Source organism: Cupressus sempervirens, chromosome 8, assembly GCF_028749045.1.
Source record: "Cupressus sempervirens isolate cs-2001-9-10 chromosome 8, ASM2874904v1, whole genome shotgun sequence".
NCBI lineage: Eukaryota > Viridiplantae > Streptophyta > Pinopsida > Cupressales > Cupressaceae > Cupressus > Cupressus sempervirens.
Window position 1 is genome coordinate 417281608 of NC_143125.1, and position 72089 is coordinate 417353696.

Below are 72089 nucleotides of genomic sequence, written 5' to 3' on the forward strand. Positions count from 1 at the left end.
GCACATTTTATTCCATGCCACAAAACTCATGATGCTGTCCAAATTGCAGACTTGTTTTTCAGAGAGGTGGTGAGACTACATGGTCGCCCAAGGAGTATAGTTTCTAATAGAGATACTAAATTTGTGGGGTATTTCTACAGGACATTGTGGAAGAAATTGAAAATAGACTTGAAATTCAGTTCCACACATCACCCGTAGACTGACGGCCAAACAGAAGTGGTAAACAGAAGTCTGGGCAATTTGCTGAGATGTTTAGTTGGGGATAAGCCCAAGGGGTGGGATTTGATTCTACCAAAGGCAAAGTTTTCTTATAATAACTCTGTAAATAGGAGCACTAAAAAATCAACATTCCAAATTGTATATGGAAGTAGACCAAGAACTGCACCAAAATTGAGGAAGATAGAACAAGGGGAGAGGACAAGTGCTGAAGCTGTGAAATTTGCTGAACATATCAAGCATCTACATAAGGAGGTTCAAACACACAATACCAAGATGAATCAAGAGTATAAAGCTAGGGATGATCAAAGGAGAAGACATAAGGAATTCCAAGCAGGGGATCTAGTCATGGTACACTCACGAAAAGAAAGATTTCCAACTGGTACTTACAACAAGCTAAAAATGAAGAAATTTGGCCCTTTCCAAATTCTAAAGAAACATGACTCAGAAAATGCATATGAGGTGCAGCTGCTAGATGGTATTGACATTTCTCCCATTTTCAACATTGCAGACTTAATAGAGTATCATGATGATGGTGCAGATGAGGAGCTGGTGTTAGAACCATGTCCGATTCCTACTTCTAAGAAGGAGGAGATAGAAGACATTCTAGATCATCGTGTGGGTAGGAGTACTAGAAATAGGTAGTATGAAGAGTATTTAGTCAAGTGGAAAGGACGACCGATAGAGGACTCAACTTGAATTTTAGCAGCTGAGGTTTCCCATTTGGGATTTTCTCTACCATTCATAAAGTGACACGGTCACTTTTCAATCTACCCTGGGTGTCTAATGCAGGAGCATCATGAGGTATAAGGGAAATCCTATGTCACCCAAAAAAATGTACTTAGACTTAGTTTTTGTTTCATATGTTTTCATTTCTAGATACCCATTTGGGTCAAATAAAGGTACCAACTCTCACAGTTCCACTATCAGTGTTCTAGGATAAAGTATTTGAACACCTTGGGATACGTATAAATCCCAAAATAATAGGAGTATGTAATTGGGCCATCATTTTGGTAAACTAAAAGGTGTAAGTTGGCCAGATGAATGTAATTGTAATTTAGAGCATTCTTGAAAAACAATCAGGTCAGAAGGTCCCACGGTTTGAAAGTTATTAGAGTTTTTCAAGTTTTGGAGACCTCCTAAGAATTCTTCAAAGTTAGGTTAGGGGCATTAAATGACCTTGAAAAGGGCTAAAAAATGGAATACACGTGAAGCTTTTCTATAGTGCTATAGAGCACTTCAAGATCTTTCTAGAAATGTAAACAGTTCGTCAATCGGAGGTACAGTTCAAAAGTTATGCCTCCCAAAAGTTTGGTTACCATTTCTGGATTCTCCTAGATTTGTGTCAACTTCTAATGTAGCTTATGGAGCCTTCTATTTGGTTGGCAGATGCCTACTAGCACTTTCTAAAATGTATTCCTAGTCCTTAACCCTTTGGGGCCTATTTAAAGAAATTTTTGACATTGTAAAAGGCAGTTCGGAGTGGAGTTTAAGAGGAGGTACTAAAGAAGAAATTATCTCCAATTTTATGCTATTGTAAGCCCATAAGAAATGTTTTGAAGTTTATTTTCTCTGTACTGAATGTAATAGCTTATTTTCCAGTTAATACAATTTTCCTATTTTTGTTGTGTCCATTATGTTCTTGGGTTGTGTCTCCATCAGCATCCATCCATACATACATGTATGCATCTATGCATGCATAAATGCCTACATGTGTGCATCTATGTATGACATAGATACATGTATGTATGTATCTGTGCATGTATGCATGGATGCATACATACGTACATCTATACATGTATATATCTTGTATGTATGCATGCATAGATACATGCATGCATGGATGCATGCATACATATATATGCATGCATGCATCCATACATACATATATCTATGTATACATTACATACATACATAGATATGCATGCAAGCATACATACACACACACACACACACACACACACACACACACACATATATATATATATATATATATATATATATATATATGCATGCATGCATCGATGCATACATATATCTATGTATACATTCATGCATGCAAAGATATATTTATGCATCCATGCATGCATGCATACATAGATATATGTATGTATGGATGCAAGACTGCATATATGTATGGATGCTTGCATGCATGCATCCATAAATACATGTATTTATGTATGTATACATGTATACATGCATCCATCCATACATACAAGTATCTATCCATGCATGCATGTATGTTTGCATGGATTCATACATACATACATAAATGTATACATGTATATATCTTGTATGTATGCATATGCATGTATGCATGCATCTATCCATGCATCATGCATGCATACATGCATACATACATAGATGCATGAATGTATGTATGCATCCATGCATATGCATGTATCCATACATACATGTATCTATGTATGTATACATGTATGCATGCATCCATTCATACATATATGTATCTATCCATGCATGCATGTATGTATGCATGGATGCATACATACATATATACATGTATATATCTTGTATGTATGCATATGCATGTAATCATGCGTCTATACATGCAGGCATGGATGCATTCATCTATGCATACATGCATATGCAAGCATGTATGCATGGATGCATGCATGCATGTATGTGCATTCATGCATGCATACATACATACATGTATACATGTATATATCTTGTATGTATGAATCCATACATACATCCGTGCATATATATATCTATGTATGTATGCATGTATACATAGATGCATGCATGTATGGATGGATGCATGTATGCATCCATGCATCTATGTATACATGCATGCATGCATATATCATGCATGCATGCATCCATACATATATTCATACATATATCCATGCATGCATGCATGATGGATACATACATATATCTATGCATCCATGTATGCATGCATAGATATATCTATGCATGCATGAATGTATAAATAAATATAGATATATCTATGCATGCATGCATATATACATAGATATATGCATGCATGCAGGCATGCATAGATATATGGATGGATAAATCTATGGATGCATGAATGCATGCATAGATATATGGATGGATTTATGGATGGATGCATGCATGTATGATGGATGCATACATTCATACATATATGTATCGCATGCATGCATACATATATAGATACATGTATGCATAGATATATCTATGCGTGCATGCTTGTATACATAAATATATATATGTACATAGATACATATGCATGCCTGTACATAGATACATGTATGAATACATACATGTATACATGTATGTATGTATTTATGCATCCATACGTGCATACATTCATGCAAGATATATGTATGTATGGATGGATGCATGCATATATATCCTTAAATTTATCTATGCATGCATACAAACATGTATACATGCATGCATGTATAGATATATCTATGCATGCAGGCATATATATATATATATATATATATATATATATATATATATATATATATATATATATATATATATATATATATATATATATATATATATATATATATATATATCTATGCATGCATGAATGTATTCATGTATGCATGCATACATACATACATACATGAATGTATGTATGTATCTATATGCATGCATGCATACATATATACATGTATACATGTATAGATCTTGTATGTATGCATAAGCATGTATGCATGCATCTATCCATGCATGCATGGATGCATTCATCTATGCATATATGCATACATACATAGATGCATGCATGTATGTATGCATCCATGCATATGCTCCATGTATGCATCTATGCATACATACATACATAAATAGATGCATGCATGTATGTATGCATCCATGCATATGCTCCATGGATGCATCTATGCATACATCCATGCATGCATCTACATCCATGCATGCATGCATCTATCTATGTATATACGGATGGATGCATGCATATATATATATATATATATATATATATATATATATATATATATATATATATATATATATATATATATATATATATGTATGCATGTATGCATGCATATAGATACATACATGTATGTATGCATTTATACATGCATACATGCATGCATGGATGGATACATACATCCATGGATCTATGCACGTATATATGCATGCATGCATACATACATACATGTATACATGTATAGATCTTGTATGTAAGCATAAGCATGTATGCATGCATCTATCCATGCATGCATGGATGCATTAATCTATGCATATATGCATACATACATAGATGCATGCATGTATGTTTGCATCCATGCATATGCTCCATGCATGCATCTATGCATACATGGATACATACATAGATGCATGCATGTATGTGCATACATCCATGCATGCATCTATACATGCATGGATGCATACATCCATGCATGCATCTATACATGCATGGATGCATACATCCATGCATGCATACATACATATATGTATCTATCTTGTATGTATGCATATGCATGTATGCATGCACCCGTACATGCATGCATCTACATTCATGCATGCATACACACATAGATGCATGCAGGTATTTATGCATCCAAGCACATGCATGCATCTATAAATGCATGGATGCATACATCCATGCATGTATCTATGTCATACATAAATGCATGCATGTATTTATGCATCTATGCACATGCATGCTTGTATGCATACATCCATGCATGCATCGATGCATAGATCCATGCATTCATGGATGCATACATCCATGCATGTATCTATGTCATACATAGATGCATGCATGTATGTATGCATGGATGCATACATACATACATACATGTATATATCTTTTATGTATGCATATGTATGTATGCATTCATACATACATGCATACATCTATGCATGGATGCATCAATCTATGCATGCATCTATCATATAGGCATGCATGTATGTATGTATATAGATGCATACATATATATGTATGTATGAATGCATGCATCCATACATAAATATATCTATGTATACATTGCATACATACAAAGATATGTATGCATGCATACAAACATATATACATACATACATACATGTATACATGTATATGCATGCATCTATGGATGCATACATACATGCATGGATGCATACATACATACATACATGTATACATGTATATATATTTTTATATATGCATTCATACATACATGCATGCATCTATATATACATGCATACATACATATATATGTATGAATTCATACGTACATGAATGCATCTATGCATGGATGCATACATCAATGCATGCATTTATGTATACATGTATACATACATGTATGTATGTATATACATATTGCATACATAGATATATGTATGTATGCAATACATAGATATAAGTATGGATGTATGTATCCATACATCCATCCATACATGTATCTATGGATATATACATGTATGCATACATATATATGTATGTATGCATGCATACATCTATCCATACATGTATCTATGTATGTATGCAAGCATGCATACATACATACAACAATGTATCTATGTATGTATACATGTATGCATGCATCCAGCCATACATACATGTATTTATGCATGCATGCATGCATGTATGTATACATACATGTATTTATGTATGTATACATGTATGCATGTATGCATACATATATATGCATGTATGCATGCATATGTATAGATGCATGCATGCATAGATATATCTATGTATGTATGCAATGTATACATAGATATATATATGTATGAATGTATGTATGCATATATACATGTATGCATGCATATATATGTATGCATGCATGCATGCATACATACATGTATATATCTATGTCTACATGCATGCAAAGATATATCTATGTATGTATGCAATGTATACATAGATATATGTGTGTATGGATGAATATGTATCCATGCATGTATCCACTGTTGACCACTTCTGAGATAGCCTGATTTCACCTTTTATCTAACCCTCTACTCCATTTGTTGACATAAACTTTGACCGAGCGTAACTTTTGCATACAAGCTCATTTTTCACCTATTCAAGTTGCATCAGGTTCTATTTTCTGAGCTTTTTGTAGTGATACTAAATTTTAGAGATTATTGGACTATTGAATTTTTTGCCTTTTGGATCCACTTGGATCATTGCTCCCCACTGAGAAGCTTTTGGACCTCCAAAAGTCTATTTTTATGTACATTTTGAACAAGGGCAATGTTGCCCCATTTGCCGAGTATCATTTGTATGTCCGATTGGTATTTTGAACATATGACCCACCACAAACATAAAGACATATGAGATAGCATTGTTGACATAATTAACCATAAATCCACCAATTTCCACTATTACATCCATCACCCACATAGCATCAACTAGTAGAAGTAGAAGTAACAAAATTGAAATAACTGATGAAATTGAAAGAGTATCAACATTTTGAACCTCTCATACAGAAACATTGTTAGAAAATGAGCCTTTCAAATCCTCTTTTACCATTACTGTCTGAAGACTTGATTCTGCTTGCACCTGATCCTCACTAGCTGCTACAAACATGAGAGTCAGTTTACTGCTTGCATTTACAATCATTTTTAAATGTCATATATTTACAATTGATCCTCCATTCTTCATGTGATGTGCTCTTATAATGTATTCAATCCCATTTTTAAACAAATGATACTTGTTATGTTCCCTGTAGAAGATAGGTTTCCTATCATATAAGTATGAGCTACCCAACACAATCCCACAGATATCAACTAGAACCACATCAAATTCAACCTCATCTATGAACTTAGATGTTATTGCAAATCTTAACTTACATTGCTTAGTAACTCACAATCTATTATCATTGCACACCCAACCTAATGGATAAGGTCTTCTATGTGACTTAGTTTCCAATCTCAATTGTTTAACAATTTCTTCTAAAATTAGATTAACTTGGGACCCACTATCTATCAATGTGTCAATTTTAGTGTTCTTTGAAATCACCCTTATATGAAGAAGTTCACACCTTTTACTATCTTCAAGAACAACATGAATTTTTGAAGTGGAACTATATGAAACATCAGTGGTAGAATCAACAAAAATTTTACCTTTTAAAACCATAGCTGATATTGTTGCTTCATCCCTAGAATCTAATCCAAGATCTTGAACAACAACCATAGAATTTTTCTTACCCTTATGATCCTTAAACCACTTTGGTTTCAATTCCAAATGCAATTTCCAACACTTCTCTTCTACATGTCCTTTCTTCTGACAATGCGAACATGTAGATTTGTCACCTTCCTCTTTCTTCACTATGGCTACCTTCTTTCCTTTCTTGATGCTGTTAGGGGGAGAAAATTCCTTTTTTGAACTAAAACTTACATTTCCTCCACCTGCTTCAATATGAGTCGCTTGAACACATACTTCATAAAAGTTAGGACTAAACATCAATATTCTATGCTTCAAATATGAATGCATTCCACCTATATACTTTAATAAAGTATCTTGGGTATAAAGAGGAATTTTAAGAGTTAATGCCTTCTTCCTAAACACCTGTGTATACTCTTGCATAGACTGCCCTTTACCTTACCTAATATTTTGCCAATCCATAATGGCTTGTTGCATATAACCCAATGGATAAAACTGTTTCTTCAAAGCAGAAATAAATTCATACCAAGATGAAGTGATTTTACCATGTGTAGCAAGATCATCCTAGAATTTACTCTCCCACCAGACTAATGTAGTACTTCCTATTTTGAAAGTAGCTAGCTAGATTTTGGAAGAATCATCCAAAATATTTTGAACCCTGCAATACACTTTGATCTGCTTAAGCCAATCATCCAATTTTTCAGCATCCAATTCACCATTATATATAGGAAAATCAAACTTTCCATCAAGCTTTAACAAGGATTTCTTCACAAAATGTTTCTTTTTAGAAGAATTAGATAGAGAAGAAGAAGAAAATGAAGAAGATGAAGAGGATGGACATGAAGGTTTAGGAGGGTCACTATCATTTCCTACTCTTTTTCTTTTCCATCTTTTGCCAAGGATTTAACTTCTTCTTTCTTCTTAGCCTTATCCGCCTTTCTTAATTTTTGTTCATGTCTCTCTTGGAGAAGAATGTTGACCAAAGCCTTTAATTCTACAAAAGATCTTTGGAATGCTTCTACATCAAACTCAGGAACATGTTGTTCAGATTCCATCTTTGATTGAGGAAAAATCCTTCTTTTTCCAATTTTTGGATTGAACTCTTCAAGTTCACCTTCTCCTTGCTTCAACTTCAACCTGGTAAACATTCACCACCTGCAATTTCTTGGCAAGAATAGGCTCCGATACCAAACTTAATCTATAAACTAGGATTTACAATTTTTTAACTTAATCCAAATTACATATTTAATTCCAGATCTAGGTAGTAATTACGTGGTTATGTATCTTAAACCGTTGAAATTACAAGAAGATTTATGCTTTAAACACTCAAAATTAACAATGTGTTTAATAACATAAAATCAAGAACATAACTTTAAAAAATGAAAGAAATAAGAAAGAGATAGAAGAGATGCAAACAATTTGATAACAGAGTTGATCGGGTTAGGACTACATCTCTAGGTCCACTTCTCAATTTGGGGACCGCTTTATTAATGTTGCCAGGAAAAACACGCCTTCTTACAACATCCAAGCTTCAACCTTTACAGTTTCTCTCTCTTTTGCACTTGAAAATAATAACTTCATGCTTACAATAATCTCTCACCTAAAAACTCTCTCAAGAATTACAAAACTTTCCCCCAAGAGAAAATTTTCCTTCCAAGCTAATTGTTCATCTCTTCTAAATCCCCTCCTTTTATACATAAAATTTAGCCAAAAATGGGCTAAAAAAATTAAACAACATAATCCCCTATTTTGGTTACATAAATTCGAATCTCCCCCTTTACCAATTTATGGTTGTGAGTTTACTCCATGAATAGGGGTTTGTTTTAACAAATAACCTTATTTAAATAAGGTTGGGCCAATTTTTTTATGGATACATAACAACTCTTCCTCTAAAATTACATATGCCATAAATAACCTATTGGTTGACCTTAATTTTAGGAGGGTAATGGTTGGGAGTTCAAATCCCATCATCCCTTTTCTTAAATTCGAATTAAATAACTATTTAAATTTGAAGTTGAACTTTTTCCCTCTTTTAAAGATTTTATGATGTCATGCTAACATCATTAAAATCCACACTTTTATCTGAACTTCAAACTATTATAACTTTCACATTTGATTTTCATTTTTGATGAAATGAATGTCATTGGAAAGATCTCATTAGGCTCTTCATTTTGAAATCCATTGTTGACCACTTTTGAGATACCCTAATTTCACCTTTTATCTAGCCCTTTAGTTTGCTTGTTGACCTAAACTTTGACCAAGCGTAACTTTTGCATATGAGCTCCTTTTTTGCCTATTCAAGTTTCATCAGATTCTATTCTCTAAACTCTTTGTAGTAATACTAAATTTGAGAAATTATGAGACTATGCATCTATGTATACATACATGTATCTATGTATGGATACATGTATGCATACATATATATGTATGTATGCATGCATACATCCTTATGTACATGTATCTATGTATGCATGCATGCATACATCCATACATACATGCATGCATGCATAGACATGCATACATAGATATGTATGCATGTCTACATACATCCATACATGTATGCATACATGCATCATACATAGATACATGCATGCATAGACATATCTATGCATGATATGCATGCATACATGTATGCATGCATCCATCCATACATACATGTATCTATGTATACATACATATTGTATACATAGATATATGTATGTATGGATGCATGCATGCATGCGTGGATGGATGTATGTATACATACATGTATCTATGTATGTATACATGTATGCATACATATATATGTATGCATGCATACATACATAGATACATACATGTCACTATGTATACATACATATTGCATATATAGATATATGTATGTATGGATGCATGCATGCATAGATATGTGCATGGAAATATGTGTGGATGCATGCATGCATGTAGGTATACATACATTTATCTATGTATGTATACATGTATGCATACATATATATGTATGTATGTAACTATTCATACATACATAAATATATCTATGTATGCAATATGTATGTATACATAGATACATGTATGTGTGGATGGATGCTATTTACTTAGCACTTGAATCACTCGGCATGGTCTATCTGCTCGGCACTTGAGTGACTTGACACATGAGTGAGTTGACACTCATTTCAACTTGACACAATCTTGTATTTACATATTATACTTGGCATATATTACTAGTTTGGCATGAACTAAGTAAATAACATAAGTGTGTTGACACTCAATTGTCAAAACCAATCCTAGATCAGTACTAGCACTCAAAATAAATAAATAAATCAAGATACAATTTCTCAACAAACAAGAAATGATGAAGTGCAAATACTAATTGTTGAGCAATACAAAGTGGGTGGTGAGCAATAAACTAAAGATGAGATTATTTTTCTAGATGAACTTGTAGAAGAATCGAGAAGGGAACTACTTGTGCTAGAAAAATATGTGAGAAGACATCACAAACCTAGAAAAATCATTGGTGATGTTAAATCAAGTGTTATGACAAGGAAAAGACTCAAAGATGACACATTCTTACTTTGTGAATTTGAGTGGACAAGATAGTAAAAGATGCTTTAAACAATGAATAAGGAAATTGACCAGATTGAGAAGAACAATAGTTGGAATTTAGTGCCAAGATCACAACCTAAAGACAAAAATTTTATTGGAAAACACTAGGGTTTTAGGAAAAAAAAATGAAAATGGAGAGGTAACAAGAAACAAGGCAAGATTGGTATGCAAGGGTTATGCTCAAGAAGAAAGAGTTGATTATGGAGAAACTTTTTGATGCAAGAGCATCAAGAGGTATAAGGGAAATCCTGTGTCACCCAAAAAAATGTACTTAGACTTAGTTTCTATTTCATGTGTTTTCATTTTTGGATACCCATTCAGGTCGAATAAAGGTTCCAACTCTGACAGTTCCACTGTCAGTGTTCTAGGATACAGTATTTGAACACCTTGGGATACATGTAAATGCCAAAAAAATAGGAGTATGTAATTGGGCCATTATTTTGGTAAACTAGAAGGTGTAAATTTTGCAAATGAAAGTAATTGTTATTTAGAGCATTCCAAAAAAAGAATCAGGTCAAAAGGCCCCACAGTTTGAAAGTTATTGCAATTTTTCAGGTTTTGGAGACCTCCTAAGAATGCTTCAAAGTTAGGGTAGGGGCATTAAATAACCTCAAAAAGGGCCAAAAAATGGGAGACAAGGAAAGCTTGTCCATACAGCTATAGAGTGCTTCGAGAGCTTTTCGAAAATTTAAACGGTTCGTCAATCAGAGCTATAGTTCAAAAGTTATGTCTCTCGAAAGTTTGATTATCATTTTTTGATTCTTCTAGATTTGCAATGACTTCTAATGCATCTTTTGGAGCCTTCTGTTTGATTGGTGGATGCCTACTATCACTTTATAGAATGTATTACTAGTCCTTAACCCTTTGGGGTCTATTGAAGGACATTTCTAGCATTGTAAAAGGCAGTTCAGGGTGGAGTTTGAGAGGAGGTGCTGAAAGGAGAAATTATCTCCAGATTTATGCTATTGTAAGCCCTTAGGGCATGTTTTGATGTCTATTTTTCTATGTACTAAATGTACTAGTTTATTTTCACAGTTAATAAAATTTTCCTTTCCTATTGTGTCCATTCTACACTTGTGGGTTGTGTCCCCATCAAGTGGTATCAGAGCATACCTTTGTTAGTGGTACCAGAGCGTACCTCCATCAAGTGGTATCAGAGCTATTTTTGCTGAGTGTGTCGATAGAGCACCAACTGTGAGGTAATTTTCACCAGGACAAGCATTGCAAGAGGAGCTCCGTAGAGGAATAAATGTTGCCATAGGTGATGACAGTGAGGATGAAAATGAAGAAGAATAAATTGGACTAGAAGGGGAATTTGATGGGGAAGTTCTAAATCAGGCAAAGGAAAGGATTTTTAGGGCCATTACTAAGTTTGGGAAAAGATCTACAATTGAAGTGGGTGTATTTTCAGGAAATCTAAAACCAAATGAGTTGATTGATTGGATCAATGAAATTGAAGAATAATTTGAGTATGAGGATATCAAGGACCTTGATAGGGTTAAGTTTGCAAAGGCCAAACTGAAAGGCCATGCCAAAATCTGGTGGCAAGAGGTTCAATTGGAAAGAAACAGAAGAGGAAAGGAGAAGATCACAAGATGGGATTGCATGGTGGACAAATTGAAGAAGCACTTCATTCCTCTGGACTATGAGGTTGATTTGTTTAAGAAGATGCATGGGTTAAAGCAAGTTGGAAGATCAGTCCAAGAATATATAGAGGAGTTTTACCAACTCTTGACTAGAGCAGGGCATGCAGAAGCAAATAAGGAGAAGGTTGCTCATTATATCAGTGGGTTGTGACCTAGGATCCAGGAGGAATTAAGTCTAGTAATAATGACTAGCATTGAAGAGGCATACCAGTTTGCCCTACGAGTTGAAAAGAAGTTGAATAAAAAGTTTGAAGGAAGGCAAAGAGGGTGCAGTCAAGGAGGAAGGGGTAGTGCTAGGTCATTTGGAGGTCAAAATGAAACCCAAAAGGAAAATAAAGATGTGGGTACCAGTAGGAACCAGAGTAATGAGGCTTTCAACCACTCCCATGATCAAGACTTTGAAAATCAAAGAGGACATGGACAAGGAAGAGGCAGTTTCCATGGTACCTATTTCCATTGTAATGAAGAAGGTCATCGTGCCTTTGAATGCCCTCGATGACAAGGAAGGATAGATAGGAGAACTGAGGGACAATCTAGGCTTGCTCATGTGGATGAGGATGCACAATCATCACATTCAAAGGATGCAGAAAGAGGAGAGACCTTGGTAAATGAAAGGGTCCTACTAAGTGGTGAGATTGAACCAGGACAAAGGAGGAGTTTTTTTTGTACCAGATGCAAGTGTGAGAATAAATGTTGTGATGTGATCATTGATGGTGGTAGCACTGATAACTGGGTATTAGAAGAGATGGTCTCTAAGCTGAAGCTCAAGAGTGAGAGACATCCCTAGCCCTATCGGATTGCTTGGGTGAAAGATGATCATAAGGTCTTGGTAAGTGAACAATGTTTACTAAAATTCAAAATTTAGAATTACCATGATGAAGTTCTCTATGATTTTATTCCAATGGATGTTTGCCATCTATTGTTGGGTACATCGTGGCAGTTTGATAGGCATGCAGTACATGATGGTCATGCAAACACATACTCTCTAACGAAGGATGGAGTTCGCCACAAATTGAAACCCATGGAAAAGGAAGGCGAAAAGGTATGTAGCAGTGCTAGGATTTGTCTTGTTGATAGAAGGAAGTTTTTAGATGGCATAAAGCATCAATGTATGTGCTATGCTTTGATACCTAGGAAAGATAAAGAAGGTAGTATTGATATTATCTCTAATAATGTTCTAGAAGGATTGTCATCAGTAAGGAAAATCAGTCATCAGATAGATTTAATCCCAGGAGCTAGTTTGCCTAACAAGGCTGCTCACAGGATGACTCCTACTGAAACTAAGGAGCTAAACAGACAGGTTCAGGAGCTATTGAGGAAGGGCTTGATTCCGAAGAGCCTGAGTCCATGTGCAATACCTACAATACTAGCACCAAAGAAGGATGGAGAGTGGAGAATGTGTATAGACTCTTGAACTATAAATAGGATAACCATCAAGTATTGGTTTTCTTTGCCAAGAATGGATGAACTTATGGACTACTTGAGTGGAGCTCAGTACTTGACAAAGATAGATCTCAAGAGTGGCTATCATCAGATATGGATATGAGAAGGAGATGAATGGAAGATAGCCTTCAAGACCAAGGAGGGTCTTTATGAGTGGTTAGTCATGCCCTTTGGATTGATGAATGCCCCAAGAACCTTCATGCAGCTTATGAATGAGGTACTTAAGAAGTTCTTGGGAGGTTGAGGGAAGAGAAATAGTTCATTAATCTGAAGAAGTGTATCTTCGCAAAAAGGGAATTAGTCTACTTGGGGTTTGTTATATCACCTGAAGGTCTTAAAATGGATCCAGAGAAGGTAAAAGCCATCTTTGAATGGCCTACTCCAAGGTCTGCTACCACATACATACATAGATATATCTATGCATGCATGCATCCATACATACATATATCTATGTATACATTGCATACATACATAGATATATCCATGCATGCATGAATGTATATATAGATATATATATATATATATATATATATATATATATATATATATATATATATATATATATATATATATATATATATATATATATATATATATATATATATGTATGTATGTATGTATGTATACATTGTAGTGTCTCTTCCATTTGAGTTCTATAAGTCATCTTGATGGATGCAACCTTATTGATCTTTTGTTGTGATGGATCATGATTGTGACATTGAGTGGTCTACACCGTTGAGGTGTTTGGATTTATGTTTCTATTTTAGTTGCTTTGTTTATGCTTCTACTGATCTATGAGATTATGATGTGATTTAAGGTTCACTAAGGTTTGTGCCACTTTTTACTAGGATCGTTGTGATATTATGATGTTGTTCCATGATTATCTTGAGTTGTGTGCAAAGATTGGATTGTGTTCTTTTTACCACACTACACTGGACTAGGTTCCTATAGTAGTGGTTAGTCATGTTTATGACTATGTTTTCTTTTGTGTTTTAAGTGTCTTTTTGTTGATTCTATAAAAAATCATTATTAAATGCTTAAGTAATTATAATGGGTTGTTCTTGTTGGATTATTTGGTTATGTGTTGTGGACATTTACCTTCTTATATTTCTTATTAGATAGATATTTGTTACTCATGTGATGCTTTACATTTGAGATTACCTAAGGGTCAGATGTTATACCTTGATTTTAGTATCATAGATATTAGACTATTATGTTGTTCAGTTAATCATATTGCATGATGATGCCATTTTGAGATGACAGTGTGTTTTATGCTAATATCTGGTTATCTGGTATTTGGACATACCTTTGATTATATTATGTGATGGATTTAATGTTATGGTTATTTACTTCATTCTTGCATTGTTATGTTTTATGTGAACGTAAGTGATGTAAATAGATTATTTTAATATAATTAAATAAATTGTTAAATTAGGTGATTTAATGCATTTATTGCTTCAACTATATTATTATATGCAATTGCACTTGATCATGTTGTTTAGTGTGTAGGATTTATATCCCTGGCAGTGGCACATGGAGTTAGTGATTCAACCTTTCATATTTTACCAATATCTCTCTTATATGGTCGATGTATCCTTTATTAAATGTTTAAATTAAACCTTTCAGTGATTATTAAATCTGAACTCATTTGCATTATGTGATTAGACCAATGAGCGTGTCTGTGCATTTAGAGTTTCGCATTGTCACGAAAGTCATTAAGGTGATTTCTATGTTTTTGGGTTTTTCGGGCTTTCTAATTGATTTATTTTAATTTCTAGCAACTTTGGCATAGATGAATTCCTATTTATAGGAATAGCTTGTTTTCATTTGGGTCGATTCGGAGTTTGACAAGGTTGGCTAGTTATTTTCCCTAATCGATTATTCACTTGAAAAGTGAATAAATATCCAAAGAGGAATTTAATTCCTCACTTCTCCCTTTTGAATTAGAGAGTTGGAGAGTAAAACCCAAAATCCTCTTCATGAGGATTTACAATTTTATTTGTTGTGGGAGCTATGGGCATGGGATCATCTCGAGGTTGGGCTCATTGGATCCAGCTTGAAAAAACTTTGGATTGCTGTGATTTTCAGCTACTTCTACAGGCTATTTATTTTATGGTTTAGATTCCCATTTTGCTCTTTTGGCTATGAGGTAGGGCTTTCTCATTTTATTATTTCTGCTTCTATTTTTGGTAGCTATTTGTGTGGAGGCTGAGAACTAGTGTTCCCCTCCATTTCTTTATGTTAGTTCTACCTGGTTGGGCCGGTATGAACATTTCTCTATTTTTCAGGATGAGGGTTTGGGATTTTACGCCGTTATGCTAGCTATTTTTGCATACGGTGTCTGATTCCATTTTTTTTTGGACTTTTGAGATTTTTGTGCCCAAAGGCCAAATGGGTTTTAATTTTGCAATTTTTCCAAAATTTGAGGTTTTTACCTCATTTTGCATGCCGCCCTATTTTCTCGAGTTTTCTTGGCACAATGTGGGTCGTGGACATTGATGATCCGTTTGGATATCAGTCATACCACTTTTTCACTTTTATGTTGCCTTGGGATGCGTGTTGCATCCATACTTCTGACATTGTGTTTGGTTGAGTGATTTTATACCTTTTATGTTTTCTTTTGGACCTTTTCTTTATTTTATGGACATTGGGATTCATGTAGAATCTATACTTTCAGATTGAGGCTGATGGAGTGAGTTCATGACCCTTGGTTGATGGGGACACCATTTGAGCACAGAATGGACACAATAGGAAAGTGAAATTTTATTAACTTTGTAAATAAGCTAATACATCTAGTATAGAGAAAATATACTTCAAAACATGCCCTATGGGCTTACAATAGCATAAATCTGGAGATAATTTCTCTTTTCAGTACCCCTTCTCAAACTCCACTCTGAATTGTCTTTTACAATGCCAGAAATGTCCTTAAATAGACCTCTAAGGGTTAAGGACTAGGAATGCATTCTAAAAAGTGCTAGCAGGCATCCACTGACCAAGTAGAAGGCTCCAAAAGCTGCGTTAGAAGTTAGTCCAAATCTAGAAGAATCCAAAAATGGTAACTGAACTTTTGAGAGGCATAACTTTTGATCCGTAGCTCTGATTGACAAACCGTTTACATTTTTGGAAAGTGCTCTATAGCCCTATGGACCAGCTTTGCTAGTCCCCCATTTTTTGGCCATTTTTGAGGTCATTTAATGCCCCTAACTTGAATTTGAAGCACTCTTAGGAGGTCTCCAAAAATTGAAAAATCGCGATAACTTTCAAACTGTGGGGCCTTTTGACCTAATTCTTTTTCTAGAATGCTCTAAATTTCAATTACATTCATTTGTCCAATTTACACCTCCAAGTTCACCAAAATGACAGCTCAATGATATACTCCTATTTTTTTGACATTGACATGTATCCCAAGGTGTTCAAATACTCTATCCTAGAACATTGATAGTGGAACTGTGAGAGTTGGAACCTTTATTTGACCCAAATGGGTATCTAGAAATGAAAACACATGAAACAAAAACTAAGTCTAAGTACATTTTTTTTTGGGTGACATAGGATTGCCCTTATACCTTTGGATGCTCGTGCATTAGACACCCAACATAGATTGAAAAGTGACCCTGTCACTTTATGAATGCTAGAGGAAATCCCAAATGGGAAACCTCAGCTACTGAAATCTAAGTTGAGTCCTATATTGGCCATCCTTTCCACTTGACCAAATACTCTTCATACTGCCTATTTCTGGTACTCCTACCCACACGATGATCTAGAATATCTTCTATCTCCTCCTTCTTAGAAGCAAGAATTGGACATGGCTCTAACATCAATTCCTCATCTTCACCATCATCATGATACTCTGTTAAGTCTACAATGTTGAAAATAGGAGCAATGTGAATACCATCTAGAAACTCCACCTCATATGCATTTCCTGAGTCATGTTTCTTCAGAATTTTATAGGGACCAAATTTCTTCATTTTTAGCTTGTTGTAAGTGCCAACTGAAAATCTTTCTTTTCCTATGTGTATCATGACTAGATCCCCTACTTGGAATTCCTTATGTCTTCTTCTTTGATCAGCCCTAGATTAATACTCTTGATTCATCTTGGTAATGTGTGCTTGAACCTCCTCATGTAGATGCTTGATATGTTCACCAAATTCTTCAACTTCAGCACTTGTCCTCTCCCCTTGCTCTATCTTCCTCAATTCTGGTGCAATCCTTGGGCTACTTCCATATACAATTTGGAATGGTGATCTACCAGTACTCCTTTTTAGAGAGTTATTGTAAGAAAACTTGACTTGTGGTAGAATCAAATCCCACCCCTTGGGCTTATCCCCAACTAAACATCTCAACAAATTGCCTAGACTTCTGTTTACCACTTCTGTTTGACTGTTAGTCTATGGGTGATGCGTGGAACTGAATTTTAAGTCTGTTCTCAAATTTTTCCACAATGTTCTCTAGAAATACCCTAAAAATTTAATATCTCTATCAAAAACTATACTCCTTGGAAGACCATGTAGTCTTACCACCTCTCTGAAAAACAAGTCTGCAATATGGATAGCATCATGTTTTTTGTGGCATGGAATGAAATGTGCCATTTTGGAGAACCTGTCAACCACCACAAATATTGAGTCATTACCCCTTTGTGTCCTTGGAAATCTAAGAAAAAAATCCATACTTATGTCCTCCCATGGCTTTGATGGAATAGGAAATGGCTAATATAGTCCAGTATTGTGGCTAAATCCCTTGGCAACTTGACAAATCTAGCAACTCTGTACAAACTTCTTCACATCTTGTGAAATCTGAGGCCAAAAATAATGTTCTCTAAGAATGGAAATGGTCTTATCTCGACCAAAATGTCCTGCCATCCCTCTACTATATTTCTCTTTAATCAAATTTTTTCTCATGGAAATCCTTGGAATGCACAATTGGCTACCCTTGAATAACATACCATCCTGAATCAGATAGTCTAACCACTTAGTTCTATCTATAGCAATAGGCTCTTTACAAGCTTTCCACGCTTCAGTAAAATTAGGATCATCAGGGTACAGATTCTTGAGTTCATCAAACCTAACTACTTCAACCTGCATTATTTTAAGTAACAACTATCTCCTGCTTAGTGCATCTGCAACCCTGTTAGATTTTCCACTTCTATGTTTCAACACAAATGTATAGCTCTGCAAGAACTCTACCTACTTCATATGCCTCTGATTCAATTTACCTTGGCTATTTAGGTACTGTAATGCCTGATGATTAGTATACAAAAAAAATTCCTTTGGCAATAAATAATGCCTCCATTTCTTTAAGGTCAGAACTATTGCATAGAACTCTTGATCATAAATAGAATACTTATTCTTTGCATCATTCAATGTTTCACTAAAATATGCAATAGGCTTACCTTCTTGGCTTAATACAGCCCCAATAGTGCTGCCACTTGCATCGCAATCCACCTAGAACACCTTTCTAAAATTTGGAAGTGCCAACACAGGTTGTTTTGTCACCTTCTTCTTCAACATTCAAAACTTTTTGCAACTGTTGCAGTCCATTTAAACTCTTTTCTATCCCCTCTTATTGTGCCAGTTAGGGGTGCACATATGCCACTAAAATTCTTAATAAACTTTCTGTAAAAAATAACTAGACCATGAAATGATCTTACCTCAGTAGCAGACCTTGGAGTAGGCCATTCCAAGATGGCTTTTACCTTCTCTGGATCCATTTTGAGACCTTCAGGTGATATAACAAACCCCAAATAGACTAACTCCCTTTTTGCAAAGATACACTTCTTCAAATTAATTAACAGTTTTTCTTCCCTTAACCTTTCAAGGACACTATGAATATGCAATAAATATTCTTCCAAAGTCTTGCTGAAAATTAAAATATCATCCAAATAGACAATAACAAATTTTCCCAAGAACTTCTTAAGTACCTCATTCATAAGCCGCATGAAGGTGCTTGGGGCATTCATCAATCCAAAGGGCATGACTAACCACTCATAAAGACCCTCCTTGGTCTTTAAGGTTGTTTGCCACTCATCTCCTTCTCATATCTATATCTGATGATAGCCACTTTTGAGATCTATTTTTGTGAAGTACTGAGCTCAACTCAAGTAGTCCATAAGATCATCCATTCTTGGCAAAGGAAACTGGTACTTGATGGTTATCCTATTTATAGCTTGAGAGTCTCTACACATCCTCCACTCTCCATCCTTCTTTGGTGCTAGTACTATAGGTACTACACATGGACTAAGGCTCTCCTGAATCAAGCCCTTCCTTAATAACTCCCGAACCTGTCTATTTAGCTCCTCTGTTTTAATAGGAGTCATCTTGTGAGGAGCCTTGTTAGGCAAACTGCTCTTGGAATTAGATCTATCTGATGACTGATTTGCCTTACTGGTGGCAATCCTTCTGGAATATTATCAGATATAATATCTCCAAAATCTCCTAGTAAATCTGAAACTTCAAGTGGTATTTCACTTCTACCTTCTTTATATTTCCTAGGAATCAAAGCATAGCACATACGTTGATGTTTCACTCCATCTAAAAACTTTCTTCCATCAACAAGACAAATCCTAGCATTGCTACATATCTTTTCACCTTCATTTTTCATCGGCTTTAGTTTGTGGCAAACTTCATCCTTTGTTAGAGAGTATGTGTTTACATGACCATCATCTACTACATGCCTATCAAACTGCCATGGTCTACCCAACAATAGATGGAAAACATGCATTGGAATACCATCACAGAGAACTTCATCATGGTAACTCCCAATTTTGAATTTCACTAGACATTGTTCACTTACCAGGACCTTATGATCATCTTTCACCCAAGCAATCTAATAGGGCTAGGGGTGTTTCTCCCTCTTGAGCTTCAGCTTAGAGACCATCTCCTCTAACACCAAGTTGTTAGTGCTACCACCATTAATGATCACATCACAACATTTTTCCTCACATTTGCACCTGGTAAAAAATAAACTCCTCCTTTGTCCTAGTTCAATCTCACCACTTAGTAGGACCCTTTCATTCACTAAAGTCTGTCCTCTTTCTACATCCTCTGAATGTGATGACTATGCATCCTCATCCACATGAGAAACCCTAGCTTGACCCTCAGCTCTCTTATCTATCCTTCCTTGTCATTGAGGGCATACAAAGGAATGATGACCTTCTTCATTGCAATGGAAATAGGTACCACGGAAGCCTCCTCTTCCTTTTCCATGTCCTCTACTTCTTCTTCTCTGATTTCCAAAGTCTTGATCATCGGAGCGGTTGAAACCCTCATTCATCTGGTTCCTGCTAGTACCCACATCTTCATTTTTCTTTTGAGTTTCATTTTGGCCTCCAGATGACCTATCACTTCCCCTTCCTTCTTGACCATGCCCTCTTTGTCTCCCTTCAAAAATTTTATTCAGCTTCTTTTCGACTCATAGGGAAAACTGGTATGCCTCTTCAATGCTGGTCATTCTTACCAGACTTAATTCCTCCTGGATGCTAGGTTGCAACCCACTAATATAACGAGCAACCTTTTCCTTATTTGCTTCTGCAATCTCTGCTCTAATCAAAAGTTGATAAAACTCCTCTTTATATTCTTGAACTAATCTTCCTACTTTCTTTGGCCCATGCATCTTCTTAAACAAATCAAGCTCGTAATCCATAGGAATGAACTACTTCTTCAATTTGTCCACCATGCGATCCCACCTTGTGATCTTCTCCTTTCCTCTTCTATTTCTTTCCAATTGAACCTCTTGCCACTAGATTTTGGCATGTCCTTTTAGTTTGGCCTTTGCAAACTTAACCCTATCTGAGTCCCTGATATCCTCATACTCAAAGTATTCTTCTAGTTCATTGATCCAATCGATCAACTCATCTGGTTTTAGATTTCCTAAAAATACACCCTCATCAATTGTAGGTCTTTTTCCAAACTTAGTAATGGCCCTAAAAAGTCTTTCCTCTAGTTGATTTAGAACTTCCTCATTCAATTCCCCTTTTGGTCTAATTTCTTCTTCTTCATTGTCATCCTCACTATCGTCACTTGCGGCAACATTTGTTCCTCTACAGAGCTCCTCTTGTAATGCTTGTACCTGCCTTTGGAGGGCTCTAACCTCCTTAGGACTAACAACTCTAGCCCTTCCACCATGCTCTCTTCATGGAGGAATCTTCTTTACTCAAACCCACAACCACATAGTCTTGGTCCAAACTACCTCATAGTCGATGCTCTGTCTATACACTCAAGAAAACTAGCTCTGATACCACTTGATGGGGATGCCACCCAAGCATAGAATGGACACAATAGGAAAGAGAAATTTTATTAACTTTGTAAATAATCTAATACGTCTAGTAAAGAGAAAATAGACTTCAAAACATGCCCTATGGGCTTACAATAGCATAAATTTGGAAATAATTTCTCCTTTCAGTACCTCCTCTGAAACTCCACTCCGAACTACCTTTTACAATGCCAAAAATGTCCTTAAATAGACCTCAAAGGGTTAAGGACTAGGAATACATTCTAGAAAGTGCTAGAAGGCATCCACCAACCATGTAGAAGGCTCCAGAAGCCATGTTAGAATTTGGTGCAAATCTAGAAGAATCCAAAAACAGTAATCAAACTTTTGGGTGGCATAACTTTTGAACCATAGCTCTAATTGACAAACCGTTTACATTTGTGGAAAGCTCTCAAAGCACTCTATAGAACTATAGAAATATTCACTCATCCACCATTTTTTAGCCCTTTTTGAGGTCATTTAATGCCCCTAACCTAACTTTGAAGCATTCTTAAGAGGTCTCCAAAAATCAAAAAACTGCGATAACTTTCAAACCATGGGGCCTTTTGACCTGATTCTTTTTCTTGAATGCTCTAAATTGCAATTACATTCATTTGGCCAATTTACACCTCCTAGTTCACCAAAATTATGTCTCAATTACATACTCCTATTTTTTTTAGCATTTACATGTATCCCAAGGTGTTTAAATACCCTATCCTAGAACACTGATAGTGGAACTATGAGAGTTGGAACCTTTATTTGACACAAATGGGTATCCAAAAATGAAAACACATGAAATAAAAACTAAGTCTAAGTACTTTTTTTTTTGGTGACACAGGATTGCCCTTATCCCTTTGGATGTTCCTGCATCATTGGTCTTGTTGCATGATGTATGGTTTTATTGGCTTTGGGATTCTTGCAAAATCCATCCTCTTGAGTTGCTTTTGGTTAGGTGTTTGTTTTGCATTGTGTTCTCATCCTATCCTTATGTTATGATCTTCGTGATGGTGGTGCGCCACACACGAGTATGTGTGAGTACATTTATTGGAGGACTTGTGGGTCTTGACCTTCTATGTCTTTTCTAGAAGTTTTGATCATTGGGGTTGGGATGGGAGTATGCATGCCCATGGGCACTTGTTATAGGATGAGCATGGGTAGGGTAGGGTAGCATATGGAGGGGGCTTCTATCTCATAGCCTGGTGATCATTCTACCCTGAGGGTTAGCAGAGGATATGATGTTTTAAATAAGTGATAATTAAAGAAAATGTATGACTGGTAATAAAATTTAAGATAATAAAATGTTGTGCCGAGCCATTCCATTGAGGGATGCTGAATCTGCATGATCCAAGCTTGGGATTTTTGATGCCAAGCGACTCTCCATGATGTCAGCCCCTACTTAATAGCTTTTTGAGTGTCTGACCAAGACTTGTACTCTTTGCATTGTCTTAGGTTCTTGGTTGTAGCCATCATACTATCTAGCATGAGTGTTAGCCATGGATGTTCTTTTGTGTGTTTTTGGTTGGATCATTATCTCCATCAACACGATGGGTGTTCCACATGGTTGGGAGGCATAGCTACCTTCACCACTGCTAGGGACTAGTGTATAGAGATGATCTTTTGTCCTAGTATGACCATTGTTGGATGTCTTCACTTAGTACTTCGAGTTATGGAGTATGATTTCTTGTGATTTATTCTTTCATTGGAATGCTTGGATATCATGTTTAGATGATGTTATTTTATTTGATGCATTCTCATGTTATGATGTTTAGCATATGATTAGATGATGTTATTTGATTTAGTAGTACATCTGTTGCTTACTATTGTTTAGCATGTGATAGGCGATGTTATCTACTATAGGATTATCTTATGCATTTTCACTAGCATATTAGATTTTCTTATGCTGATATTGTGCATGTTTTAGTAGTGATGTCCCTATTACAACAGTACTGACAATTTGGTCAGTAGCTTGGGATGTTACATGCAAAGGATGGCTAGGACCCACAATGGTCTTATGATGCTATTGACAGTTGGGAGGAACCACATACTTAGTTTGTTTGTTCAGTACATTGCGATGTTTATTTTAGTATGTTCTTTGTTGTTGTAGTTTAGATGGATAGATGTTCTTTGTTCTGTGTTGTTCTTTCACTCGAGTGTTCATGCCTCGAGATGTGGATCCAGTTCTCCCTGGTGTGGAGGTTCTTTGGCCTATTTTTCCCCTTTCTGAGTTCTGGAAGTGTCTTTGTTTTCTATGGGAAAAATTTGTTCAACAATGTGTGACATTTAAAAAGTATCGCATGCCCATACAAACTGTATCGTATGAAATTGTAAAGTATCGCACGCTTTCTTGACAAATGTCATGCGACATATCACATGCCTTTTAGAGAAGAGTCACGTGACACTTTTTTAGTATCGCACACCTCTTAGAGAATTGTTGTACGACACTATTGAAGTGGCGCATGCTTTAAAGAAAAGTATCACCCTGTCCCTGAAAGTGTCACACTCCTTCTTGAGAAATGTCGTGCGACACTTTTCTATGCTGCATTATAGTATCACACAATTTTTGTAAAAACTTACGCAGCCCAACAGCAAGCATTTTTCTTCATGATCTCAAACTTTCTAAGAGTTGTTTTGGGTACCCATTTGGGCATTCCTCAACCGTATGTTGTTGCATTTTGAATTTTGTTGGCTTCTCTTGAATCCAATTTTCGTGTTTGTGTTTTAGTCTCTTCGAGTTTAAAATATATCATTTAAGTATAAGTTGACATATATTTAATTCTTTATACTTAAGATATATTTTAATATATGCAACAAATCTTTTGAGATAAGTTTTAGACCTCTCAAAGACAAGTTAAGGATTCTAAAAAAATTTAGGGCTTCAAAAATCTAGACTTAGCCAATTTTAAGTGCATCAGGATTTCAGGCTTAGTAGAATTTCAAGATTCTGCATTTTACCCTAGCTTAGTGTTTTATTGATGAGTGGTCATTCCTTGAGCCCTCATCTGGTTTGGTAGTGGCATTCAAAGATTCTTTGGTTGCGAAGATTGTGGTGAAATCTTCTATTGTGATCTTTGTGATCTCTGTATGATGTTGTCATGTGCATTCATACTTGTTAAAAAAAAAAATCTTGACTTGATTTGAACTCCAAGTAGAACATTACATACATAGACATATGTATGTATGCATTCAATGTATACATAGATATATGTATGTATGGATGCATGCATGCATACATACATATATATGTCTGCATCTATATACATACATACATGTATGGATGTATGCATCCATGCATGCATATGCATGCATGTATGTATGCATCCTTACATATATATGTATTCATGCATATATATACATACATACATACATGTATACATGTATGTATGCATGTATACATAGATGCATGCATGGATGTATGTATCCATGTATGAATAGATACATGCATGTATGTATGCAAGCATACATGCATATGCATACATACAAGATATATACATGTATGTATGTATGTATGCATCCATACATACATATATCTCTGCATGCATACATACATACATACATACATACATACATATATATATATACATGCATGCATAGATATATCTATGTATATATGCAATGTATACTTGGATATATGTATATATGTATGTATGCAATATGTATGTATACATGTATGTATGTATGCATGCATACATCCATACATACATGTATCTATGTATGTATGCATGCATGCATCCATACATATATCCATATATCTATGTAGGCATTCATGCATGCATGCATCCATACATACATATATCTATCCATGCATGTATACATAGATATATATGTGTATGTATGCATGCATGCATATCTATGTATGTATGCAATGGATACATAGATATATGTATGTATGGATGCATGCATGCATACATAAATATATATTTATGCATGGATATACATACATACATACATACATACATACATGTATGCGTGTATACATAGATGCATGCATGGATGTATGCATCCATACATATATATGGATGCATGCATATATATACATACATACAGACATGTATACATGTATGTATGTGTGTATGCATCAATGCATGCATAGATGCATGCATACATACAAGATGCATAGATACAAGATATATACATGTATGTATGCATATGGATGCATGCACGATATATACATGTATGTATGTTTGTAGCCATCCACGCATACATACATGCATGCATCTATGCAAGCATGGATAGACACATGTATGTATGGATGGATGTATGCATGCATGTATGCATAGATGAATGCATGGATGGATGCATCCATGCATGCATGTATACATACAAGATATATACATGTATGCATGTATGTATGCATATGGATGCATGCAAGATATATACATGTATGTATGTATGTATCCATCCATGCATACATGCATGCATGGATAGACACATGTATGTATGGATGGATGTATGCATGCATGTATACATAGATGCATGGATGAATGTATGCATCCATGTATGTATAGATGCATGCATGTATGTATGCATGCATACATGCGTATGCATACATACAAGATATATACATGTATACATACATAGATACATGTATGTATACATAGATACATGTCTGTATGCATGCATGCATGCATATATTCATACATATATCTATGGATGCATGCATGCCTATATCCATACATATATCTATGTATGCATGCATGCATTCATACATACATATATCTATATATACATTGCATACATAAATAGATATATCTATGCATGCATGCATATGCATGTATGTATGTATGTATGTATGTATGTAATGTATACATAGATATATGTATGTATGGATGCAAGCATGCATCTATATACATACATGCATGTATAAATGTATGTATGCATACATATCTATGTATCCATGGATGTATCCATCCATGCATGCATAGATTCATACATGTATGTATTCATCCATAGATTCATGCATGTATGTATGCATCCATGCATGCATATGCATTCATACATACATATATCTATGTATAGATTGCATACATACATAGATATATCTATGCATGCATGCATGTATACATTGATATATGTATACATGCATGCATGCATAGATATATCTATGAATGTATGCAATGTATACATATATATATATGTATGTATGGATGCATGCATGCATACATACATATATATGTATGCATGTATCTATATACATACATGCATGTATACATGATGTATGCATATATATCTATTTATGCAATATGTATGCATGGATGTATGCATCCATGCATGCATAGATTCATATATGTATGTATGCATCTATAGATGCATGTATGGATGTATACATGCATGCATCCATGAATGCATATATATGCATCCATAGATGCGTGCATGTATGAATGCATGCATACATGCATATGCATACATACAAGATATATACATGTAGACATGTATATATGTATGTATGCATCCATGCATACATGCATGCATCTATGCATGCATCATACATATATACATCTATGTATGACATAGATACATGTGTGTATGTATGTATGCATGCATCTATGCATGCATGCACAAATAGATTCATGCATGTATGTATGCATCTATAGATGCATGCATGTATGGATGCATGCATACATGCATATGCAGACATACAAGATATATACATGTATATATGTATGTATGTATTTATGCATCCATGCATACATGCATGCATCCATACATTATCTATGTATGCAATATGTATGTATACATAGATACATGTATGTATGATGTATGCATGCATGCATAGATATATGTATGATATATGCATGCATGCATGGTAATATCTATGTATGATGTATGCATGCATGTATGTATGGGTGTATGCATATATGCATATATAATATATCTATGCATGCATGCATCTATGCATGCATGTATGTATGGATGTATCTATGCATGCATCCATACATAAATGTATCTATATATACATTGCATGCATGCATAGATATATCTATGCATGCATGCATAGATATACATGTATCTATGTATGTATGCATGTATACATAGATGCATGCATGGATGCATCCATGCATAGATCCATCATGCATACATGCATCCATGCATAGATATGCATGCATCCATGGATAGATATATCTATGCATGCATGCTTGCAATGTATACATAGATACATGTATGTATGCAATTTGTATGCATCCATAGATGCATCCATGCATGCATATATATATATATATATCTATGTATGTAATATGTATGGATACATAGATACATGTGTGTATGCATGGATATATATATATATATATATATATATCCATACATAGATACATGTATATATACATAGATACATGCATGCATGCATAGATACATACATATATTGATGTAGGAACATCCAGAGGTATAAGGGCAATCCTGTGTCACCCAAAAAAAAATGTACTTAGACTTAGTTTTTGTTTCATGTGTTTTCATTTCTGGATACCCATTTGGGTCAAATAAAGGTTCCAACTCTCATGGTTCCACTATCAATGTTCTAGGATAGAGTATTTGAACACTTTGGGATATGTGTAAATGTCAAAAAAATAAGAGTATGTAATTGATCCATCATTTTGGTAAAATAAGAGGTGTAAATTTGCTAGATGAATGTAATTGTAATTTAGAGCATTCTAGAAAAAGAATAAGGTCAAAAGGCCCCACGGTTTGAAAGTTATCGCAGTTTTTCAGATTTTGGAGACCTCCTAAGAATGCTTCAAAGTAAGGATAGGGGCATTAAATAACCTCAAAAAGGGCCAAAAATTGGGGGATGAGAAAAGCTGGTCCATAGGACTATAGAGAACTTTGAGGGCTTTCCAAAAATGTAAACAATTCATCAATCAGAGCTACGGTTCAAAAGTTATGCCTCCTAGAAGATCGGTTACCATTTTTGGATTTTTCTAGATTTGTGTTGACTTCTAACGCAGCTTCTAGAGCCTTCTATTTGGTCAGTGGATGCCAAATATCACTTTCTAGAATGTATTTCTAGTCCTTAACCCTTTGAGGTCTATTTATGGACATTTCTAGCATTGTAAAAGATAGTTTGGAGTGAAGTTTGAGAGGAGGTACTACAAGGAGAAATTATCTCCAAATTTATGCTATTGTAAGCCCATAGGGCATGTTTTGAAGTCTATTTTCTCTGTACTAAATGTAATAGCTTATTTTCATAGTTAATACAATTTCTCTTTTCCTATTGTGTCCATTCTATGCTTGGGTTGTGTCCCCATCATGTGGTATCAGAGCTAGTTTTCTTGAGTGTGTAGATAGAGCGCCGACTGTGAGGCAGTTTTCACCAGGACTATGTGGTTGTGGGTTTGAGTTATGAAGATGCCTCCATGAAGAGAGCATGGTGGAAGGGCCAGAGCTGTTAATCCTTAGGAGGTTAGAGCCCTCCAAATGTAGGTACAAGCATTGCAAGAGGAGCTCCATAGAGGAAAAAATGTTGCTGCAGGTGAAGACAGTGAGGATGACAATGAAGAAGAAAAGGCCATTACTAAGTTTGAGAAAATACCTACAATTGAAATGGGTGTATGTTTCAGGAAATCTAAAACCAGATGAGTTGATCGATTGGATCAATGAACTGGAAGAATACTTTGAGTATAAGGATATCAGGGGCCCAGATAGGGTTAAGTTTGCAAATGCCAAACTGAAAGGCCATGCCAAAATCTCATGGCAAGAGGTCCAATTAGAAAAAAATAGAAGAGGAAAGGACAAGATCACAATGTGGAATTGCATGGTGGAAAAATTGAAGAAGCAGTTCATTCTTGTGGACTTTGAGCTTGATTTTTTTAAGAAGATGCATGGGTTAAAGAAAGCAAGAAGATCAGTCCAAGAATATATAGAAGATTTTTACTGATTCTTGATTAGAGCAGGGAATGCAGAAGAAAATAAGGAGAAGGTTGCTTGTTATATTAGTGGGTTGCGACCTAGCATCCAGGAGGAATTAAGTCTGGTAAGAATGACCAGCATTGAAGAGGCATACCAATTTTCCCTACAAGTTGAAGAGAAGCTGAATAAAAGGTTTGAAGGAAGACAAATAGGGCATGGTCAAGGAGGAAGGGGAAGTGGTAGGTCATCTGGAGGCTGAAATGAAACCCAAAAAAAAAAATAAAGATGTGGGTACTAGCAGGAACCAGAGGAATGAGGGTTTCAACCGCTCCCATGATCAAGACTTTGGAAATTAGAGAGGAAAAGGTAGAGGACATGGACAAGGAAGAGGAGGCTTCCATGGTACCTTTTTCCATTGTAATGAAGAAGGTAATCATGCCTTTGAATTCCCTTAATGACAAGGAAGGATAGATAGGAGAGCTGAGGGCCAAGCTAGGGTTGCTCATGTGGATGAGGATGCACAATCATCACATTCAGAGGATGCAAAAAGAGGAGAGACCTTGGTGAATGAAAGGGTCCTATTAAGTGGTGAGATTGAACCAGGACAAAGGAGGAGTTTTTTTCATACCAGATGCAACTGTGAGGATAAATTTTGTGATGTGATCATTGATGGTGGTAGCACTGATAACTTGATATCAAAAGAAATGGTCTCTAAGCTGAAGCTCAAGAGGGAGAGACATCCCCAACCCTATTAGATTGCTTGGGTGAAAGATGATCATAAGGTCCCAGTAAGTGAACAATGTTTAGTAAAATTCAAAATTGGGGGTTACCATGATGAAGTTCTCTGTGATGTTATTCCAATGGATGTTTTCCATCTATTGTAGGGTAGACTGTGGCAGTTTGATAGGCATGCAGTACATGATGGTCATGCAAACACATACTCTCTAACAAAGGATGGAGTTTGCCACAAACTAAAGCCCATGAAAAAGGAAGGTGAAAAGGTATGTAGAAGTGCTAGGATTTGTCTTGTTGATGGAAGAAAGTTTGTAGATGGCATGAAACATCAGTGTATGTGCTATGCTTTGATTCCTAGGAAAGATAAAGAAGGTAGTAGTGAAATACCACTTGAAGTTTCAGATTTACTAGGTGACTTTTGAGATATTGTCTCTGATAATGTTCCAGAAAGATTGCCACCAGTAAGGCAAATCATTCATCAGATAGATTTTATCCCAAGAGCTAGTTTGTCTAACAAGGCTACTCATAGGATGACTCCTAAGGAAACTGAAGAGCTAAACAGACAGGTCCAGGAGCTGTTGAGGAAGGGCTTGATTTAGGAGAGCCTAAGTCCATGTGTAGTACTTGCAATACTAGCACCAAAGAAGGATGGAGAGTAGAGGATGTGTACAGACTCTCGAGCTATAAATAGGATAACCATCAAGTATCAGTTTCATTTGCGAAGAATGGATGATCTTATGGACTACTTGAGTGGAGCTCAGTATTAAACAAAGATAGATCTCAAGAGTGGTTATCACTAGATATAGATTTGAGAAGGAGATGAGTGGAAAATAGCCTTAAATACCAAGGAGGGTCTTTATGAGTGGTTATTCATGCCCTTTGGATTGATGAACACCCCGAGCACATTCATGCAGCTTATGAATGAGGTACTTAAGAAGTTCCTTGGAAAATTTATTATTGTTTATTTGGATGATATTTTAATTTTTAGCATGACTTTGGAAGAACAATTATTACATATTTGTACTTTCCTTGAAAGGTTAAGGGAAGAGAAACTATTAATTAATTTGAAGAAGTGTATCTTTTCAAAAAGGGAGTTAGTCTATTTGGGGTTTGTTATATCACCTGAAGGTCTTAAAATAGATCTAGAGAAGGTAAAAGCCATCTTGGAATGGCCTACTCCAAGGTCTGCTACTAAGGTAAGATCATTTCATGGTCTGGTTAGTTTTTATAGGAAGTTTATTAAGAATTTTAGTGGCATATGTGTACCCCTAACTAACACAATAAGAGGGGATAGAAAAGAGTTCAAATGGACTGTAGTAGCTGCGAGAAGTTTTGAATTGTTGAAGAAGAAGGTGACAGAACAGCTTGTGTTGGCACTCCTAGATTTTAGAAAGGTTTTCCAGGTGGATTGTGATGCTAGTGGCAGTGCTATTGGGGCTGTATTAAGCCAAGAAGGTAAGCCTATTGCATATTTTAGTGAAAAATTAAATGATGCAAAAAAGAAGTATTATGTTTATGATCAAGACTTCTATGCAATAGTTCAGCCCTTAAAAAAATGGAGGCATTATTTATTGCCAAAGGAATTTGTTTTGTATACTAATCACCAGGCATTACATTACCTAAATAGCCAATGTAAATTGAATCAAAGGCATATGAAGTGGGTAGAGTTCTTGCAGAGCTATACATTTTTGTTGAAGCATAGAAGTGGAAAATCTAACAGGGTTGCAGATGATCTAAGCAGGAGACAATTGTTGCTTACAGTAATGCAGGTTGAAGTAGTTGGGTTTGATGAACTCAAGAATCTGTACCCTGGTGATCCTAATTTTGCTAAAGCATGGAAAGCTTGTAAAGAGCCTGTTGCTATAGACAGAACTAAGTGGTTAGACTATCTGATTCAGGATGGTATACTATTCAAGGGTAGTCAATTATGCATTCCAAGGAGTTCCATGAGGGAAAATCTGATTAAGGAGAAACAAAGTGGGTTGATGGCAGGACATTTTGGTTGAGATTAAACCATTGCCATTCTTAAAGAACATTATTTTTGGCCTCACATTTCACAAGATGTGAAAAAGCTTGTACAGGGTTGCCAGGTTTGTCAAGTTGCAAAGGGATTTAGTCACAATACTAGACTATATTAGCCATTGCCTATTCCATCAAAGCCATGGCACATTTCATTCTATGCCACAAAACTCAATATGATGTCCATATTACAGACTTTTTTTTCAGAGAGTTGGTGAGACTACATGGTCTCCCAAGGAGTATAGTTTCTGACAGAGATACTAAATTTGTGGGGTATTTCTGGAGAACATTATGGAAGAAGTTGAGAACAAATTTCAAATTTAGTTCCACACATCACCCACAAGCTGACGACCAAACAAAAGTGGTAAACAGAATTCTAGGCAATTTGCTAAGATGTTTAGTTGGGGATAAGCCCAAGGGATGGGATTTAATTCTACCACAAGAAGAGTTTGCTTACAATAACTCTATAAATAGGAGTACCAAAAAATCACCATTCCAAATTGTATATGGAAATACCCCAAGGACTGCACCAGAATTGAGTAAGATAGAATAAGGGGAGAGGACAAGTGTTGAAGTTGAGGAATTTGTTGAACATATCAAGCGTCTACATGAGGAGATTCAAGAACACATTACCAAGATGAATCAAGAGTATAAAACTAGGGCTTATCAAAGGAGAAGACATAAGGAACTCCAATTAGGGGATCTAGTCATGGTACACTTACGAAAAGAAAGATTTCTAGCCGGTACTTATAACAAGCCGAAAATGAAAAAATTTGGTCCCTAAAATTTTTTGAAGAAACATGACTCAGGAAATGCATATGAGGTGGAGCTTCCAGATGGTATTCACATTTCTTCTATTTTCAACATTGCAGACTTAACAGAGTATCATGATGATGGTGTAGATGAGGAGCTAGTGTTAGAGCAATGTCCAATTCCTGCTTCCAAGAAGGAGGAGATAGAAGACATTCTAAATCATCGTGTGAGTAGGATTACCAGAAATAGGCAGTATGAAAAGTATTTGGTCAAGTGGAAAGGATGGCCGATAGAGCACTCAACTTAGATTTCAACAGCTGAGGTTTCCCATTTGGGATTTCCTCTACCATTCTTAAAGTGATAGGGTCACTTTTCAATCTACCCTGGGTGTCTGATGCAGGAGCATCCAAAGGTATAAGGGAAATCCTATGTTACCCAAAAAAAAATGTACTTAGACTTAGTTTTTGTTTCATGTGTTTTCATTTTTGGATACCCATTTGGGTCAAATAAAGGTTCCAACTCTCATAGTTCCACTATCAGTTTTCTAGGATAGAGTATTTTAAAACCTTCGGATACATGTAAATGCCAAAAAAATAGGAGTATGTAATTGAGCCATCATTTTGGTGAACTATAAGGTGTAAATTGGCTAGATGAATGTAATTGTAATTTAGAGCATTCTAGAAAAAGAATCAGGTCAAAAGGCCCCACGGTTTGAAAGTTATCACAGTTTTTCAAGTTTTGGAGACCTCCTAAGAATGCTTCAAAGTCAGGATAGGGGCATTAAATGACCACAAAAAGGGCTTAAAAATGAAGGACGAGCAACGCTGGTCCATAAGGCTATAGAGTGCTTTGAGAGCTTTTCAGAAATGTAAACGGTTTGTCAATCGGAGCTACGATTCAAAAATTATGCCTCCCAAAAGATCGATTACCATTTCTGGATTATTCTAAATTTGTGTTAACCTCTAATGCAGCTTCTAGAGCCTTCTATTTGGTCGGTGAATGCCAACTAGAACTTTCTAGAATGTATTCCTAGTCCTTAACCCTCCGAGGTCTATTTATGGACATTTCTAACATTGTAAAAGACAGTTCGGAGTTGAGTTTGAGAGGAGGTACTACAAGGAGAAATTATCTCCAAATTTATGCTATTGTAAGCCCATGGGACATGTTTTGAAGTCTATTTTCTCTGTACTGAATGTACTAGCTTATTTTAACAGTTAATACAATTTCCCTTTTCCTGTTGTGTCCATTCTGTGCTTGGGTTGTGTCCCCATCATATATCTATGTATGCAATATATATATATGGATGCATCCATACATAGATACATGTATGTATACATAGATACATACATGCATGCATGCATACATCTGGATGCATGCATGCATAGATACATACATATATCTATGTATGCAATATGTATGTATACATAGATACATGTATGTATGGAAGCATGCATGCATGTAATATATATATATATATGGATGCATACATACATAGATACATGTATGTATACATAGATGGATGGATGCATGCATACATGTATACATACATACATACATACATACATACATACATACATATATATATATATATATATGCATGCATATACATACATCCATAGATATATCTATGCATGCATGCATGCATGCATAGATATATATATGTATGCATGCATACATGGATACATACATATATATGTATGCATACTTAAATAGATACATATATGTATATATATATATATATATATATGTGTATATATATATATATATGTATATATATATATATATATGCATGCATGCATCCATTCATACATACATGTATCTATGTATATGCATGAATGCATACATACATGCATCTATCTATGTATGTATGCATGTGCATGCATCCATCCATACATACATGTATCCATGTATATGCATGCATGCATACACACATGTATCTATCTATGTATGTATGCATGTACATGTATCCATCCATATATACATACATGTATCTATATATATGCATGCATCCATCCAAACATACATGTATCTATGTATATACATGTATCTTGTATGCATGCATCCGTCCATAAATACATCTATGTGTGTGTGTGTGTGTATATATATATATATATATATATATATATATATATATCCTGTATGTATGCATATGCATGTATGAATGCATGCATACATACATACATACATATATACATATATATATCTATGTATACATGCATGCATGCATACATCCATGTATCTATGTATGTATGCATGTATGCATAGATGCATGCATGCATGCATACATACATACATACATGTATACATGTATGTATGGATGTATATATATGCATGCATTCATATATATGTATGTATACATACATACATGTATACATGTATGTTTGTATGTATGTATATGCATGCATACATGCATACATGTATCTATGTATGACGTATGCATCCATACATACATTGCATCCATGCATAGATATATCTATGCATGCATGCATGCATGCATGCATACTTACATACATTTCATCCATGCATAGATATATGCATGTATGTATGCATGTATATGTATGTATGCATGCATCCATCCATACATGCATGCAATCCATATGCATGCATCCATACATACATACATGTATCTATGTATATGCATGCATACATATGTACATGTATCTATGTATGATGTATACATACATACATACATTGCATCCATGCATAGATATATCTATACATGCATACATGCATCTATGTATGATGTATACATACATACATACATTGCATCCATTACATTAACTGTGTAAATATGCTATTACATTCAGTACAGAGAAAATAGACTTCAAAACATGATCTAATGGCTTACAACAGTAATAATCTAGAGATAATTTCTCTTTTTAGTACTTCCTCTCAAACATTACTCCGAACTACCTTTTACAATACCAAAAATGTTCTTAAATAGACCTCGAAGGGTTAAGGATTAGGAGTACATTCTAGAAAGTGCTAGTTGGCATCCACCGACTAAATAGAAGACTCCAGAAGCTGCATTAGAAGTGGACACAAATCTAGAAGAATCCAAAAATGGTAACTGAACTTTCAAGAGGCATAACTTTTGAACTTTAGCTCTGATTGATGAACCATTTACATTTTTGGAAAGCTCTTGAAGCACTCTATAGCCCTATGGACCAGCTTCACTTGTTCTCCATTTTTTAGCCCTTTTTGAGGTCATGTAATGCCCCTAACTTGACTTCAAAGAATTCTTAGGATGTTTTCAAAAATTGAAAAATTGCAATAACTTTCAAACCATGTGGCCTTTTGACCTGACTCTTTTTCTAGAATGCTCTAAATTACAATGACAATCATCTGGCCAATTTACACCTTCTAATTCACCAAAATGATGGCTCAATTACATACTCCTATTTTTTTGGCATTTACACATATACCAAAGTGTTCAAATACTCTATCCTAGAACACTGATAGTGGAGCTGTGAGAGTTGGAACCTTTATTTGACCCAAATGGGTATCCAAAAATGAAAACACATGAAATAGAAACTAAGTCTAAGCACTTTTTTTTTTTGGTTGACACCGGATTTCCCTTATACCTCTAGATGCTCCTGCATCAGAGACCCAGGGTAGATTGAAAAGTGACCCTGCCACTTTATGAATGGTAGAGAAAATCCCAAATGGAAAACCTTAGCTTCTGAAATCCAAATTGAGTCCTCTATTGGCCGTCCTTTCCACTTGACCAAATACTCTTCATACTACCTATTTCTAGTACTCCTACCCACATGATGATTTGGAATGTCTTCTATCTCCTCCTTCTTTGAAGCAGGAATTGGACATGGCTCTAACATTATCTCCTCATCTACACCATCATCATGATACTCTATTAAGTCTACAATGTTGAAAATAGGAGAAATGTGAATACCATCTAGCAACTCCACCTCATATGCATTTCATGAGTCATGTTTCTTCAAAATTTTGCAAGGGCCAACTTTCTTCATTTTCAGCTAATTGTAAGTACCAACTAGAAATATTTCTTTTCTAAAGTGTACCATGACCAGATCCCCTACTTGAAATTCCTTATGTCTTCTCTTTTGATCAGCCCTAGCTTTATATTCTTGATTCATCTTGACAATGTGTGCCTGGACCTCCTCATGTAGACGCTTGATATGTTTAGAAAATTCTTCAACTTCAGCACTTGTCCTCTCCCCTTGTTCTATCTTCCTCAATTCTGGTGCAGTCCTTGGGCTACTTCCATATACAATTTCGAATGGTGATTTTTCAGTACTCCTAGTTATAGAGTTATTGTAAGAAAACTCAACTTGTGGTAGAATCAAATCCCATCCCTTGGGCTTCTCCCCAACTAAACATCTCAGCAAATTGCCCAGACTTCTGTTTACCACTTCTGTTTGGCCGTCAGTCTGTGGGTGATGTGTGGAACTAAATTTCAAGTTTGTTCTCAACTTTTTCCACAATGTTCTCCAAAAATACCCTACAAATTTTGTATCTTTTTCAAAAACTATACTCCTTGGAAGACCATGTAGTCTTACTACCTCTCTGAGAAATAAGTCTGCAATATGGACATCATCATGAGTTTTGTGGCATGGAATGAAATGTGTCATTTTGGAGAATCTATCAACCACCACAAATACTGAGTCATTACCCCTTTGGGTCCTTGGCAATCCAAGAACAAATTCCATAATTATGTCCTCCCATGGCTTTGATGGAATAGGCAATGGATGATATAGTCTAGTATTGTGACTAAATCCCTTGGCAACTTGACAAATCTAACAAGTCTATACAAACTTCTTCACATCCTATGACATTTGAGGCCAAAAATAATGTTCTTTGAGAATGGCAATGGTCTTATCTCAACCAAAATGTCCTGCCATCCCTCCACTGTATTTCTCCTTAATCAAATTTTCCCTCATGGAACTCCTTGGAATGCATAATTGACTGCCCTTGAATAACATACCATCCTGAATCAGATAGTCTAACCACTTAGTTTTTTCTACAACAATAGGCTCTTTACAAGCTTTCCACGCTTCAGCAAAATCAAGATCCTCAGGGTACAGATTCTTGAGTTCATCAAACCCAAATACTTCAACCTACATTACTATAAGAAACATCTATCTCCTACTTAGTGCATCTCGAACCCTATTAGATTTTCCACTTCTATGCTTCAACACAAATGTATAGCTTTGCAAGAACTCTACCCACTTCATATGCCTCTGATTGAATTTACCTTGGATATTTAAGTATTTTAATGCATGATGATCAGTATACAAAACAAATTCCTTTGGCAATAAATAATGCTTCCATTTCTTTAAGGCCTGAACTATTGCATAGAACTCTTGATCATAAATAGAATACTTCTTTTTCGCATCATTCAATTTTTCACTAAAATATGCAATAGGCTTACCTTCTTGGTTTAATATAGCTCTAATAGTGCTGCCACTAGCATCAAAATCCACTTGGAACACCTTTCTCAAATTGGGGATTGCCAACACAGGTTATTCTGTTACCTTCTTCTTCAGCAATTCAAAACTTCTCCCAGCTGTTGTAGTCCATTTGAACTTTTTTCTATCCCCTCTTATTGTGTCAGTCAAGAGTGCACATATGCCACTTAAATTCCTAATGAACTTTTTGTAAAAACTAACCAGACCATGGAATGATCTTATCTCAGTAGCAGACCTTGGAGTAGGCCATTCCAAGATGGCTTTTACCTTCTCTGGATCCATTTTGAGACCTTCAAGTGATATAACAAACCCCAAGTAGAGTAACTCCCTTTTTGCAAAGATACACTTCTTTAGATTAATCAACAGTTTCTCTTCCCTTAAACTTTCAAGGACACTATGAATATGCAATAAATGTTCTTCCTAAGTCTTGATAAAAATTAAAATATCATCCAAATAGACAATAAAAATTTTTCACAAGAACTTCTTAAGTACCTCATTCATAAGCCGCATGAAGGTACTTGAGGCGTTCGTCAGTCCAAAGGGCATGACTAACCACTCATAAAGACCCTCCTTGATCTTGAAGGCTATTTTCCACTCATCTCCTTCTCCAATCCATATTTGGTGATAGCCACTTTTGATATCTATCTTTGTGAAGTACTGAGCTCCACTTAAACAATCCATAAGATCATCCATTCTTGGCAAAGGAAACTGATACTTGATGGTTATCCTATTTATAGCTCAAGAATCTGTACACATTCTCCACTCTCAATCCTTCTTTGGTGCTAGTACTATAGGTACTACACATGGACTCAGGCTCCCTCAAATCAAACGCTTTCTCAATAGCTCCTAAACTTATCTATTTAGCTCCTTAGTTTTAGTAGGAGTCATCCTGTGAGCAGCCTTGTTAGGCAAACTAGCTCTTGTGATTAAATCTATCTGATGACTAATTTGCCTTATCGGTGGCAATCCTTCTGTAACATTATCAAAGTTGATATCTCCAAACTCACATAGTAAATGTAAAACTTCAAGTGGTATTTCACTACTACCTTCTTTATCTTTCCTAGGAATCAAAGCATAGCACATACGACATTGCACATACGCTGATGTTTCATGCCCTCTAAAAACTTCCTTCTATCAACAAGAAAAATCCTAGCATTGCTACATACCTTTTCGCCTTCCTTTTTCATGGGCTTTAGTTTGTGGAAAACTTCATCCTTTGTTAGAGAGTATGTGTTTGTATGATCATCATGTACTACATGCCTATCAAACTACCACGGTCTACCCAACAATAGATGGCAAACATCCATTGGAATAACATCATAGAGAACTTCATCATGTTAACTCCCAATTTTGAATTTAACTAAACATTATTCACTTACCAGGACCTTATGATCATCTTTCACCCAAGCAATCTGATAGGGCTGGGGGTGTTTCTCCCTCTTGAGCTTCAACTTAGAGACCATCTCTTCTGATACCAAGTTATTAGTGCTACCACCATCAATGATCACATCACAACATTTATCCTCACACTTGCATCTAGTATAAAACAAACTCCTTCTTTGTTCTAGTTCAATCTCACCACTTAGTAGGACCCTTTCATTCACTAGAGTCTCTCCTCTTTTTGCATTCTCTAAATATAATGATTATGCATCCTTATCCACATGAGCAACCCTAGCTTGACCCTCAGCTCTCCTATCTATCCTTTCTTGTTGTTGAGGGCATTCAAAGGCATGATGACCTTCTTCATTGTAATGGAAATAGGTACCACAGAAGACTCCTCTTCCTTTTCCATGTCCTCTACCTCTTCCGCTCTAATTTCCAAAGTCTTGATCACGGGAGCAATTGAAACCCTCATTCCTCTGGTTCCTGCTAGTACCCACATCTTCATTTTTCTTTTGGGTTTCATTTCAGCCTCTAGATGACCTACCACTACCCCTTCCTCCTTGACCGTGCCCTCTTTGTCTCCCTTCAAACCTCTTATTTAGCTTCTCTTCAACTCGTAGGGAAAACTGGTATGCCTCTTCAATGCTAGTCATTCTTACCAGATTTAATTTCTCCTAGATGCTATGTCGCAACCCACTGATATAACGAGAAACCTTCTCCTTATTTTCTTTTGCATGCCTTGCTCTAATCAAAAGTTGATAAAACTCCTCTGTATATTCTTGGACTAATTTTTCTTCTTGCTTTAACCCATGCATCATTTTAAACAAATCAAGCTCATAATCAATAGGAATGAATTGCTTCTTCAATTTGTCCACCATATGATCCCACCTTGTGATCTTCTCCTTTCCTCTTCTATTTCTTTCCATTGAAGCTCTTGCCACCAGATTTTTGCATGGCCTTTTAGTTTGGCCTTTGCAAACTTAACTCTATCTACATCCCTAATATCCTCATACTCAAAGTACTCTTCCAGTTCATTGATCCAGTCAATCAACTCATCTGGTTTTAGATTTCCTAAAAATACACCCACATCAATTGTAGGTCTTTTCCAAAACTTAGTAATGGCTCTGAAAAGCCTTTCCTCTACCTGATTCAAAACTTCCCCATCAAATTCCCCTTCTAGTCCAATTTCTTCTTCATTGTCATCCTCACTTTCATCGCCTGCGGAAACATTTGTTCCTCTATAGAGCTCCTCCTGCAATGCTTGTACCTGCCTTTAGAGGGCTCTAACCTCCTCAGGATTAATACCTCCAACCCTTCCATAATGCTCTCTTTGTGGAGGCATCTTCTTAACTCAAACCCATAACCACTCAATTGTGGTGCAAACTGCCTCATAATCGGTGCTCTGTCTACACACTCAGCAAAACCAGCTCTAATACCACTTGATGGGGACACAACAGGAAAGGGAAAATTGTATTAACTATGTAAATATGCTATTACATGTAGTACAAATAAAATAGACTTCAAAACATTCCCTAAGGGCTTACAATAGTAATAATCTAGAGATAATTTCTCCTTTTAGTACGTCCTCTCATACTCCACTCCGAACTGCCTTTTACAATGCCAAAAATGTTCTTAAATAGACCTCGAAGGGTTAAGGATTAGGAGTACATTCTAGAAAGTGGTAGTTGGCATCTACCAACCAGATAGAAGGCTAGAGAAGCTATGTTAGAAGTCGATGCAAATCTAGAAAAATCCAAAAATGACAACTGAACTTTCGGGAGGCATAACTTTTGAACCGTAGCTCTGATTGATGAATTGTTTACATTTTTGGAAAGCTCTTGAAGTGCTCTATAGCCCTATGGACTAGTTTCACTCATCCTCCATCTTTTGGCCCTTTTCAAGGTCATGTAATGCCCCTATCCTAACTTCAAAGAATTCTTAGGATGTCTCCAAAAATTGAAAAACTACAATAACTTTCAAACCGTGGGGCCTTTTGACCTAATTCTTTTTCTGGAATGCTCTAAATTACAAGAACAATCATCTAGCCAATTTACACCTTCTAGTTCACCAAAATGATGGCTCATTTATATACTCCTATTTTTTGACATTTACACATATCCCAAAGTTTTTGAATACTCTATCTTAGAACACTGATAGTGAAACTGTGAGAGTTGGAACCTTTATTTGACCCAAATGGATATCCAGAAATGAAAACACATGAAACAAAAACTAAGTACCTTTTTTTTTTGTTGACACAGGATTGCCCTTATATCTCTGTATGCTCTTGCATCACATACATGCATTTATGTATGCATGCATGCATACATACATACATACATTGCATACATATCTATGCATTTACGCATTCATGCATGCATACATACATGCATTTATGTATGATGTATGCATACATACATACATTGCATTCATGCATAGGTATATCTATGCATGCATGCATACATGCATGCATTTATGTATGCATGCATATATACATACATACATTGCAAACATATCTATGCATGCATGCATGTATGCATAGATAAATGTATGTATTGATGTATGCATGCATGTAAATATGTATTTATATGTATGTATGCATGCATCCATCCATACATACATGTATCTATCCATCCATATATGTATCTATCTATATGCATGCATGCATGCATGCATCCATTCATACATACATGTATTCATGTATATGCATGCATGCATACATACATGGATCTATCTATGTATGTATGCTTGCACATGCATCCATCTATACATACATGTATCCATGTATATGCATGAATGCATACATACATGTATTCATACATGCATGTATCTATGTATGTACGCATGTATACATAGATGCATGCATGTATGTATGCATGTATATGTATGTATGCATGCATCCATCCATACATACATGTACACATCCATACATACATGTATCTATGTATGTATGCATGTACATGCATTCATCCATTCATTCATGTATCCATGTATATGCATGCATGCATACATACATGTATCTATCTATGTATGTATCCATGTATATGCATGCATGCTTCCATACATGCATGTATCTATGTATATACGCATGTATAAATAAATGTATGTATGTATGTATGCTTGTATATGTATGTATGCATGCATCCATCCATACATACATGTATCCATCCATACATACATGTATCTATGTATATGCATGCACGTATGCATGCATCCATTCATACATACATATACCCATATGCATGCATGTATGTATGCATCCATTCATACATACATATATCCATACGCATGCATCCATCCATACATACATGTATCTATGTATATGCATGCATGCATCTATTCATACATACATGTATCTATGGATGTTGACATACATGTATCTATCTATGTATATATGCATGTACATGCATCCATGTATATGCATGCATGCATACATACCTGTATCCATGTATATGAATGTACATGTATGTATTCATGCATGCATACATACAAGATACATGCATATACATAGATACATGTATGTATGGATGGATGCATGCATATACATAGATACATGTATGTATGTATGGATATGCATAGATGCATACATACATGTATCTATCTATGTATGTATGCATGTACATGCATCCATCCATACATACATAAATGTATCTGTGTATATGCATGAATCCATCCATACATACATGTATCTATGTATATTCATGTATCTTGTATGTATGCATATGTATGCATGCATACATACATATATATGTATGTATGCATGCATGCATATGTATGTATGCACATATATATCTATGTATACATGCATACATGCATAGATATATCTATATATGTATGCAATGTATGTATGTATGCATATATACATAGATGCATGCATGCATACATACATCCATCTATCTATGTATGTATGCATGTATACACAGATACATGCATACATACATACATGTATGTATGTATGTATGTATATATAATGCATGCATGCATACATACATATATATGTATGCATGCATACTAGTATGTATGTATATATATATATGCATGCATAGATATATATGTATGCATGCATGCATGGATACATATATATAAATATCTATGTATGCATGCATGCATAGATATATCTATGTATGTATGCAATGTATACATAGATATATGTATGTATGCATCCATTCCTATGTATGTATGCATGCATGCATACATAGATATATATATGTATATATCTATGGATGCATGCATGCATGCATCCATCCATACATACATATATCTTGCATGTATGTATGGACGTATGGATGCATAGATACATACATACATGTATGTATGCATGCATGCATTCATCGATACATACATGTATCTATGTATACATACATATATCTATGTGTGTATACATGTAAGCATGCATCCATGCATACATGTATCTATCTTACATGTATGGATGCACGTATGCATGCATCCATCCATACATATATGTATCTATGTATACATACATATATCCATCTATGTATGTATGCAATGCATGTATGTATGCATGCATGCATACATCCATACATAGATGCGTTTATGTATGTATCCATCCATGCATATATAGATGCATACATGTATGTGTACACTAATGGATACATACATACATACATACATGTATACATGTATGTATGCATATATATATGCATGCATACTTATATATGTATGTATCCATGCATGCATATGTATGTATGTACACAGATATATATATATATATATATACATGATCACATGCATAGATATATCTATGTAAATGAATGCATATGTATGTATATGCATGCATCCATCCATACATACATATATCTTGCATGGATGTATGCACGTATGGATGCATACATACATACATACATGTATACATGTATCTATGCATGCATATATATGTATGGATATATGTATGGATGCATGCATGCATCCATCCATCCATACATACACGTATCTATGTATAAATACATGTATCTATGTATGTATACATGTATGCATGCATCCATCCATACATACATATATTTGGTATGAATGTGTTCACATATGGATGCATACATACATGTATACATGTATGTATGCATGCATGTATCTATGTACATGCATGCATATGTATCTATGTACATATATATATATCTATGTATACATGCATGCATGCATGCATACATCCATACATACATTTATCTATGTATGTATGCATGTATGTATAGATGTATGCATGCATATATACATAGATGTATGTATGTATACATAGATGCACGTATGTATACATAGATGCACGCAATTACATAGATTCATACAATTACAATCATTTGACCAATTTACACCTCCTAGTTCACCAAAATGATGACTCAATTACATACTGCTATTTTTAAATTATTTTCACGTATCTTACGGTGCTCAAATACTCTAACCTAGAACACTAAAAGTGGATCAGTGAGAGTTAGAACCTTTATTTGAACAAAATGGGTATCTAGAAATGAAAACAAATGAAACAAAAACTAAGTCTAAGTACTTTTTTTTGGGTTACACAGGATTTCTCTTATACCTTTCGATGCTCCTACATACGTACATGTATCTATCTATGTATGTATGCATGTACATGCATCCTTCCATACATACATACATGTATCTATGTATATGCAAGCATCCATATATACATGTATTCATGTATATTCATGCATGCATACATGCATGTATCTATCTATCTATGTATACATGTACATGCATCCATACATGTATTCATGTATATACATGCATCCATCCATACATACATGTATCCATGTATATCCATGCATGCATACATACATGTAGCTATCTATGTATGTCTCTATGTATATGTATGCATCCATCCATACATACATGTATCTATGTATATGCATGCATACATACATGTATCTACGTATATACATGCATCCATACTTACATACATGTATCTTGTATGTATGTATATACACATATGCATGCATGTATGCATGCATGCACATGTATATATGTACATATATATCTATATATACATGCATGCATGCATAGATATATCTATGTATGTATGTATGGATGGATGCATTCATACATGTATACATACAGGATACATGCATGCATGCATCCATACATGTATGTATGTATGTATGTATGCATGTATACATACATACATACATGTATGTATGTATGTATGCATGTATACATACATACATGTATACATCCATAGATACATGTATGTATACGTAGATGCATGCATGCATGCATACATACATACATGTATGTATGCAAGTATACAGAGATGCATGCATGGATGTATGCATCCATACATATATATGTATGTATGCATATATATACATACATCCATACATGTATGCATGTATGTGTGCATGGATATATGTATGTATGTATGTATCCATGCATGTATACATAGATGCATGCATGGATGTATGCATCAATGCATGCATAGATGCATCCATGTATGGATGCATCGATACATATATATGTATGCATGCATATATATACATACATGCATGCATGCCTCCATACATACATATATTTCTGTATACATTGCATACATACATAGATATATCCATGCATGCATATCATGCATGGATATCTATGTATGTATGCAATGTATACATAGATATATGTATGTATGGATACATGCATGCATACATACATAGATATATGCATGTATGGATGCATGCATGCATAAATACATATATATGTATGGATCTATATACATACATCTATGTATGTATGCATGCATGCATGCATCCATACATGCATGCATCCATCCATGTATGCATCCATACATGCATGCATCCATCCATGCATGTATGCATAGATGCATGCATGGATGCAATGCATACATACATGCATGCATCCATGTATACATCCATGCATCGATGCATGCATGGATGTATGAATCCATACATGCATCTATGCAAGAATGCATCCATGTATGCATGGATGCATACATACATCCATGCATCGATGCATACATGCATATGCCTATATAAAAGATATATACATGTATACATGTATGTATGTATCTATGCATCCATGCATACATGCATGCATCTATGCATGCATGGATATATACATGTATGTGTGGATGGATTCATGCATGCATGCATCCATCCATACATACATGCATCTATGTATGCATGTATGGATGTATGAAATGTATGAATGTATGTATGCATGGATAAATAAATGCATGCATGCATGTATCTATGCATACATAGATGCATTTATATATGTATGCATACATGCATACATACATCTATACATATATATATATTGCATGCATGCATCCATACATATATCTATGTATGCATGCATGCATGCATCCATCCATACATACATGTATCTATGTATACATGTATGGATGTATGCAGTGTATGTATGTATGTATCCATCCATCCATACATACATAGATATATCTATGTCATACATAGATGCACACATGCATATACATAGATGCATGTATGTATAGATGCATGCATGTATGTGCATCCATGCATGCATAGATGCATGCATGTATATACACAGATGCATGCATGTATGTATGCATCTATACATAGATCTGTGTATGTATGGATCTATGTATGTATGTATGCATACATACATACATCTATACATGTATATATCTTGTATGTATGCATATGCATGCATGCATGTATGGATTGCATACATGCATGGATGCATCTATGCATGCGTAGATGCATGGATGCATCTATGCATGCATAGATGCATGCATGTAGTGCCTCTCCCATTTGACTTATGTAAGTCATCCTGATGGATGCAACCTTGCTGATCTTTTGTTGTCATGGGATCATGATTGTGACCCTGAGTGGTCTACACCATTGAGGTGTTTGGATTTATGTTTTTTTATCAGTTGCTTTGATTATGCTTTTGACTGATCTTTGAGATTATGATGTGATTTTTGGTTCACTCAGGTTTGTGCCAATGGTTACCAGGATCGATGTGGTATCATGAGGTTGTTTCATTATTACCCTGAGATGTGTGCAGAGATTGCACTATGTTCTATTAGCATGCTACACTGGACTAGGTTCTTGTAGCAGTGATTAGTCATGTTTATGACTGTGTTTGCTTATGTGTTTTAAGTGCCTTTTTAATGAAAATTAATCAATCATTATTAAATACGTAAGTAAGTGAATGGATTGTTCATGTGGGATTATTTGGTTATGTGCTACAGACATTTACCTTGTTATATTTCTGATTAGAGAGATATTTGTTACTCATGTATGTCACCTTTGAGATGACCTGAGGGTCAGATAGTATACCTAGTTTTTTAGTATCATAGATGTTATACTACTATGCTATTCAGTTAATCATATTGCATGATGATGCCATTTTGAGATGACAGTATGTTTTATAATGATATCTAGTATTTGGACATACCTCTGATTATGTTATGTGATGGATTTAATGATATGATTATTTACTTCATTCCTGTGTTGTTATTCTTTATGCGAACGTGAGTGATGTAGATAGATTATTTTAATATAATTAAATAAATGGTTTCAATGTGTGAACTACCTTTCATTCCATGTCTTATGTTGTTTTTGGCATGTGTGCTCTTGTGTGGATTTGGACATTTTGTCCATCTCTTGTCTTGGTGGCCAAGATTGTTGTTTTGTCTTTGTGGTTTTGTTTTGAGTGGTGACTTAGATCTTGGGTCTTAGGACTCTCAAAGCTCCATCTTGTTGTAATTTTTATCGTTGTCTTTTTGGCACTTTTTTGATGGAGCCAATCTGAGTCTAGACGTGAAGCTATGTCTTCTGGAGTTGCCGTTCATTGTTTCGAGTACCTTCTTGAGTAGAGGCCAATTCAATCATGATATATCATATTTATGGCCATTCGAGAAGTTTAACTATTCATGTTATTCATAATGGAAGAGTTATCTTTTCTTCATAATCTACTAGGTACTTCTTTGGGTTCGTGCTTGGGTTTTTGTGTTTCCTATTGCACTGAACTACCCTTGTGAGGTGTAGTGTGGTTTGTGAGTGTTCCTTGCTTAGGGTTTATGTTGCCTTATCTTTTGGGAGTGACTCAATTCTTTGATGAGTTTAGATTCTCCTTCTTGGAAGTTGTCTTGGGTGCACCTCTATATCCTTTTCTCTCTTGTGAGAGTAGGCTAGTGTGGCTATGCCACTAGCTCAGTTAGTGTTTTCAGGTGAGTATGTTGATGGTTGGTGAAATTTTGAGTTTCCTAACGCATCATGGATTGGTTAGTTTAGAGGTTGAGAGAAAGACTCCCTCTTAGTCCTAATACTCTGTAGTATCCTTCTCCCTAAGCTTATATCTTCAGGTGGATTGTCTCAGTCAAGTTTTCTCATTAACTATTGACTTGAGGATAGAGGTTGAGTTTAGTGGTAGATTGGGTGTAGTTTTCCTAGCATGGTGCTAGAGGGACATGGTATTGTTGGACACATGTTACCATCTTGTGAGTTGGTATGCAGACATTTGATGATTGTATCCACTGACGAAAGTCTATGCAACCTTTTGGAAAGGTGATATCTTGTCTAGTTGGGTTATGTTACCCTAGTTTCTAGTGGTAGTTGAGCTTTTGTGCCTTGGTCAAGTGTTGTGCTCCTATGCTTGGTGGTGAGAAATATTTTGGAGTGTGTCCTTTTGTTGGTAAAATTTCATCCTCTTTGTTCTAAGGGTGAGTTTATGTGGATTCCAGAATGATCATGTGTGACATGATAGTATTCTTGGGAATTTTGGGATGGCTTTTCCCTGAGATTCCAACTCTTGTTGGAAGTGTGTCTTGTTTTGACCTTGTTTGTGGTCTGGTAGTTGGTGCATGTTGTAGTTGGGCACCTATTGACGAGGTAGAAAGGGTTTTTCCTTACCTTGTATTGTTGACTCTATGGCTAGATGGGTTCTTTGTAGTGCATAGAAGGCTCCTTGTTGGAGGACCTTGTGTTTGTGTAACACCTATTCTCTTGTGGTTAACCTATTTGGGGGTTAACGTGATGGTTTGAGAATGTTGGAGTGATTTAGGTTTGACTTGTAGAGAGTTGTTGAGTCATTCCTATTGCTAACTTTGGATTTTGTTCTTGGTGTGTTTGGTTTCTATTCATGGATTATAGGCTTCCAGGAGTAAGCCTAGTCTTTGGGGGAGATGATGTAGTGCCTCTCCCGTTTGACTTCTATAAGTCATCATGATGGATGCAACCTTGCTGATCTTTTGTTGTGATGGGATCATGATTGTGACCCTGAATGGTCTACACCATTGAGTTGTTTGGATTTATGTTTCTTTATCAGTTGCTTTGACTATGCTTTTGACTGGTCTTTGAGATTATGATGTGATTCATGATTCACTAAGGTTTATGCTAGTGGTTACCAAAATTGATGTGGTATCATGAGGTTGTTCTGTGATTACCCTGAGATGTATGCAGAGATTGCACTATGTTCTATTACCATGCTACACTAGACTAGGTTCCTATAGCAGTGGTTAGTCATGTTTAGGACTGTGTTTGCTTATGTGTTTTAAGTGCCCTTTTAATGTAGAGTAATCAATCATTATTAAATTTGTAAGTAATCAAATGGATTGTTCATGTGGGATTATTTGGTTATGTGCTACAGACATTTACCTTGTTATATTTCTGATTAGAGAGATATTTGTTACTCATGTATGTTACATTTGAGATGACCTGAGGGTCAGATAGTATACTGGTTTTTTAGTATCATAGATGTTATACTACTATGCTATTCAATTAATCCTATTGCATGATGATGCCATTTTGAGATGACAGTGTGTTTTATGATGATATCTGGTATTTGGACATACCTCTGATTATGTTATGTGATGGATTTAATGCTATGGTTATTTACTTCATTCTTGCATTGTTATGCTTTATGTGAACGTGAGTGATGTAAATAGATTATTTTAATATAATTAAATAAATGGTCAAAATTAGGTGATTTAATGCATTTATTGCTTTAGCTATGTTATTATATGCAATTCCACTTGATTGTGTTGTTTAGTGTGCAAGATTTATATCCCTGGCAGTGGCACATGGAGTTAGTGATTCAGCTTTTCATATTTTACCAATGTCATCCTTATATGGTCGACGTATCTTTTATTAAAATGTTTAAATTAAACCTTTTAGTGATTATTAAATTTGAACTCATTTGCATTATGTGATCAGACCAGTAAGCGTGTCTGTGCATTTAGAGGTTCGCATTATCACGAAGTTTATTAAGGAGATTTTTGTGTTTTTGGATTTTTGGGCTTTTTAATTGATTTGTTTTAATTTCTGGCAGCTTTTCCATAGATTAATTCCTATTTATAGGAATAGCCTATTTTTGTTTGAGTCAATTTGGGGTTTAACTAGGTTGGCTGGTTATTTGCCCTAATTGATTATTCTCTCAAAAAGTGAATAAGTATCCAAAGAAGAATTTAATTCCTCACTTCTCACTTTCAAATTGGAAAGTTGGAGAGTAAAACCCAAAATCCTCTTCATGAGGATTTACTATTTTGTTCATTGTTTGAGCTATGGGCATGGGATTGTCGCGAGGTTGGGCTCATTGGATCTAGCTTGGGAAAACCTTGGATTGCCATGATTTTTAGCTACTTCTACGAGATATTTATTTTATGGTTCAGATTCCCATTTTTCCCTTTTGGCTATGAGGTAGGACTTTCCTATTTTATTGTTTCTGCTCTGTTTCTACTTTTTTTTTTGGTAGTTGTTTGTTTGGAGGTTGAGAACTAGTGTTCTCCTCCATTTTTGTATGCTAGTTCTACCCGGTTGGGCGTGTAATGCCCCGCCAAGAGATCCTTGGAAACAAGTATGAAATACAAGCCAAGAATTTTTTTTTACAAGTATGAATGCACATGACAACATCATATAGGGATCACAACAATCGCAACGGAAGACTTCACCACAATCCTAGCAACCAATGAATCTCCAAACGCCACTACCAAACTAACAGACACAAACAAAGACAATAATGAAAATGCACATGATGAAGGCACAAGAAACAACCATTCATCAACAAAACACCAAGCTAGATTAAAATGCAGAAACCTGAAAATTTTGGCTAAGCCTGAAATCCTGAAGCCCTAAAAATTGGCTAAGTCTAGATTTATGAAGCTTTGAAATTTCCTAGAATCCATAACTTATCTCCAAGAGGTCTGAAATCTATCTCAAAAGATTTGTTGCATACATTAATATATATCTTAAGTATAAGAAATAAATGTCAACTTATACTTAAATGATATATTTTAAACCCCAAGAGACAACAACAGAACACGAAAAACTACATAGAATGAAAACCACCAGAATACAAAATGCAACAACATAGGGTCAAAGAATGCCCAAAAGTGTATCCAAAACAACTCACAAAAAGATCAGATCATGAAAAAAAGTGCTCGCTGATGGTACGCATAGGTTTTTCACAAAAATCTTTTGACACTTTTACTAAGGGAGGGCGACACTTCTCCTTAAGGCATGCGACACTCTTCCAGTGTCGTACGACATTTCTCAAGAAGGCATGCGACACTCTTCTAGTGTCGTACGACATTTCTCAAGAAGGCGTGTGATACTTTACAGTGTCGTACGACATAGTTTGCATGGGCGTGCGATACTTTTTAAAGTGTCACACCATGCTGAATAAATGTTGCCCATAGAAACACAAAAACACTCCTAGAAGAAAAAAAGGACCAAAAAAGAGCAAAGAACCTCCACACCAGGGAGTACCAGATCCACAAAGGCTCGAGGAATGAACACTCGAGTGTAAGAACAAAACAGAAAGGAGAACATCTATCCATCTAAACCATAACAACAAAGAATGTACTAAAATAAACATCGAAGAGAACAAAAACAACATCACAATGTACAGAAGTAAATCTTAGGAACAAAACAACCAAAGTAAGTACGCAGATCCTCCCATCCGTCAATAGCATCATAAGACCATCGTGGATCCTAGCCATCCCCCGCGCGTAACATCCCAAGACATTGACAAAATAATTGGTACTATTGTAATAGGGATGTCACAACTAGAACATGCATAATAACAACATAAGAAAATTTAACATGCTAGTGATAACGCATAAGATAATCTTATAGTAGATAACATCACCTATCACATGCTAAATAGTAGTAAGCAATAGATATACTACTAAAGCAAATCACATCATCTAATCATATGCTAAACATCATAATAAGGGAATGTGCCAAATAAAGTAACATCATCTAAACATGATATACAAGCATCCTAATGAAAGCATAAATCACAAGAAAGCATACTTCGAAACCTGAAGTACCAAGTGAAGACATCCAGCAACGGTCGCACTAGGACAAAAGATCATCTCTGCACATCAATCCCTAGTAGTGGTGAAGGTAGCTATGCCTCCCAACCACGTGGCATCCATAGGTCCACACCCACTATGCTGATGGAGATAATGATCCAACCACAAACACATAAAATAACATCCAAGGCTAACACTCACACTAGACAGTATGATGGCTGCAACCAAGAACCTAAGACAATGCAAGGAGTAAGGTCCTAGACACTCAAAAGGCTGCTAAGTAGGGACTAACATCATGGAGAGTCACTTGGCATCAAAAATCCCAAGCTAGGACTTGTGTAGATTCAACATCCCTCAATGGAAAGGCTCTAGCACCCCAAACCTTTTTATTATCTTAAGTTTTATTATCATTCACACATTTTATTTAATTATCACTTATATAAAGCTTCCTCTACCAACCCATGATGCCATGATCATCGAGCTATGAGGTAGAAGCCCCCTCCATATGCTACCCTCCCCTACCCATGCTCATCCTACGACAAGTGCCTGTGGGCATGCATACTCCCATCTCAACCCCAATGATCATAACTTTCGACAAATCCACAGAAGATCCAACCTCACAAGTCACCCAAAAAATGTATGCGCACATACTCATGTGTGCTGCACCACCATCACAAAGATCATAACACAAGGATAGGAATGAGAACACAATGCAAAGAAAACACCCAATTGAAAGCAACACAGGAAGAATGGATTCTACACGAATCCCAAAGCTAATAAAATCATACATCATGAAATCACTCAACCAACCTCAATCTGAGAGTATGGATTTTACACGAATCATAATGATGTAATAAGACCAAACATCATGAATTCACTCAATTAGCCTCAATCTGAGAGTATGGATTCTACACGAATCTTAGCATTCACGAAACAAAAGAAAAGGTCCAAAAGAAACCATAACAGGTAACAAATCACTCAACCAAACAAAAAGTCGGGAGTATGGGTGCAACACACATCCAAATGCAACAAAAGGTGCAATAGTGGTCTAACTGATATCCAAATGGATCATTTAGGTCCACGACCCACATTGTGCCAAGAAAACCCAAGAAAATAGGGCGGCATGCAAAACGAGATAAAAACCCCAAAATTTTGGAAAACTTCAAAATTAAAACCCATTTGGCCCTTGGGTTCAAAAACCCCAAATATCCAAAATTAAATGGAATCGGACACCGTATGCAAAAATGGCCAGCATAACGGTGTAAAATACCAAACCCTCATCTTGAAAAATAGGAAAATGTTCATACCTGCCCAACTGAGTAGAACTAACATACAGAAATGGAGGGGAACACTAGTTCTTAGCCTCCAAACAAACGGCTATCAAAAACAAAAGCAAAAATGGAGCAAAAACAATAAAATAGGAAAGCCCAAGCTCATAGACAAAAGGGCAAAACTGAAGCATAAAATAAACAAGCTCAATCTCAACGAGTTGGATCCAACGAGCTCAATCTCGTCACGATCCCATGGCCGTAGCTCCCACAATGAAAAAAATAGTAAATCCTCATGAAGAGGATTTTGGGTTTTACTCTCCAACTTTCCAATTTTAACGTGAGAAATGAGGAATTAAATTCCTCTTTGGATACTTATTCACTTTTCGAGTGAATAATCGATTAGGGCATTTAACCAGCCAATCTAGTTAAACCTCGAAACCACCCAAAAAAAAAAAGGCTATTCCTATAAATAGAAATTCATCTATGGAAAAGCTGCCAAAAATTAAAATAAATCAATTAAAAATCCTGAAAACCCAAAAACACATAAATCTCCTTAATAACTTTCGCAACAATGCGAACCTCTAAATGCATAGACACGCTTACTGGTCTAATCACATAATGCAAATGAGTTCAGATTTAATAATCACCAAAAGATTTAATTTAAACATTTTAATAAATGATACATTGACCATATAAGGACGACATTGGTAAAATATGAATGGTTGAATCACTAACTCCATGTGCCACTGCTAGGGATATAAATCTTGCACACTAAACAACACGATCAAGTGCAATTTCATATAATAACATAGTCAAAGAAATAAATGCATTAAATCACCTAATTTAACCATTTAATTAATTATATTAAAATAATCTATTTACATCACTCATGTTCGCATAAAGCATAACAACACAGGAATGAAGTAAATAACCATAGCATTAAATCCATCACATAACATAATCAGAGGTATGTCCAAATACCAGATAACCAGATATCATCATAAAACACACTGTCATCTCAAAATGGCATCATCATGCAATATGATTAACTAAACATCATAGTAGTCTAATATCTATGATCCTGGAATCAAAGAGTAACATTTGACCCTTAGGTCATCTCAAATGTAAAACATCACATAAGAAAAAATATCTCTCAGATCAAAATAAAACAAGGTAAATGTTCGCAGCACATAACCAAATAATCCAACAAGAAAAATCCATTCTAATTACTTAAGCATTTAATAATGATTTATTACTTTGCATTAAAAAGACATTTAAAACACATAGGCAAACACAGTCATAAACATGACTAACCATTGCTACAGGAACCTAGTCTAGTGTAGCATGGTAAACGAACATAGTGCAATCTCTGCACACATCTAAGGGTAATCACGGAACAACCTCATGATACTACATCAATCCTGGTAACCACTAGCACAAACCTTAGTGAACCAAAAATCACATCATAATCTCAAAGATCAATCAAAAGCAGAATCAAAGCAACTGATAAAGAAACAAAAATCTAAACACCTCAATGGTGTAGACCACTCAAGGTCACAATCATGATCCCATCACAACCAAAAGATCAGCAAGGTTGCATCCATTAGGACAACTTACAAATGTCAATTGGGAGAGGCACTACAGGGCAAGTATGAACATTTCCCTATTTTTTGGGATGAGGGTTTGGGATTTTACGTCGTTATGCTGGCCATTTTTGCATACGGTATCTGATTCTATTTATTTTTGGATTTTTAGGGTTTTTGAACCCAAAGGTCAAAAGGGTTTTAATTTTGAATTTTTTTCTAAAATTTGGAGTTTTTACCTCGTTTCACATGCCACCCTATTTTCTCGAGTTTTCTTGGCACAATGTGGGTCATAGACTTAGATGATTCATTTGGATATTAGTCAAACCACTTTTGCACCTTTTGTTGCATTAGGATGCATGTCGCACCCGTACTCCCAACTTTTTGTTTAGTTAAGTGATTTGTTACTTGTTATATTTTGTTCTAGACCTTTGCTTTCATTTCATGAATGCTAGGATTTGTGTAGAATCCATACTCTCGAATTGAGGCTGGTTGAGTGAGTTCATGATGTTTGGTCTTGTTGCATCATTGGGATGCATGTAGAATGTATACTCTTGGATTGAGGCCAATTGAGTGATTTAATGATGTATGATTTTATTGGCTTTGGGATTCATGTAGAAGCCATCCTTCTTGTGTTGCTTTCGGTTGGGTGTTTTCTTGGTATTGTGTTCTCATTCCTGTCCTTAGGTTATGATCTTTGTGATAGTGGTATGCCACACACCAGTACATGCATGTACATTTGTTGGGTGACTTGCGAGGACCGATCTTCTGTGGATTTGCCAAAAGTTATGATCATTGGGGTTAGGATGGGAGTTTGCATGCCCATAGGCACTTGTCATAGGATGAGCATGGGTAGGGTAGGGTAGCATATGGAGGGGGCTTCTATCTCGCAGCCCAGTGATCATGATGCCACGGGTATGGCTGAGAGGAGCTTGAATAAGTGATAATTAAAGAAAATGTGTGACTGGTAATAAAACTTTGTGTGATGGTTCCAAGGGAGTACCTTGAGAGGGAAGTACCTTGCGATTGTTTCCACATATGATTCAAGCTTGGGCTTGTTGATGCCAAATGAATCTCCATGATGTCAGCCCCTACTTAGTAGCCTTTTGAGTGTCTAACAAGGACCTCTACTCCTTGCATTGTCTTAGGTTCTTGGTTGTAGCCATCATACTGTTTGACGTGAGTGTTAGCCTTGGATGTTTTTCTTTATGTGTGTTTGTGGTTGGATCATTATCTCCATCAGCATGGTGGGTGTGGACCTATGGGTGCCACATGGTTGGGAGGTGTAGCTACCTTCACCATTGCTAGGGACAGGTGTTAGAGATGGTCTTTTGTCCTAGTGCGACCGTTGTTGAATGTTTTCACTTGGTACTTTGGGTTTTGAAGTATGCTTTCTTGTGATTTATGCTTTCATTGAGATGCTTGTATATCATGTTTAGATGATGTTATTTTATTTGGTGCATTCCCTTATTATGATGTTTAGCATATGATTAGATGATGTGAATTGTTGTATTAGCATATATGTTGCTTATTGTTGTTTAGCATGTGCTAGGTTATGTTATCTACTATAGGATTATCTTATGCTTTACTACTAGCATGTTAGATTTCCTTATGCTTATATTATTGCATGTTTTTAGTAGAGATGTCCCTATTACGAAAGTACTGACAATTTGGTCATTGGCTTGGGATGTTACACACAAGGGATGGCTAGGACCCATGATGGTCTTATGATGCTATTGATAGTTGGGAGGAACTGCGCACTTAGTTTGGTTGTTTAGTTTACTACGATGTTTATTTCAGTGTGTTCTTTGCTACTGTAGTTTAGATGGATAGGTGTTCTTCTTTTTGTGTTGTTGCTACACTCGAGTGTTTATTCCTTGAGCCTTTATGGATCCAGTACTCCCTGGTGTGGAGGTTCTTTGCTCTTTTTTTGGTCATTTTTGCTTCTAGGAGTTTTTTTGTGTTTCTATGGGTGACATTTTGTCAGCATTGTGCAACACAAAAATGTATCGCACGCCTATGCAAACTATGTCGTACGACACTATAAAGTATCACACGCCTTCTTGAGAAATGTCATACAACACTAGAAGAGTGTCGCACACCTTCTTGACAAATGTTTTATGATGTTGAAAAGTGTCGCATGCCTTCTTGAGAAATGTTGTATGACACTGGAAGAGTGTCACACACCTTAAGGAGAAGTGTCACCCTCCCTTGGTAAAAAGTGTCACATAGTTTTTGTAAAAAACCTATGCGTGTCATCAGCGGACACTTTTCTTCATGATCCGAACTTTCTGCGCGTTATTTTGGATACCCTTTTGAGCGTTCTTCAACCCTATATTGTTGCATTTTGAATTCTATTGGTTTCTCTTGAATTTAAGTATAAGTTGACGTATATTTAATTTCTTATACTTAAGATATATTTAAATATATGTGATGAATCTTTTGAGATAGGTTTTAGACCTCTTGGAGATAAGTTATGGATTTTAGGAAATTTCATGGCTTTAGAAATCTAGACTTAGCCAATTTTTCAAGGCTTCAAGATTTCAAGCTTAGTCGAATTTCAGGATTCTGCATTTACCCTAACTTGGTGTTTTGTTGATGAGTGGTCATTTCTTGAGCCCTCATCATGTGCGTTGTCATTGTTGGCTTTGTTTGTGTGTGTCATTTTGGTAGTGGCATTTGGAAATTCATTGGTTGTCGAGAATGTGGTGAAATCTTCTGTTGCGATCATTGTGATCCCTGTATGATTTTTTTATGTGCATTCATACTTTTAAAAAAAAAAAATCTTGACTTGTATTTCATCCTTTTTTCCAAGGATCTCTAGACGAAACATTACAATGCATGCACACATACATACATACATGTATATATTTCATACATATATGCATGAATGGATGTATGCATGCTTACATGCATGGATGCATGGATGCATACATGCAAGATATATACATGTATACATGGATGTATTTATGTATGCATCCATGCATACAATCATGCATCTATGCATGCATACATACAAGATATATACATGTATACATCCATGCATGTATGTATGCATCCATGCATACATGTATGCATCTATGCATCATGGATGCATAGAATCATACATGTATGCATGGATGCATACATACATACATCCATGCATACATGTATATATCTTGTATGTATGCAACCATGCATACAATATGTATGGATGGATGCATACATACATACATCCATGTATACATGTATATAATCCATCCATACATACATGCATGCATTTGCATGGATGCATACATACAAGATATATACATTTATACATGGATGTATGTATGTATGCATCCATGCATACATACATGTATGCATCTATACATGCATACATAGATGGATACATTATCTATGTCATACATAGATGCATGCATGTATGTATGGATGGATGCATACATACATACATCCATGTATACAAGTATATATCTTGTATGCATCCATCCATGTATATATCATGTATGTATGCATGCATCCATGTATACATCTTGTATGTATGTATATGCATACATATGATGTATGTATATGCATACATATGATTTATGCATATATCATGTATGTATTCATGCATCCAAGTATATATCTTGTATGTATGTATATGCATACATATAAGATATATTCATGTATAAATGGATGTATGTATGTATGCATCCATCCATACATACATGCATGCATCTATGCATGCATGGATGCCTACATGCGTGCATCTATGTATGACATAGATACATGTATGAATGTATCCATGCATGTATGCATCGATGGATACATACATACATGTATACACGTATATATCTTGTATGTATGCATGCATCTATGCATGCATGGATGCATACATACATGTATACATGTATATATGTATGTATATATATGCATGCATGCATATATATATATATATATATATATATATATATATATGCATACATACATGCATGTATCTATGCATGCATGGATGCATACATCCATACATGTATGTATGTATATAGATGCATACATACATACATATATCTATGTATACATTGCATACATACATAGATATGCATGCAGCCATACATTCATATATATATATATCTATGTATACATGCATCCATGCATAGATATATCTATGTATGTATGTAATGTATAAATAGATATATGTATGTATGGATGCATGCATGCATGTATGTATTCATGGATGCATGCATGTATGTATGCATGGATGCATGCATGCATCCATGCATACATATATCTATGTATACATGCATGCATGCATGTATACATAGATATATGTATGCATGGATGCATGACTGCATGCATGTATGGATGCATGCATGCATGCATCCATACATACATGTATTTCTATATGTATACATGTATGCATGCATCCATCCATACATACATGTATCTATCCATGCATGCATGGATGCATACATACATACATACATGTATACATCTATATATGATGCAGGAGCATCCAGAGGTATAAGGCCAATCCTATGTCACCCAAAAAAATGTACTTAGACTTAGTTTCGGTTTCATGTGTTTTCATTTCTAGATATCCATTTGGGTCAAAATAAAAGTTTCAACTCTCACAGTTCCACTATCAGTGTTCATGTAAATGCCAAAAAAATAGGAATATGTAATTGGGCCATCATTTTGGTAAACTAGAAGGTGTGAATTAGCTAGATGAATATAATTGTAATTTAGAGCATTCTAGAAAAAGAATCAGGTCAAAAGGCCCCATGGTTTGAGAGTTATTGTAGTTTTTTAAGTTTTGGAGACCTCCTAAGAATGCTTCAAAGTTAGGTTAGGGGCGTTAAATGACCTCAAAAAGGGATAAAAATGGGGAATGACCATAGCTCCTCCATAGGGCTATAGAGCACTTTGAGAGCTTTTTGAAAATGTAAATGGTTTGTCAATCAGAGCTACAGTCCAAAAGTTATGCCTCTCGAAACTTCGATTACCATTTCTGGATTCTTCAAGATTTGCGTCGACTTCTAACGTAGTTTCTAGAGCCTTCTATTTGGTTGGTGGATGCCTACTAGAACTTTCTAGAATGTATTCCTAGTCCTTAACCCTCTGGGGTCTGTTTAAGGACATTTTTGGCATTTTAAAAGGCAGTTTGGAGTGGATTTTGAGAGGAGGTATTGAAAGGAGAAATTATCTCCAGATTTAAGCTATTGTAAGCCCTTAGGGTATGTTTTCATGTTTATTTTCTCTGTATTGTTTGTACTAGCTTATTTTCTCAATTAATATAATCTCCCCTTTTCTATTGTGTCCATTCTATGCTTGGGTTGTGTCTCCATCAAGTGGTATCAGAGCAGATTTTTCTAAGTGTGTAGATAGAGCGTCGACTGTGAGGCAGTTGCACTAGGACTATTTGGTTGTGCATGCGAGTTAGAAGATGCCTCCATGAAGAGAGCATGGCAGAAGGGCCAGAGCTATTAATCTTTAGGAGGTTAGAGCCCTCCAAAGGTAGTTACAAGCATTGTAGGAGGGGCTCTGTAGAGGAACAAATGTGGCCGCAGGTGATGAAAGTGAGGATGACAATGAAGAAGACAAAATTGGACCAGAAGGGGATTTTGATGGGGAAGTTCTAAATCAAGTAGTGAAAAGGATTTTTAGGGCCATTACTAAGTTTGAGAAAAGACCTCCAATTGAAGTGGGTGTAATTTGAAACTAGATGAGTTGATCGATTGGATCAATGAACTGGAAGAATACTTTGAGTATGAGGATATTAGGGACCCAGATAGGGTTAAGTTTGCAAAAGCCAAATTGAAAGTTCATGCCAAAATTTAGTGGAAAGAGGTCCAATTGGAAAGAAACAAAAGAGGAAAGGAGAAGATCACAAGATGGGATCGTATGGTGGACAAATTGAATAAGTAGTTCATTCCATTGGACTATGAGCTTGATTTGTTTAAGAAGATGCATGGGTTAAAGCAAGCAGAAAGATCAGTCCAAGAATATACACAAGAGTTCGACTGACTCTTAATTAGAGTAGGACATGTAGAAGAAAATAAGGAGAAGGTTGCTTGTTATATCAGTGGGTTGCGACCTAGCATCTAGGAGGAACTAAGTTTGGTAAGAATGACTAGTGTTGAAGAAGCATACCAGTTTGCCCTATGAGTTGAAGAGAAGCTGAATAAAAGGTTTGAAGGGAGACAAAGAGGGCGTGGTCAATGAGGAAGGGGAAGTGGTAGGTCATCTAGAGGCCGAAATGAAACCCAAAAGAAAAATGAAGATGTGGGTACTAGCAGGAACCAGAGGAATAAGGGTTTCAACCACTCCCATGATCAAGACTTTGGAAATTAGAGAGGAAGAGGTAGAGGACATGGAAAAGGAAGAGGAGGCTTCCATGGTACTTGTTTCCATTGCAATGAAGAAGGTCATCGTGCCTTTGAATGCCCTCAATGACAAGGAAGGATGGATAGGAGAGCTGAGGGCCAAGATAGAGTTGCTCATGTGGATGAGGATGCACAATCATCACATTTAGAGGATGCAAAAAGAGGAGAGACCATGGTAAATGAAAGATTCCTACTAAGTGCTAAGATTGAACTAGGACAACGGAGGAGCTTGTTCCATACTAGATGCAAGTGTGAGGGTAAACAAAAGTCTGGGCAATTTGCTGAGATGTTTAGTTGGGGATAAGCCCAAGGGATGGGATTTGATTCTACCACAGGCAAAGTTTGCCTATAATAACTCTCTAAATAGGAGTACTAGAAAATCACCATTCCAAATTGTATATGGAAGTAGCCCAAGGACTGCACTAGAATTGAGGAAGATAGAACAAGGGGAGAGGACAAGTGCTAAAGCTGAGGAATTTGTTGAACATATCAAGCATCTACATGAAGAGGTTCAAGCACACATTAATAAGATGAACCAAGAGTATAAAGCTAGGGCTGATCAAAGGAGAAGACATAAGGAATTCCAAGTAGGGGATTTAGTCACGGTGCACTTACAAAAGGAAAGATTTCTAGTCGGTACTTACAACAAGCTGAAAATGAAGAAATTTGGCCCCTGCAAAATTCTAAAAAAATATGACTTAGGAAATGCATATGAGGTGGAGCTACCAGATGGTATTCACATTTCTCCTATTTTCAACATTGCAAACTTAACAAAGTATCATGATGATGGTGCAGATGACGAGTCAGTGTTAGAGCCATGTCCAATTCTTGCTTCTAAGGATGAGATAGAAGACATTTTAGATCATCGTGTGGGAAGGAGTACCAGAAATAGATAGTATAAAGAGTATTTGGTGAAGTGGAAAGGACAACCGATTGAGGACTCAACTTGGATTTTAGCAGCTGAGGTTTCCCATTTGGGATTTCCTCTACCATTCATAGAGTGACAGGGTCACTTTTCAATCTACCCTGGGTGTCTGATGTAGGAGCATCTAGAAGTATAAGGGAAATCCTGTGTTCACCCAAAAAAATATACTTAGACTTAGTTTCTATTTCATGTGTTTTCATTTTTGGATACCCATTTGAGTCAAATAAAGGTTCCAACTCTCATAGTTCCACTATCAGTGTTCGTGTAAATGCCAAAAAAATAGGAGTATGTAATTGGGCCATCATTTTAGTAAACTAGACGGTGTAAATGGGCCAGATGAATATAATTGTAATTCAGAGCATTCTAGAAAAAGAATCAAGTCAAAAGGCCCCATGGTTTGAGAGTTATTGTAGTTTTTCAAGTTTTGGAGACCTCCTAAGAATGCTTCAAAGTCAGTTTAGGGGCATTAAATGACCTCAAAAAGGGCCAAAAAATGGGGGACAAGCATAGCTCATCCATAGGGATATAGAGCGCTTTGAGAGCTTTCTGAAAATGTAAACGGTTTGTCAATCGGAGCTACAGTTCAAAAGTTATGCCTCCCGAAAGTTTGGTTATCATTTCTGGATTCTTCTAGATTTGCATTGACTTCTAATGGAATTTTTGGAGACTTCTATTGGTCGGTGGATGCCTACTAGCACTTTCTAGAATGTATTCCTAGTCCTTAACCCTCTGGGCTCTATTTAAGGACATTTCTAGCATTGTAAAAGGCAGTTTGGAGTTGAGTTTGAGAGGAGGTACTGAAAGGAAAAATTATCTCCAGATTTATGCTATTGTAAACCCTTAGGGCATGTTTTGAAGTTTATTTTCTCTGTACCATTTGTACTAGCCTATTTTCCCAATTAATATAATTTTCCCTTTTCTGTTGTGTCCATTCTGTGCTTTGATTGTGTCCCCATCAATATATCTTGTATGTATGCATATGCATGTATGCATGCATCTATCCATGCATCATGCATGCATCAATCCATGCATCTATGCATACATGCATACATACATAGATGCATGAATGTATGTATGCATCCATATATACATGTATCTATGTATGTATACATGTATGCATGCATCCATCCATCCATATATGTATCTATCCATGCATGCATGTATGTATGCATGGATGCATACACACATAAATACATGTATATATCTTGTATGTATGCATATGCATGTATTCATATGCATGTATCCATGGGTCTATCCATGCAGGCATGCATGCATTCATCTATGCACACATGCATACATAGATGCATATACATGCATATGCAAGCATGTATGTGCATTCATGCATGCATACATACATACATGTATACATTTATGTATATCTTGTATGTATGCATGCATACATACATCCATGCATCTATGTATCTATGGATGCAAGCATGCATACATAGATGCATGCATGTATGTATGCATGTATGGATGGATGCATGTATGCATGCATGCATCCATACATATATCTATACATATATCTATGTCTACATGCATGCATGCATGCATCCATACATATATTCATACATATATCCATCCATGCATGCATGAATGTATACATAAACATAGATATATCTATGCATGCATGCATGTATGCATAGATATATGCATGCATGCATAGATATATGGATGGATTTATGGATGGATGCATGCATGCATGACGGATGCATACATTCATACATACATGTATCGCATGCATGCATACATATATAGATACATGCATGCATGCATAGATATATCTATGCATGCATGCTTGTATACATAAATATATCTATGTATATACATACATATGCATGCATGTACATAGATACATGTATGCATACATACATGTATACATGCATGTATGTATGTATGGATGCATTCATACATGTATGTATGGATGGATGCATGCATATATATCCTTACATATATCTATGCATGCATAAAAACATGTATACAAGCATGCATGTATAGATATATCTATGCATGGATGCATGCTACATACATATATCTATGTATACATGCATGCATGCATAGATATATCTATTCATGCATGCATGTATACATAGATATAGATATATCTATGTATGCATGTATGCATGCCTATAGATACATGCATACATGCATGCATGGATCTATGCATGCATGGACAGATACATGCATGCATGCATACATACATACATGTATACATGTATAGATCTTGTATGTATGCATAAGCATGTACGCATGCATCTATCCATGCATGCGTGGATGCATTCATCTATGCATATATGCACATTCATACATAGATGCATGCATGTATGTATGCATCCATGCATATGCTCCATGGATTCATCTATGCATACATGCATTCATACATAGATGCATGCATGTATGGATGCATCCATGCATTAGCATGCATGCATGTATGTGCACACATCCATGCATGCATACATACATACATGTATATATCTTGTATGTATGCATGCATACATCCATCCATGCATCTATCCATGCATGAATCTACATCCATGAATGCATGCATCTACATCCATGCATGCATACATACATAGATGCATGCAGGTATTTATGCATCTAAGCACAAGCATGCATTTATGAATGGATGGATGCATACATCCATGCATGTATCTATGACATACATAGATGCATGCATGTATGTATGCATGGATGCATACATACATACATATATGTATATATATTTTATGTATGCATATGTATGTATGCATGCATGCATACATCCATGCATCTATCATCTATGCATGCATGTATGTATGTGTATAGATGCATACATATATATGTATGTATGCATGCATGCATCCATACATAAATATATCTATGTATACATTGCATACATACTATGATATGCATGCATGCATACATACATACATACATACATACATGTATACATGCATGCATCTATATATACATGCATACATATATATGTATGGATGCATACATACATGCATGCATCTATGCATGGATGCATACATCAATGCATGCATCTATGTATACATGTATACATACATAGATATAAGTATGTACGGATGCATGCATCCATACATCCATCCATACATGTATCGATGAATGTATACATGTATGCATACATGTATCTATGTATGCATACATATATATATGTATATATGCATGCATGTATCTATGCATGCATACATACATACAACCATGTGTCTATGTATGTATGCATGCGTGTATCTATGTATGTATACATGTATGCATGCATCCATCCATACATACATGTATTTATGCATGCATGCATGCATGTATGTATACATACATGTATTTATGTATGTATATATATATATGTATGTATGTATGCATACATACATGTATATATCTATATATACATGTATGCATAGATATATCTATGTATGTATGCAATGTATACATAGATATATATATGTATGAATGTATGTACGCATGTATACCTATATACATGCATAGATTTGTATGGATGCATGCATGCATACATACATGTATATATCTATGTGTACATGGATGGATAGATATATCTATGTATGTATGCAATCTGTACATAGATATATGTATGAATGAATATTTATGCATGCATGCATCCATACATGTATGCATGCATGCGTACATACATGTATATATCTATGTATACATGCATGCAAAGATATATCTATGTATGTATGCAATGTATACGTAGATATATGTATGTATGGATGCATACATAGATATATGTATGGATGAATATGTATGCATGCATGCATCCATGCATGTATAGATGCATGCACATATGTATGGATAGATTTTATGATGTGATGCTAACATCATCAAAATCCACACTTTTATCTGAACTTCAAATTGTTATAACTTGCACATTTGATCTTCTTTTTTGATGAAATGAGCGTCATTGGAAAGCTCTCATTAGGCTCTTCATTTTAAAATTCATTGTTGACCACTTTTGAGATAGCTTGATTTCACCTTTTATCTAACCCTCTACTCTACGTGTTGACATAAACTTTGACCGAGCGTAACTTTTGCATACGAGCTCCTTTTTCACCTATTCAAGTTGCATTGGGTTCTATTCTCTGAGCTCTTTGTAGTGATACTAAATTTGAGATATTATCACACTATTGAATTTTTATCCTTTTGGATCCACCTGGATCATTCCTCCCCACTGAGAAGCGTTTGGACCTCCAAAAGTTTATTTTTTTGTACATTTTGAACAAGGGCAATGTTGCCCCACTTGCCGAGTATCATTTGTATGTCCTATTGGAATTTTGAACATATAACCCACCACAAACATAAAGACATATGAGATAGCATTGTTGAAATAATTAACCTTAAATCCACCAGTTTCCACTATTACATCCATCACCCACATAGCATCAACTAGTAGAAGTAGAAGAACAAAATTGAAATAACTGATGAAATGGAAAGAGTATCAACATTTTGGACCTCTCGTATAGAAACATTGTTAAAAAATGAGCCTTTCAAATCCTCTTTTACCATTATTGGCTGAAGACTTGATTCTTCTTGCACTTGATCCTCACTAGCTGCTACAAACATGAGAGTCAGTTTACTGCTTGCATTTACAATCATTTTCAAATGTCCTGTATTTACAATTGATCCGCCATTCTTCATGTGATGAGCTCTTATAATGTATTCAATCCCATTTTTAAACAAATGATACTTGTTATGTTCCCTGTACACAATAGCTTTCCTATCATATAAGTATGGGCTACCCAACACAATCCCACAGATATCAACTGGAACCACATCAAATTCAACCTCATCTATGAACTTAGATGCTATCGCAAATCTTAACTTACATTTCTTAGTAACTTGTAATCTATTATCATTGCACACCCAACCTAATGGATAAGGTCTTCTATGTGACTTAGTTTCCAATTCCAATTGTTTAACAATTTCTTCTAAAATTAGATTAACTTGGGACCCACTATCTATCAATGTGTCAATTTTAGTGTTCTTTGAAATCACCCTTATATGAAGAAGTTCACACCTTTTACTATCTTCAAGAACAACATGACTTTTTGAAGTGGAACTATATGAAACATCAGTGGTAGAATCAACAAAAATTTTACCTTTCAAACCCATAGCTGATATTGTTGCTTCATCACTAGAATCTGATCCAAGATCCTGAACGACAACCATAGACTTTTTCTTACCCTTATGATCCTTAAACCACTTTGGTTTCAATTCCAGAAGTAATTTCCAACACTTCTCTTCTACATGTCCTTTCTTCTGACAATGCAAACATATAGGTTTGTCACCTTCCTCTTTCTTCACTATGGCTACTTTCCACCTGCTTCAATATGAGTCACTTGAACACATACTTCATCAAAGTTAGAAGGACTAAACATCAATATTGTATGCTTCAAATATGAATGCATTCCACCTATATAGTTTAATAAAGTATCTTGGGTATAAAGAGGAATTCCAAGAGTTAATGCCTTCTTCCTAAACACCTATGTATACTCTTGCATAGACTGCCCTTTACCTTGCTTAAGATTTTTCTAATTCATAATGACTTGTTGCATATAACCCAATTGATAAAACTATTTCTTCAAAACAGAAGTAAATTCATACTGAGATGAAGTGATTTTACCATGTGCAGCAAGATCATCCTGAATTTTACTCTCCCACAAGACTAATGCAGTACCTCCTATTCTGAGAGTAGCTAGCTAGATTTTGAAAGAATCATCTAGAATATTTTGAACCTTGCAATACGCTTCAATCTGCTTAAGCCAATTATCCAATTTTTCAGCATCCAATTCACCATTATATATAGGCAAATCAAACTTTACATCAAGCTTTAACAAGGATTTCTTCATAAAATGTTTCTTTTTAGAAGAATTAGATAGAGAAGAAGAAGATGATGAAGAAGATGAAGAGGATGGAGATGAAGGTTCAGGAGGGTCACTACCATTTCCTACTCCTTTTCCTTTTCCATCTTTTGCTGAGGATTTAACTTCTTCTTTCTTCTTAGCCTTATCTGCCTTTCTTAATTTTCATTCATGTCTCTCTTGGAGAAGAATGTTGACCAAAGCCTTTAATTCCACAAAAGATCTTTGGAATGCTTCTGCATCAAACTCAAGAACATTTTTTTTAGATTCTGTCTCTGATTGAGGAAAAATCCTTCTTTTTCCAATTTTTGGATTGAACTTTTCAAGTTCACCTTCTCCTTGCTTCAACTTCAACCTAGTTAACATTCACCACCTACAATTTCTCGGCAAGAATAGGCTTTGATACCAAACTTGATCTATAAACTAGGATTTACAATTTTTTAACTTAATCCAAATTACATATTTAATTCCTGATCTAGGCAGTAATTGTGTGGTTCTGTATCTTAAACCATTGAAATTACAAGAAGATTTATGCTTTAAACACTCAAAATTAACAAAGTGTTTAATAACATAAAATCAAGAACATAACTTAAAAAAGTGAGAGAAATAAGAAAGAGATAGAAGAGATGCAAACAATTTGATAATAGAGTTGATCGAGTTAGGACTATATCTCCGGGTCCACTTCTCAATTTGGGGACCACTTTATTAGTGTTGCCAGGTAAAACACGCCTTCTTACAACATCCAAGCTTCAGCCTTTATAGTTTCTCTATCTTTTGCACTTGAAAATAATAACTTCATGCTTACAATAATCTGTCACCTACAAACTCTCTCAAGAATTACAAAACTTTCTCCCAAGAGAAAATTTTCCTTCCAAGCTAATTGTTCATCTCTTCTAAATCCCCTCCTTTTATACATGAAATTTAGCCAAAAATGGGCTAAAACAATTAACCAACATAATCTCCTATTTTGGTTACATAAATTTGAATCTCCCCCTCTACCAATTTATGGTTGTGAGTTTACTCCATGAATAGGGGTTTGTTTTAAAAAATAACCTTATTTAAATAAGGTTGGGTGAATTTTTTTATGGATACATAAGAACTCTTCCTCTAAAATTACATAATTCATAAATAACCTATTGGTTGACCTTAATTTTAGGAGGGTAATTGTTGGGAGTTCAAATCCCATTATCCCTTTTCTTAAATTCAAATTAAATAACTATTTAAATTTGAATTTGAACTTTTTCCCTCTTTTTAATATTTTATGATGTCATGCTAACATCATCAAAATCCACAATTTTATCTGAACTTCAAACTATTATAACTTTCACATTTAATCTTCATTTTTGATGAAATGAATGTCATTGGAAAGCTCTCATCAGGCTCTTAATTTTGAAATCCATTGTTGACCACTTTTGAGATAGCCTAATTTCACCCTTTATCTAGCCCTCTAGTCTGCTTGTTGACCTAAACTCTAACCAAGCATAACTTTTGCATATGAGCTGCTTTTTTGCCTGTTCAAGTTGTATCAGATTCTATTCTCTAAACTCTTTGTACTAATACTAAATTTGAGAAATTATGAGACTATGCATCTATGTATACATACATGTATCTATGTATACATACATGTATCTATGTATGTATACATGTATGTATACATATATACGTATGTATGCATGCATACATCCTTACATACAGGTATCTATGTATGTATGCATGCATGCATACATCCATACATCTATGCATACATAGACATGCATAGACATAAATACATAGATATGTATGCATACATGCATCATACATACATACATGCATGCACAGAAATATCTATGCATGATATGCATGCATCCATCCATACATACATGTATCTATGTATACATACATATTGTATACATAGATATATCTATCTATGGATGCATGCATGTATGTATGTATACATACATGTATCTATGTATGTATACATATATGTGTATCCATTCATGCATGCATACATAGATACATACATGTATCTATGTATACATACATATTTCATACATAGATATATGTATGTATGGATGCATGCATGCATACATATATTTATAGATATATGTATGGATGCATGCATGCATGTATGTATACATACATGTATCTATGTATGTATACATCTGTGCATACATATATATGTATGTATGTATCTGTGCATACATACATACATATATCTATTTATGCAATATGTATGTATACATAGATACATGTATGTATGGATGGATGATATGTATGCATACATACATACATATATTCACCTTCTTTTTTCATGGGCTTCAATTTGTGGTGAACTCCATCTTTTGTCAGAGAGTATGTGTTTGCATGTCCATCATGTCCTGCATGTCTATCAAACTACCATGGTCTACCCAACAATAGATGGCAAAAATACATCAAAATAACATCATAGAGAACTTCATCATGGTAACTCC